Consider the following 70,304-nt stretch of genomic DNA (forward strand, 5'->3'; position numbering starts at 1 on the left):
CCCCTGTTTAAAAGTCTCTGATGGCTCCCTGTCCCACTTAAAATTCAGAAGGCTGGAGGGAGGGGGGAGTGGGGAGGGAGGGTTTAATGGGGACAGAGTTTCAATTTGGGAAGACGGATAAATCCTGGAGATGGATGGTTGACTGAACAACAATGTGAATGTGCTTAATGCCACTGAACAGAACACTTAAAAATGGTTCAAGTGGCAAATTTGATTGTATATGTTATTTACCACAGTTTAAAAAAATTTAGGGACTTCCTTGGTGGTTAAGACCCCTTCTTCCAATGCAGGTGCATGGATTCATCCCTGGTTAGGGAACTAAGATCCCACATGCTTCCTGTGCAGCCAAAAAATAATAATAATAATACATTTTTTAAAAGGGAGCTAACATTAAAAGTCCATGGGGTCTCGAGGAGTCAGACACGACTGAGCGACTTCACTTTTCACTTTCATGCATTAGAGAAGGAAATGGCAACCCACTCCAGTGTTCTTGCCTGGAGACTCCCAGGGACAGGGAAGCCTGGTGGGCTGCCGTCTATGGGGTCACACAGAGTCGGATACGACTGAAGTGACTTAGCAGCAGCAGCAACATTAAAAATTAATTGCACTCTTCACTAGCAAGGCCCTGCCTGCCTGAGGCCCTGTGCCTCACCCTTCTCACCTCCAGCTGCTCCCCTTTTATCCAGGCTGCTGCACCCACACGAATTGCCTCCACCCTCTTCCAAGCTTGTTCCTACCACAGGGCCTTTGCACTGGCTGTTCCCTCTGCAAGGAACACTCTCTCTGCACATGTTCTCATAGGTGCTCCTTCTAGCCCATCGCATCTCAGATCCTCCAGAAGCCCCGCCCCCCCAACACATTATCTGATTTTTCCTTTATTACCTGCAACTGTGGTCAGTGGCTCAGTCATATCTGACTCTTTGCGACCCCATGGACTGTCACCTGCCAGGCTCCTCTGTCCATGGGATTCTCCAGGCAAGAATATTAGAGTGGGTTGTCATGCCCTCCTCCAGGGGATCTTCCCCACCCAGGGACTGAACCCACGACTCTTGCATTATAGGTGGATTCTTTACCCGTTGAGCCACTTGGGAAGCCCCTTCCTTCATTACATCTATCACTAATTTAAATCAAGTCCTAATTCGTGTGTGTGTGTGTGTGTGTGTGTGTGTGTGTGTGGCCGGTCTCCCCCACTAGGTTGTGAACTCCACGAGGACAGGGGTCTTGGTTTCCACAGTGTCCAGCACACAGTAGGTGCATAGTAAATATTTGCTTTAGGACTAGTCAGAAACTGTAGCCTGTACAGATGGAGACGGGGACCCCCGCAAACTCTCTAGATTCCCATATCCACCTCCTCAGAATTCTGTCTGTGGCTGTGACCCAGCCATGAGTCTCAGGATGCTCCCATCTGGTCCCAGGCCCCGCCCCTGTCAAAGCCCCGCCCCCAGGAGACAGAGCAGACCCAGAGCCTTGGGGCCGGTGGTTGTAAACAGTTTTATTGATGGGGGGCAGGTGGGGGAGGCAAACTCCAGAGAGGGTCCAGGACTCAGCTGGCCACTCAGCTGGCATGCATGGTCAGCTGGAGGTCAAGGGGGAGGTCACAGAGGACGGGTGGCATGGGACCCTCTGACCACCCTGGGGCTGTATTTACAGGGGGGCCCCCCCGCCTTAGCCGTCCCCCAGACCGCCCGAGCCCTTAGACAGCTGCCAATGTGACATCTGGACAGGCCTCCCGAGCCCCCGCCTAAAACCCCTGCCGCACCTCCCCTCGAACTCCTAACCGGCACATCGGAGGCCCCCGGCCCTCTGGAAGCCCCGGCGTCGGCTCAGCCAACGCCCAGGCCGCTGGGACCTCCGCGCTCACACACAGACACGCACACTGCGCGTGGCCGTCGCCACACACACGCAGCAGCAGCCTGCAGGCACACACGCACGCCTCCCTCCCCTGCCTGGCCCCCTGCACACGGACACGGCATGCACACACACACACACACCCACACACGCCAGGGGCCGGGTGGAGGAGGGCGCCTTTGGGTGGCTGGGTTGCGGGGGGAGCTTGGGTCTGCAGGTGCGCTCCTCGCCCCATTCCCACCACCTCCAAGCGCCACCCCCCGCCCCTCGGCCGCCACCCCGAGAACGGAGTTGTGCAATTGGTTTAGAAAACTGCAAAAGAAACGCAAATTGGAAAACAAACCAAAATCCACTCGCAGAAGGTCAACCTCAAATCCATAGCACATTCCGCCCGCCCCGTCTGCCCGCCGCAGACCGCCTCAGTGTCCTGCGGCTCTGGGGGCGCGTCGGGGTGGGGGGGAGGCCGAGCTCCTTGTGCTTCCCTGCGGCGGAGGGGAGCCCCCCCCCCGCGCGGCCGGGCTGGGGGTCTGAGCACCCACTTGGGAGCTGGCCCCGGGCTCTCGCTCCTGGTTCCCGTGGCTGGCACCGCCGAGGCGCGGGGCCGCGGCCTAGGGCACGGGGGGCGCAGTCCTGTCGGGGCCTCCGTAGGAGAGCAGGTGGGCCAAGTCCGTGACCGGCCGGGCGTGGCGGCCGCGGGGCCGGGCCTCGCCGCTGTTGATCGTGTGCGTGCGGCGCAGCGCGGCGGCCGGTGGGGCGTGCGCGCCTGGTCTCCGGAGACTGCCTGTGGGCGGCGGGCTCCAGGGCCGCGGGAAGCCGTCGGTGGACGAGCTGGGGTCCGAGGGGCCCGTGGGCGCCGACACCACCCGCCGGCGGTCCGGGCTGGCGTGGGGGGTAAGCGGGAAGTCGCCGTGGGAGGCGCGGCCCGGGCGCGCGGTGAAGAGGCGGGCGTCGGGGGCCGCCGGCTCGCCCGGCGCGGGGGGCGGCTCAGGGGCGCGGCCGGGGGCCAGCAGCAGGAGCGAGGACGAGGCGGAGGCCGTGAGCAGCGCCGGGCCGTGTTCCCAGGCGCGGGGGCCCAGGGTGTGCGGGTGCGGGGTGGGCAAGCGCTTCTGGGGCAGCGGCGTCTGCTCGGGCGTGGGCAGCAGCCCAGAGTCCAGGTCGTGGGGTCCGCCCTGCAGCAGCGTAGCCTTGGTCCAGCCGTTCTGCATCAGGGGCGCCAGCAGAGCCTCCGGGGGACCCCCGGGCCCGCCGCCGCCGCCCCCGGCCCGGCCTCCGGGGCCGCCAGCCCGGCGCTCGCCCAGGCGGCTGACACTCAGCACGGCCTCGCCGCCCCCGTGTGCCAGGATGGCTTCCTTGTCCTTGCGGCGGGCCAGTTCGCGCCGCTCGCGGAGCCCCACGTACCAGCCCACGCTGAAGCCGGACACCACGGCGCCCACCACGAAGGCCGCCACCGACGACGTCACCAGCAGGTTCACCGACACCAGCCCAGCGCGCTCCTCGGAGAGGCTGGCGCGCAGGAGTCCTGGCAGGGAGGGCGGCGTGAGAAGGGCTGGCCGGGGACCGTCCCCTGCACACCACCTGCGACCTCCAGCCGGTCTGTCCACCTCTCTGCTCAGGGGCGTCTCTCTGACCCTTTCAAAGCCCATTTGCCCATCCGTCTGTCCCCTGGCATCTGTCTTCCTAAAATCTGTCTGTCCACCTGCCTTTCTCTTGGCCTCTCTCTGCCCTCCCTCCCGTCCCCGTCTGTCTGTCCTTTTCCCACTACCCTACCTGGAACTGGGGCCCCCTGTCCTTCCCAAGCCCTGAGGGACGTCAGTGTATCCCATCCATCCAGGTGTGAGAACCCTGGAGGACCAGGACTTAGAGTCCCCAGGCCTCCTCCCCTCTCCCCTCTTACCTGTGCAGTCCCCTAAGCCTGAAGTGCTGGTCCCAGACACATCCTGCTCAAAGGTGGCTCTGATGGGGGGAGGGAGCAGAGAGGCACCGTCAGCGGAAACCCCTGGCACAGAGCTGTGGTTGGTGGGGGTGGGGGACTCCCGATCATCAGGTGACTCAGTCACCCTCCCCACACCTCCCACTTCCCCAGTACCTGGTGCCAGGGCTCAGGAAGACACAGGAGCCATCCGGGGCCCACCCGCAGTAGGGGTCCTGACTACCAATGCAGTTCCTAGGGCAGACAAGGGACCCGGCAGGCAGATCAACCAGGGTTTCTGCAGAGGCACCTCTTACCGTCAGCTCTGGGAGTTCCCAAGACACATCTTAACAGTGGGGGCTATTCCTTCCCCATTTTACAGATGAGAGAACTGAGGCTCAGGAACGTTTACTTTTGTCCAAGGGACAGAGCCGGGTTTGGAGCCCAGATTTTGGATCTGTGCTATGGCATCACTGCTACCATGATGGCAGGCACGGGGCCAGGGTGCTGCATGCGGAGGGCTCACTCTGAGTCCAAGAGTGTGCCAGTATTTTGCAAACATCTGTTCCCTGGTCCCCAGCTTCTCCTTCTCTTAGAAATGTCTGTCAGATCCCATCCTACTCTGCCCACAGATCTCTGGGGCTCCCACCTCACTCTGGGGGTGGGGGAAAGAACCCAAGTCCTCCTGAGGCTCACAGACCCTGCCCAACCTTCCCTGTCTTCTCCCTTCCCATCACTCATTCTGCTCCAGCCATAGAGGGCTTCTCACTGTTCCACCAACACACCCAGCATTCCTGCCCCAGGACCTTTGCACATGCTATGCCCTCTGTCCATCATTCAGAGAGTCAGAATGCTGTTGGAGCCTGCACTTGAACTTGACTCTCCCCCTCTTTCCACGCTCACCTCCCTTCACTTCCCTTGCCCACACCTGGCCGGGGGCAGGGGGCACTCACTTCATGCATCCTGAGTATTGCTGGCAGCGCGCCACGGGCACTCGGACCACACAGCGGGGGAAGGCTGCCAGCAGGCCGCCTGAGGCCGCATCCAGCTCCAGGCTCAGCAGCCGCTGCCCTGTCTCGCCATCTCCAGACCGTCCACACCTGGGGATGAGCAGACTGGTAAGACTCAAGGGGAACGCCCTGTCTCCCTGCCCGCTGGCCCTGCCTCTTGGCCTCTGCCAGGCCTCACCTGTCAGGCCGGTAGGTCTCAAATTCCTCCAGGAAGACACTGGGTCCCGTGGTACCCGAGGCACTGGCGTTGGGCCAGACAAGGAACTTGAGGACCGTGCCTGCCTCAGACCCGAGGAAGATAACAGTCTGGTTGCCCCAGGGGCCGGCGCCCACGTCCACAGCCACTCGTGTCAGCTGGTGCCTTGGGGCCAGGGTGGAGCAGAAGTAAGGCTGCCGCCCAGCCCTGTGGTCCCCTGTGTGCACTCAGAGACACCACCCATGCTGGGCAAGGTGGGCATGGGCGTGGCTCCAAGGGTGCACATCACAGAGAGAAACAGACCCCCAAAGCCAGCTCCTCCCTGGGCTCTCCTGTCTTCATCTCCCCATCTGCCTCCATCTCTGTGTCTCCCTCCATCTCTGCCTTCCTCTCGTGTCATGTCGGAAGTTGCCCCTGTGCTCCCTTCTCACTCACCACCCTGGCCTGGGCTCTTGTCCCCACCCAGGCCTGGCCACCAGTACCCCAGCCAAGTGTAGGAACTGACCGCATCAGAGTCCGAACGATCCAGGGTGCGTGGCCCAGGGAGGGCACGGCCTCGTCCATCAGGGGGTGTGTCTTGACAAAGTTGAGGATCTCGTCTGGGAAGGCGCTCGAGGCATTGTACTGCATGCCAGGAGCTGCGCAGCACCCGGGCCTGGGTGAGGGCGAGGGGTTGGTCAGGGCAGACCTGGAGGCCCCCACTGAGGGGCTCTGATTCACTAGGGTGCCCCTGCTCCAAGGGCCTCAGTTTTCTCCACCTGCATAATGGCTACAGCTGACCTCTGTGCTGTGCTGTGCTTAGTTGCTCACTCTTGTCCACCTCTTTGTGACCCCACAGACTTCAGCCCACCAAGCTCCTCTGTCCATGGGGATTCTCCAGGAAGGAATACTGGAGTGGGTTGCCATGCCCTCCTCCAGGGGATCTTCCCAACCAGGGATCAAACCCAGGTCTCCTGCATTGCAGGTGGATTCTTTACCGTCTAAGCCACCAGGGAAGCCCAAGAATACTGGAGTGGGTAGCCTATCCTATCTCCAGGGGATCTCCTTGACCCACGAATTGAACCAGGGTCTCCTGTATTGCAGGCAGATTCTTTACCAGGTGAGCTACCAAGGAAGCCCACAGCTGACCTCGGCAACAGCTAAACAAGTGCCTGGGAGTCCCAGCCCTCAGTTCAGGGTCAGGATCCTACCCGGGTACCCACTGCAGGATGGAGGGGCCTCTCACCGGGGCCGCGGCACCTGATCCTCTGGCACGGGTGTCCAGATGGACTCAGGGGACTTCTGCTCACGGAAGCGGCCCTCAAACACGGCAGCCACCTGTGTCATGTCAAAGGCGCAGACAGCTGAGCCGGGGATGCTGTAGGTGGAGGCAGATGAAAGGAAGTGGTGAGCCTGGTGGGGTGGGGAACTGCCCTGGGCAAGTGTGTGGAGGAGTGTTTGTCCTCTGGAGCAGTCAGACCTTCACTTTCCCGGGCCAGAGTTGCTGCCCACCCATCCAATCCAGTCATTCCACCATCTGAGCAGCAGATTCTCAGACTGGATCACAGCTCAGTTTCTCCATGGCCACCCATGTCCAGGTGCCCCTTTCACTTGCCTGGATGTCCAGTTTCCCAGATGCCACTCTTGCTCCCTTTTAACCCATTCCCGAGAGAGTTTTCCAGAAATGCAAGTCTGACTTGTTCCTCTTCTGCTCCTTACCCTCCCATAGTCCCCTAGTACCCTCAGGATAAAATTCAGGCTCCTCCCCACAGCCTGCCACCTCCCTGCTTCATATCCCCCACTTTCCATCTCGCTCGATCACTCTAGCCATACAGGCCGCCTCCCTATGGTTTAAACATTTCAAGCTCATTGGAGCCTCAGGGCCTTTGCACGTGCTGTTCCTTTAACTTGGAATGCTCTTCCCTTTCTCTCCATCTCATACCCATTGATGCCTCTTCTAGGACACCCTCCCTGACCCTTCCTCCAAAGGCAGAAAATAAAGACATGCCTGCATCTGCCAAGTTTTGGCCAGAGGGCCTTGGAGGGTCAGTGTTTGGCTTGGTCCCCCCTGGCCTGGGACAGAGGCCTCCTGGGAGCCCTGTTTTACCCAGCACAGGACCCCTGGGAATATGTGGTGAGTGATCATGAGAACTCTCCACCTGCACCCACTGACCTGTTGCTGGGCGTGGAGAAAACAGCAAGGACCACAGGCCGGCCCCCCAGGCTGACCACGCCTGTGACAGCCTGCAGCACGTTGAAGTAGAAGTGAGAGTCCCCCGGCACAGAGCAGTTGAGCCTCGCCTTCAGGAATGATGTCCACTGCTTCTCCAGCACGCGAGGAGAGCCGCCCATGTCATTCTTGCAGACTCGGGCCACACGCGACACCACCACCTGGCACATCAGTGGGAAGACAGGGGCCTGAGCCCCATGTTCTGCCAGGCCCACCTGCAGGTTGCAATGCCCACCACCCAGGATGGGATGGAGGAGGCTAGTTCTGGCTGTCTGTGAGTTCCTGGCCAGTCACCCTAGCCCCCTGGGCACCAGATTCCCCGGCGGAAATGTGGGGATGGTGATGATCACAGCCACCAAGACAACTGTAATCATCAGTGCCTCCACTGATGGATCCCCCACTAGGTGCCAGGCACTTATCCTCATCGTGTCTCACGTTCATCCCAAAGCTCTATAGAGGAGGGTCTATGATCCCCGTGGTACAGAGGGGAAACTGAGGCACAGAGAAAGGGAAGTGACTGAAGCCCAAGGCCACACTAGTAGTAAGTGGCAGTCTGTGCACTTAACTGTCTGCATGGATTGAGAGATGGGATAGATGGATAGGTGGTGCAATGGAGGTGAATGGATGGATGGGTTAATGGATGGATAGAGGGGTGAATTTGAAGGGGACAGTGATGGACAATGAAGATAATGAAGAAGGAGATAATTGGTGGATGAAGGGGTGTGTGGATGGATGGATGGGTGTATGTAGATATGTATGTATAGATAAATGGATGGATGGATGGGTGGACAGATGAATGAGTATGTGGATGGATGGATAGGCAGATGAAGGAGATATGATAGATCATTATCATGGTATATCCATGGGTGGATAGAAGGTTGAATGGAATGGATGAGCAGGTTATGAGGAGAAGTTGGAGGCTAGATAACTGGATATATAGAGGGGTGGGCAGGTAAATGGAGAGATGGATGGTAATGGATGAGTTGATCAGTAGGAGGCCAGATCAACGGATGGTTGGTATATGAATGAATGGACAGGTAGATGGATGGATGGATGAAGAAGCCAATGAATGGGAGGTGGATGGATGGATTTACAGGTACACAGAAGGTAGATGAGTGGATGGATGGATGGTGGAGAATGGTTGAGGCAGGGGTGGGTGGATGGATAGATGGATAAATGGTTTGATGGACGTGTGGGTGGGCTGAAGATGGGTAAATGAGAGGGTGGCTGAGTGGCCAGATATATGGGCTGTGGTTGAAGAGTGGATAAATGGTTGGTATATGGGTGGATGGACAGACAAACAATAACAGGACTGGGACTGGAACCACGGGTGTATCAGACTTCAGACCTGGGACCCTCACCAGGGCTACTCCAGAAATGTCTTCAAGTCTCAGGGGCCTGGTCCTGGCTAGTGTGGAGGGCCCTGAGGGCCGGAGGGCCCCTCTCACCCTGGGTGGAGTTCCATGGACCCACCTCTGCTCTCCACTTCCGATGACTGGAGCCTCTCGACTACATGCCCCACTGCATGGGCCTCTCTAGGAGGGGAAATAGGACCTTACCTTCTCCAGGTAGTTAAACTCCATTGCGATCTCCCGGAAGAAGAAATAGATGTGGCTGCCCCACTCCACCGCGTGGACAAAGTATGGCTCTGTAGGAGAGAGAGGTCAAAACCCAGTTCGTGATGGGAGAAAGAGAGTTTCTGGAGCTGGGAACACAGTAGCCTGGGTGGCTGCTTTTACAGTGAAGTGGGGGGGAGAACATCAGCTGATTACCCAGGCAAAATAAAAGAAAACTCAAAGTTTGGGATTTTTTTTGTGTGGGGGGGGGAGAGTGGGTGTCAAAATCCTAAAATCATTGTGTCTACTTTCCACAAACAGCAACGTCTACTATTTTGTCATCCTCCTGTGTTGAGCTGAGCTCCTGCTGAACCCCTCGTACTGTTCCATTTCAGGTTGCTAAGCCACTCATTTCCAGCAAGTTCTACTTTATACCAAAGTTAAACCTCTCCTCTAACTAGATCGTCAAAGAGGCCAGTAGGTTCCAAAGAGGAGATGGGAGTTCCCTGCCTATCTCCTCTGGGACTTTATTTTGGTGGGGGAATTTGTGAGCTCTGCCAGGTCTGTCCCTGTCGCCCCACCTTTGAACCACTTGGAGTCGTGTTTCACCGTGCGCAGAGTGGGCCGGTCCCCGAGACTGCGGTAGATGACGGCATCGATGGCGAGGAAGTCGGTAACGGTGGCTGTGAAGAGCATCCCTTCTGGGTGGGTGTGAATCGGGGGGACAGGTAAGAGATTAGATTGTAGACTTCAGAGGTTGGGGGGTGTCAAAACCTGATCTTCAAGACTGAGCCCTGGGACTTCCCTGCTGGTCCAGTGGCTAAGACTCCATGCTCTCAAAGCAGGGGGCCCAGGTTCAATCCTTGTTCAGGGAACTAGATCCCACACACAACAACTAAGAGTTCGCAGGCCACAACTAAGACCAGTGCAGCCAAATAAATAAATAAAATATCTAAGAAAAAAACAGACTGAGCCCTGAGCTTAAGTGAGGCCTAAGTCCCAGGCTGAGCCCCAACTGTGCTGGGACCCAGACTTCAGCTGATCCTCAACTCCCCAGCTGATCCCCAACCTCAGCTGAGTTCTTCCTGCCTTGAGAGTCTGTCTGTTTCATAGCTGGAGAGATGGTCTCCCTGCTGTTGCTGCTGCTAAGTCGCTTCAGTCGTGTCCGACTCTGTGCGACCCCGTAGGCGGCAGCCCACCAGGCTCCCCTGTCCCTGGGATTCTCTAGGCAAGAACACTGGAGTGGGTTGCCATTTCCTTCTCCAATGCATGAAAGTGAAAAGTGAAAGTGAAGTCACTCAGTCGTGTCTGACTCTTAGCGACCCCATGGACTGCAGCCTACTGGGCTCTTCCATCCATGGGATTTTCCCAGCCACCTTCTAAATGACCAAACTCCAAGAATGGAAAATTCCACGCCTTGCTCAGGGCTGAGGCCCCTTCAAATGGTCAGGGTTAGGGGCACTCACCAGAGAAGAGGGCAACGTTGGCGTGTTTGGGGTCATATGGGCAGCGGGCCATGCCGCTGATGTTGTCCCGGAGGGGCTGCAGTGTGTCCATCTGCGGGGGTGGGGGGGAATAGGGTCTGAGTGACAGCTCCTGGCTGTACCTAGCAGCCCCTGGCTCCCCCAGCAACCCCCTCCGAGGGGAATCCTGATGCCACCTTGGATGCTGTGTGACTTTGTCAGTCACTTAACCTCTCTGGGGCTGAGTTTTGTTGTTGTTTAGTGGCTTAGTCGTGTCCGACTCTTTTGTGACCTCACCAAGCTCCTGTGTCCATGGGATTTCCCAGGCAAGAATACTGGAGTGGGTTGCCATTTCCTTCTCCAGGGGATCTTCCAGGGATGGAACCTGCGCCTCCTGCATTAGCAAGTGGATTTTTAACCGCTGAGCCACCAGGGAAATCCAGGGCTCAATTTACTGATCAGAAATTGGGTCTAGGAGTCGATCCTAGTCAATCCGATAACTGGCCTGTAGCCTAAGTAGCCTCAGCCTGTAGAGGCCGCCTTTGGAAGCCTCTTATGGAATTCCGGGTGATGGAGGGGAGGACAGTTCATCCAGTAAGGCTTCCTGTAGGAGGTGATGTGGCCTGGGGAAACGGCACGACCAGCAGAGGGCCCATGACCAAAGGGGCGCCGATGTTAAACCTGGGCGGGCAGGGCTTCGAAGGGCGGTGACTCACGCTGTAGTTGGCACACACGGGGTTGAAGGCATTGGAACCACACACGAAGAGAGTGGATTCGTCCCGAAGTAGAAGCACCTTTACAAAATTTCGACACTCGCCCTGGAATGGGGTGGGAAGAGAAAAGCCGGGGTGGGCGTGATCACGGGTGTGGGCGGGGCCACGACTGTAGGACGCGATGGGGCGTGGTGAAGGGCGGGGCCAGGGTAGAGGCGGGGCCCGATAGGGAGGGGTCAGGTTGTGGGCATGACCAAAGCAGGGGGCTGAACTAGGAGAAGACTGGGGGCGTGGCCATGGCTAAGGGGCACAGACAAGAAAACAGGGCACTTGAAGGCGTGAGCTATGGCAAGGCCACTAGGGGAGTGGCCACTACTGAGGACCACCTTGAGGGCATGGCTAGGCTCTGGGAGTACCCATGGCAACAGGGGCCTGGCTTGGAATGAAAGCAGAGAAGGATTTGCCCTGTGAGATGGCCAGGACGGATTGGGGCGTTACCAGGGCTGATGCGGGCATGGCCAGGGCTCACTTACCTCCTGCTTGCCCTTCATCCGACACACGTTGATGTCGCTGGGGTTGGAGCGCCAGGTCAGCTTCTGAGAACACAGGGGGCTGGTGAGGGGAGCGGGGTCCCTGACGGACCCAGGAACCCTGCTAGGCAGACCTGAATCCACTGTGCTCCCCAGCGCAGTGTCCGGGCTCCCTAGTGGTAGCGCCAACAGCTGCCCCCTCCCCTCTCGCCTGCGCCCCTTCCTCACCCGCTGGTACCGCATTTCCGTTGATGTGGGGGGCTCCAGCTCCACCCGGTACAGGTTGTCCCTAGAGAAGGGGTGTAGTTAGTGAGATCGGGGGCCTCCCCCTACACATTCTATCCTCCCGGCAGCAGACGTGGTGTCCAACACATACCACACAGGGGCGTGCCAACACCTCTGCCACGCGCAGCTCCAACACTGAGCGTGCCTTCAGGCGCCTGAGCATGCCCTTACACGCCTCGTTGTGCCCTAAAATGAACGACGGGTTCTAGCACAGCCCACATGCCTTACTATGCCACCTCACACAACCCATAGCCTAGGGACCTACAGTTAACACGATGCACTGTCCAATGACTTTACATCCGATGTCCCCCCCACCCATCACCCCTCAGTCTCCCCAGGCTCTCACTTCTCCTCCACATGCAGCAGGGACTGCCCTGATCAAGGTCACTGGCCATTGTTAAGTCCAGCGGTCACTTCCCTGCTCTCTTCTCCCTTTCCACAGTGTCTCTCCCCACCAGTCCACTCTCCTTCTGAGAACACCACCCTCATTGGGTGCCTGGACCTGGCACCCACCTGCCTTCCCACCTCTCTGGGCCCTCCTCTTCCCCTGGTGGGCCCACGCCTGGGTCCTCTGGCCTCTTCCTTCCCCTAGCCATACTCCTCTGGGCAGCCTTGTCCACGCTCAGGGCGGAACTGTGTCTCTGTGCAGATGACACACACAGTCCTGTCTCCAGCCAGGGCCTCCCCTGAGTTCCAGATTTAGGGCCCGGCTAACCCTCAAGGTCTCCACAAGGGAGGGCTCACAGGTTTCTCACACTCGACACGTCCTCGCTGAGCCCGACCATCCCCCAAACCTGTTCCCCCCCCCTCCACCCCGACCACCCTCTCGGGTCAGGTGTTGTCTCGGCTGAGACAACAGTGTGGGAGGGACTCATCCCCGCTTCGCCTTCCCTCCCCATACCTTCACCTCTGCCTTCAATACGTATGGAGCGTTCATCCACTTCTCACACCCTCTACGGCCACCACTCTCGTTCAGCCCCCGTTACTGGACTGCCCAGGTGTAGGGGCTCCCGCCCTCACCGACACAGCCTGTCTTCCCCGCAGCAGCCACCGGAGAGCGGGTGTGAGCACCCGAGGGTCCACATTCTCCCCCACAGTCGGCTCTTCTCACAGCAGCCACTAGAGGGCACCTGTGAGCACCTGGGTCAGGCCCCGCCCCTCCTCTGCACAGCCCTCTTGGGTCCCATCTCCCTTGGGGTAAAAGCCTGAGTCCTCCCTGCAGCCCACAAGGCCCTGAACGACCTGCCCTGTCCTCTCCCTGCCCTCCCCTCCTCTCTCTCTCCCCCTGCTCCAGACATTTGCGCCTCTTCACTGTCCCTTCACCATACGAGACACAGTCCTGCCCCAGGACCTTTGCATAGGCTACATTCTCTGCTCTGACGTCTCTCTCCCTCAGATTTCCTCACAGCTGGCTCCTCATCCTTCAGGTCTCAACTCAAATGTCATCTTCTCAAAGAAGCCCTTGATGCCACTTCAGCACCCTCTCTAGCACCCAGTGAATTCTAACCAGACAGCTGTGCCCACTTGGTAACACACTATAAGCGGGCTCTGGGCTTCAACCATACCCAGAGTTCAGCACTTGAAATTCCCACCCCAGGGGCACATATTCACATTCCAGTCGAACTACAGGCCCTATACCACAAACCTCCCTAAAATGCTACCACCTGCTCCCCACACCTCACCCACCGCATACTCTGCCCGGCAGTTTCTCCTACCTGCCCCCGATGAACAGCGTTCTATTGACCCGTAGAACTCGCTGGATGTTGAGGTCATCAGCGTCTTCTGAGGGGGTCAGGCGTCCTGGCCCACTGCCCACGAACACGGGATAGTGATTCAGGTCTGGAGGAGGGCAGAGGAAGGGTGTGATCCAGGGCCAGGGTGAGTCTGGCCTGGTGAGACCCCGGGGGAGGGGGACTCCCTCCCCCATCTCAAGACTCCCCACTCACAGTCCCTCGGGGCCACGCTGAGCGGCGGCGGCTCCTCGGGGAAGAGGCCGTGGGCGCCTCCCAGGAGCAGCAGCAGGAGCAGTAGGGCCGGACGGGAAGGGGGCCCTCGCGGGGTCCGCATGGCGAGGTCAGGGCGACAGGAGGTAACACCTGCGAGCGAGGGGCGGGGCGGTGAGCCGTGTGGCCTGCAGTCCCGATTGCTGCCAGCAGAGGGAGCGCGAGTGTCACGGCGTCCGGAACCTTCAAGTCCCGGAAAACTTTCCCATTGGGGTAATAATTTAAAAATAACAATCATGGCATTAGCAATAATAATATCAGCACTTACTAATTACCAGAACAACTTTCTGACTACATTTTAAAGCGAAAGTTCAGGAAACGGTTCCTAACAAAAAATTAATCATGAGACTAATTTAAAAATTAAATGATTTTAAGTTAAAAATGAATAATAACACATTTCAAAACATATATGTATTTAAAAATTCAATCTCAAAACATACGTTTAAAGTATTCTTAAAACACAAAAATCTTAAAACGCTCAGAAAAAGAAAAAGAAATTCAAAGGCCCTAGGAATTTTATAAACCACAATCTGGGAACTGCAGAACTTTGGAATTGCAGAATATTCCAGCTGGCTGGGGACCTCAGAGGCCGTGGTGAGCCCAACTTCCTTCCGAGTCCAGCCTTTCGGTCCTCTGCTGACATACTTCTGTGACAGGAGCCTCACCACCTTTATGAGGGGTTGTGGGAGAGGCTGCTTCCTGCTCTAGGTGTGTGGAGACCCCTCCCCTACCCGAGTGATGCTCTGGTTGATGGTGTAAACAGAACTCACCCTCTGGAACCCAGCCCTCCAGGCCCCTTTCAGAAGAGGCGCCGTCCGGAGGCCCCAGGAAAACATCCGAAGCCTCGTCCTCCTGTGAAGTCCCGGGCTAGCTCTGAGCCTCAGTTTCCCTGCCTGAGCAGCAGATACATCTCCCAGCCCTGCCCAGGCCCTGGGGGCATGGGGATTCCGAATCCGTGGAGGTGGACATGAGCCGGGAACTTTGGCCCTGGAGCGTCTGCCTCCGAGGATTCAGGGCCAAAAAACAGGAAGGCCTTGCGTGGGGCGGCAGTGTTTCCTCTCCGACCCTGAGCTTCCAGGATTTGTGACTCAGCCGACTCCAGGATCCCATGTGCGTGTGGACCTGGCTCTGCTTCCTTCAGTTTCCTGCCCGGGCTCCTCCCCTGCTCCACAACTGCCCGAGTCTCCCAGTGACCCCAGAGTCAGGCCACCAGTACTGCCGTTCAAGGCCCCCAACTCCACAGCCAGACCGCAACTCTCCACCCCACCCCGAAAATCTCCTCCCCACACCTGTGAGGACACCTCACCTCAGCCTCTGCGGTGTTCTGTCTGCTGTGCCTTCTTTTTTTAAACATTTTAATAGTGTGGTCCAATGTACAGAGGGGCTTCCCTAGTGGCTCAGTGGTAAAGAACCTGCCTGCCAATGCAGGAGAGGAACAGTTCGATCCCAGGGTCGGGAAGATCCCCTGGAGAAGGAGATGGCAACCCACTCCAGTATTCTTGCCTAGGAAAGTCCATGGACAGAGGAGCCTGGCGGGCTATAGTCCGTGGGTTCACAAAGAGTCAAATACCAACAAAACATATATAACATAAAATTTGCCATCTTAACCATAAGTGGCATTAAATACATTCACGTTGTCGTGCAACCATCCTACGACCCACCTCCAGAATTTTCTCATCTTCCCAAACTGAAACTTTGTCCCCATGACACAGGCTCACCACCCCCTCCCCTACCCCCTGGCCCCACCATCTACTTCCTGTCTCTGTGGATCTGACTCTAGGGACCTCCTGTGAGTGGAACCAGACAGTATTTGTCCTTCTGTGTCTGGCTTCCCTCATTGAGCATCATATCCTCAGGGGGCATCCTCGTTGTATCAAGCGTCAGACTGTCCTTCCTTTTTAAGGCTGAGTGAAATTCCATGGTGTGGATGGACCACATTTTACTTACGCATTTACTGTCGATGGACAATGGGGCTGCTTCCACCTTTGGGCTGTTGTGAACATCTATGAACATGGCTGTGCAAACATTTCTTTGAAACCCTGCTTTCATTTCTTTTGGGTGTCTATGTAGGAGTGGAATTGCTGGATCGAATGGTGACTCTACGTTTAACTTCTGGAGGAATCGCCAAGTTCTTCTCCACCGTGTCTGCACCATATTATATTCCCACCAGCATCACCCATGTGTTCCAATTTCTCTTGCCAACACTACTTTCTGCTTTTTGATAGTAGCCATCGCAAGAGGTGTAAGGCAGTGCTCTGGGCCTCTTATCCATGTTTTATTGGAATTGTATTTAACTTCAGAAACTTTAAGACAACAGCTTCCACTCACAGGCCATGCAGCACTGTGATGAGTGGCGAAGCTCCAAGGTCATAAGGGTTCAAATCCCAGCTCTGCTCTGTACATGCTGTGTGACTTGGACACAGCACTCCACCTCTCCCGGCCTGCTTCCTCATCTGTGAAATGGGCATGGTAACAGCACTGACCTCACAGGCCTGTGGTGGGTGACAGCACAGAGCCGAGAAATGCTGCAGGTGCTCAGAAAATGCTAATTCTTATTATGCTTGTTGTTGCCATTGGTATATTAAAAGCATCAGAGGCCAAGCTGAGTGGTTTCCAGGAATTGCTTCATGGTAACCCCAAGGGCTCTGGCAGGGTTGGTATAACATTCAACCCATTTTTGCAGATGGTGGAACTGAGGGGCTGATTTGCTGGCCATGACCCACCAGTGAGGACTGATCACAGGGCTCTCTCTGGCTCCAGGATTTTGCTCCTAGGAGCTGAGCGTTTGAACAGTCATGACAAGATTAATAACCACCCATTCCCTCACCCTTCAACCAGGTAAAGCCGGCAGTTACTTTTTTTCTTTTTTTAATTTTTTTTGGTTGCATTGCTTAGCATGTGGGATCTTAGTTCCCTGACCAGGGATCAAACCCTTGTCCCCTGCATTGGAAGTGCAGAGTCTTAACTGCTGGATATCTGGGGGAGTCCCAGAGGCCAGCAGTTATTTAACACCCAGTTCACAGACAGGCAGGCTGAGGTCAGGATGGGACCTCACGCCTCATTTTTTCTCCTGGTTTTTGTCATGCAGCCACTTGGGGCTAGAAGGATGTTCCTGTCATCCCTCTGTCCACAGCTGCCCCAGCCACTCAGAACCAACCTGGGACCCCTGAAACCCAAACTAGGCTTTTCTTGCCTCAAACCTGCTTCTCTTACCAGATACCTGACTTAAGAATGGCTCCATTGTCCTTGAGCCAAAGACCAGGATGTTGGCCTCCCAGTCCCTTCCTCCACCCTGAACGCCCCAAGGCCCAGGTCCCACCCCCTACCTGGCTTCCAGTCCCAACCCTTCAGTATCTTCCTTAAGGTAGCAAAGGAATCTTTCTAGAACCCAAATCTCATTTGTTTCTCTCCTGCTCTAAACCAGGGTCTCTCCCCTTCAGCACCGCTGACATTTGGGACCAGATCATTCTCTGGTGGGGGCTGTCCTGGGCACTGTGCCAGAAGCATCCCTGGCCCTAACTCACTCAATGCCAGGAGCATCCCTCAATGGTGACAACCAAAAACATCCCCAGACATCATCCAGTCTCCCCTGGGGGGGAAACCCACCCCTAGCTGAGAACTTCTGCTCTAAAGCTTTCTATGGCTCCCCAGTGCCCTTGAAATGACATCTCCTCCCTTCCCTCTCCACCTCTGGGCATCTGCATGTGCTGTTCTCTCTGCCTGGAACACCTGCCTCCTGCTCCTAGTAACCTGATGAACAGGTTCATCACCTTAACACCTCCTCCAGGAAGACTTCCCAGATCAGCCCGATTGACTTCCTCCAGCCTCCTGCCTGCCTGTGCATCCCCTGTGAGTGCCCTGCTCACCCCATCTTCTAAATGCCTGGCTAACTGTTCACCTTTCCCACTGGACTCTGAGCCCCACATGGATGGTGGGGCTGAGTCTGTCTTGGCCACCACTGTGTCCCCACCACCCAGCACAAGACCTGGCAATACAAGCTCAATAAACAGTAAAAATAGCAAACACCAAGCACTTTCTATGGGCCAGGAACTGTTCTAAGGGCTTCAATGAACTCATTTGATCCACACAACACATCCCATAGGTGGGTGCTGTTAATATGCCCCTTACACAGACGGGGAAACTGAGGCACAGAGAGGCGAAGTCACGACCAAATGGAAGTGGTGGAGCCAAGATCCAAATCCACTCAGTTTTCTTTTTCTTTTTTTGGCTGCACAGTGTGTGGGATCTTACCTCCCTGATTAGAGATTGAACCAGTGTCTCCTGCATTGGAAAGTGGATTCTTAACCATGGGGCCACCAGCGAAGTCCCTGAAACCCACTTAAATGACGCATTAGTTTGATGATGGTGCAGAACTGAACCCCACATGCTGTTTTGCAGGAGTCGGGGTCACTTCAGGGTCAACCCACTGCACCTGGCCTCAGTTTACCCACCTGACCTGGGGTTATCGGAGGCCTCAGCATCTCCCTCACCACCCCCAAGACCATCTGCTTCTCTCCATGAAACTTGAGGCATCTCTGCCAGCAGCCACTCGGCGCCTGTCTGCCCGGAAGCGGCCCCACCACCTGCCCCGGCACCTGGCCACCAGGAGCAGGACCTCCCCCAGGACCAGGCAGGAGGAGTCACATGGCTGGCATGTGCAACCCATGGTGTGCAGGCTACCTATGCACCTACGTGTCTGCCTGCCTGCAGCCCTTAGAATGTGCATTTATGCCTGTGGGGATGGGAGGGACGGTTAAAGAGACAGAGATCCCCCCAGGAGGGCTTGCGGGTACTATGACACCACCTCTCTGCCCAACCTCCATCACTCCAAGTCTTGACACAGTCCCATTGTACAGATGAAGAAACTGAGGCAGGTATGGAAATCCCCTCCAGGCTACCTGCTTCACCCTCCACCTTTTCAGGTACCATATGGCCTTAGCTTGTATACCTTCATCATAGATTTGAATTTCCTTCTGAAACATTTTTCCCACCTGGCCAGGGTGTCTGGGCTACTCTCTCCCTGCCCCACCCCCAGCAGTTCAGCATAAATTTCAGGATCAGCTGGCAAGTTCCAAAACAAACAACATAAAACCTGTTAGGATTTTCACTGGAACATAGAACTAACTGATTTATTGACTGACAGTTCCCTGTCTTCACTAATGGCTCAGGTCACACCTGGGAGTCACTCCCAACTCCCTCCAACATCACCCCCCACCCCATTCTTTCACGCTCACATCCAATGCCAGCTGTACTGTGGGGTCTGCCAAATTCATCCTGAATTTTCACCCCTCGCTAGTCTGTTCTCTGGTCAGCTCCCAACATCTCCTGCCTGGACCCCAGTTTCCTCCAGCTGGACCCCAACTCCCACACTTAATCCCTACAGTCTGTCCTCCACCGATCAGATCAGATCAGATCAGATCAGTTAGTCAGTCATGTCCAACTCTTTGCGACCCCATGAATCGAAGCACGCCAGGCCTCCCTGTCCATCACCAACTCCCGGAGTTCACTCAGACTCACGTCCATCGAGTCAGTGATGCCATCCAGCCATCTCATCCTCTGTCGTCCCCTTCTCCTCCTGCCCCCAATCCCTCCCAGCATCAGAGTCTTTTCCAATGAGTCAACTCTTCACATGAGGTGGCCAAAGTACTTGAGTTTCAGCTTTAGCATCATTCCTTCCAAAGAAATCCCAGGGCTGATCTCCTTCAGAATGGACTGGTTGGATCTCCTTGCAGTCCAAGGGACTCTTAAGAGTCTTCTTCAACACCACAGTTCAAAAGCATCAATTCTTCGGCGCTCAGCCTTCTTCACAGTCCAACTCTGACATCCATACATGACCACTGGAAAAACTATAGCCTTGACTAGATGGACCTTTGTTGGCAAAGTAATGTCTCTGCTTTTGAATATGCTATCTAGGTTGGTCATAACTTTCCTTCCAAGGAGTAAGCGTCTTTTAATTTCATGGCTGCAGTCACCATCTGCAGTGATTTTGGAGCCCAGAAAAAGAAAGTCTGACACTGTTTCCACTGTTTCCCCATCTATTTGCCATGAAGTGATGGGACTGGATGCCATGATCTTCGTTTTCTGTATGTTGAGCCTTAAGCCAACTTTTTCACTCTCCACTTTCACTTTCATCAAGAGGCTTTTTAGTTCCTCTTCACTTTCTGCCATAAGGGTGGTGTCATCTGCATATCTGAGGTTATTGATATTTCTCCCAGCAATCTTGATTCCAGCTTGTGTTTCTTCCAGTCCAGCGTTTCTCATGAGGTACTCTGCATAGAAGTTTAATAAACAGGGTGACAATATACAGCCTTGACGTACTCCTTTTCCTATTTGGAACCAGTCTGTTGTTCCATGTCCAGTTCTAACTGTTGCTTCCTGACCTGCATACAGATTTCTCAAGAGGCAGATCAGGTGGTCTGGTATTCCCATCTCTTTCAGAATTTTCCACAGTTGATTGTGATCCACACAGTCAAAGGCTTTGGCATAGTCAATAAAGCAGAAATAGATGTTTTTCTGGAACGCTCTTGCTTTTTCCATGATCCAGAGGATGTTGGCAATTTGATCTCTGGTTCCTCTGCCTTTTCTAAAAGGAGCTTGAACATCAGGAAGTTCACGGTTCACATATTGCTGAAGCCTGACTTGGAGAATTTTGAGCATTACTTTACTAGCGTGTGAGATGAGTGCAATTGTGCGGTAGTTTGAGCATTCTTTGGCATTGCCTTTCTTTGGGATTGGAATGAAAACTGACCTCTTCCAGTCCTGTGGCCACTGCTGAGTTTTCCAAATTTGCCGGCATATTGAGTGCAGCACTTTCACAGCATCATCTTTCAGGATACCGAAGCAACCCCTAAAGGGCACCCATTAGCACTTGAATCAGGCTCCGCCCCTCCTCTGTCTACACCCCTCGGGGCCTCCCACATCCCTCCCAGTAAAAATCCAAGCTTTTCTTGGTGGCCCATAAGACTTCACATGACCTCCCTCATCTTCTCCCTGTTCTTCCCTCTTCCTTTTTTCTACCCTCCCCGCTGTGCTACGACCACATAGGCCTCCTCCCTATTCCTGCAACACACCTGGTCTGGCCCTGCCCCAGGGCCTTTGTACTGGCTGTTCCTCACTTGAGAAAGCCTCTTCTCTCAGATACACACATCAGTTCAGTTTAGTTCAGTCACTCAGTCATGTCCGACTCTTTGCGACCCCATGGACTGCAGCATGCCAGGCTACCCTGTTCATCACCAACTCCCGGAGCTTGCTCAAACGCATGTCCATCGAGTCAGTGACGCCATCCGACCATCTCATTCTCCGTTGTCCCCTTCTCCTCCTACCCTCAATCTTTCCCAGCATCAGGGTCTTTTCGAATAAGTCAGTTCTTTATATCAAGTGGCCAAAGTATTGGAGTTTCAGCTTCAGCATCAGTCCTTCCAATGACTATTCAGGATTGATCTCCTTTAGGAATGGCTCCCTCCTCATCTCATGTCTCCACCCTCACCTGCTGGACTCCAGCAGCCTCTCCCCTCCCCCCGCACCTGCCCTCACAGTATCAGACTCTCAAAGGCTCCTTTAGACACTCCGTTACTCCAGATATGGTCCTTGCACCAGCAGAGGCAGCAGCCTCACTTGGGGTGGTTAGAAATGCTGAGTTTTGTGCCTGTCCTAGACCCGCCCAAGGAGAGCCTGCATTTTAGATCCTTTTTCTATATTATTAATTAGTTGCAGCATGTGGGATCTTTAGTTACGGCATGAGGACTCTTAGTTGTAACATGTGGGATGTAGTTCCCTGACCAGGGATAGAACCCAGGCCTCCTGCATTGGGAGTGCAGTATTAGCCACTGGACCACCAGGGAAGTCCCAGAGGGTGCACGTTTGGGCAGAAGAATCCTGAGCATCTGAGCTTATGCATGGATCACACCAACTGAAATAATCACCTACGGAACAGCCTGTTTAGAGCCCAACTGTTTTCCTGGACTAGGAGCCCCATGAGGGCAGGCCCGGATGCATCTTGGCCAATGACAAGTACCCACAGTGTCTGGTACACAGCTGGTGCTCAATAATGGCTTGCTATAAGGAATGAACTAAGTGTCAGCATTCAAAGTTGAACCCAGATCTGAACCCCTCCCTGGCTCCCCTTTGCCCATCACCCCCACACCACACATGTGTCCACAGGTGAGTGGATCCCCCCTACGAATATCCACGGTCCCAATGTCTGCGTGTTCACACATATCCACAGATGCAACCACCGCACATGTGTGTGCCCCAGCGGGGGCGGACTGTCTGCCCACATGTACACATGTCTATAAGCGTGTCAGAGTCTGTAAACTGGGCACCCCTTCATGAACCTGCTGCCTGCACCCTGCTATTGCTGGCTTTCTGGCTATGAAATGTTTCCAAGGACCCCAATTAACTGTGGATAGCAGGCTGGCCAAGCCTGTGTCTACCCACCCTCCCCACCTGCTCTGTCCAATCCTGCTGGAGGGTTGGGGAAACTGAGGCTGGGGATGAGAAAGGATGGACAGACAACGCTGCCAGACAAAGAGCCCCGGGGTGGCCGCTTAGTCTCTAGAATCTTGTGGCCCAGACTCAAATTTGCTCTCTGCCTCTTACCAGCCTCCAGACCTCCAGGGGTCACTCCCCCTGTCTCAGCCTTGGTGTCCCCATCTATAAACCACCAGGGGTTATAAATCTGACCCTAAAACACTGCTACAAGGATGCAGAGAATTCTAGAACAGACCGTCCTACAGAAAACCACGTGCACGTACATGCGGCTTTGAATCTCCTGGTGGCCACATTCAGAGGGTGCAATTCATTTTAATAATATGTTTCATTTAACCCAATAGATCCCAAGTCTTGTTATTTCCACCTGTAATCGACATGCGGATGATGAATGAGACATTCTAAATTCTGCTTCTGGTACTTAATCTTTGGAACCCAGGGTGTGTTGTATATTTATGGCACACCTGGGCTGGGACTGGCCACACGTGGCTCCGAGTCATATGTGGCCAGTAGCCGTTTTGACAGCCCAGCTGGAGATAAAGGGCTGAGCTAGGGACTGGCACTTAGTAAGCTCAGAGTGGGCATCAGTTATTATTATCATCGTGTTATAGCTATTATGCAAAAATATCCAGGGAATTCCCCGGCGGACCAGTGGTTAAGACTCAGAGATACCACGGCAGGGGGCATAGGTTCGATCCCTGGTCGGAAAATAAGATCTTGCAAGCCACGTAGCATGGCCAAAAATAAAATAAAGCTTCTAAGAAATTTTTTAAAAATATCCAATTACATTCTGTGTTCCAATTCCATGCTGGAGCATCTAGCCACAAGGTCCACTGGAATAAGCCAGCGCATAGGGAGGAGCACCCTAAGCTCTCTCTGCCTGAGCAAGGAAGTTCTACTTTCAACCTTACCCTTGTCTTCACCCAACCCCACCAACTTGGGAGCGTCTGTGGCCAGCTCTGGCTTTCTGCACCCAAACTGCAAGGTATTCATTCACTCATTGGATGAGCAATTATTGAGTGCCACTTGTGTGCCAGACGCAGAGAATGATAGGAGAGTCTTGGCAAAGGGGCTGCTTAGCCTGTGGTCAGGGGAAACCAAAAAGACAAAAACCTGGAGGCTGGAACCCTTAAAGGCACGGCAAGAAGATGCTGGCAGGTGGAGAGGCGACCATATCTTAAGAGAGGACCCCTGGACGAGACCTGGAGCCTGAATTTTCCCGTCTGTAAAATAGGGCACTTGGCACTCATGTTTGCTCTCTGTGAAATGACCTTGCTGGGTGACCTTGAGCCAGCAACTCACCCTCTCTGGGCCTCTCTATACCACAGCAGGTAACTCAGTGACCCCCAGGCCAGGCTCAGAGCCCCTGTTTCTCCATCTGCTGCGGCAAGGATGGGGGCAGGATGGTCGTCTCCAGTTCCATAGAAGGAGCTCCTGTCAGCCCGGCAGCCCCAGGATTCCAGCTCCGGGGCCCAGCGTCCCCGGGGGGATCGAGTAACCCGGCCAGGCAGCCGGGCCCCTGCGCCATCCAGGTCTAGTTACCGGCTCCACTTACAGCTGCCTCCTCCAGCTGCCTCTGTCGCCCCCCCAGCGCAGTCCAGCCGGGCTCTGGGGCTGTCTAGGAACTTGGCAAAGCGGCCAGAGGGAGTCCCCTGGGGCCTGGGCCACGGGGGCGTTGAGGAGAGAGGACCCCCCACCCCCAGTGCTCACTCCACACCCGTTAACTCACCTCTCCCCAGCCCAGAAGGTGGCAGTGCAGCCCCTTCGTCCTCAGCCCTCCTCCCTGTGTTCTGGGTTCCCGGAGTCTCAGTTTCTCCATCAGAGAACAGAGCGTGATAACCAGCCCCAACAGGTTATCGTGATGGGTGAATAAGCCACATGTAATAGGTGCTCTGGACTGCTGTGCAGCTGAGGGTTACATCTTCCCCTCTCTGGCTTTGCTTCTGCCTCTGTAAATCAGGGATGAGAACATAAGACTCCCCGAGGACAGGGGGGTCTAGCGCACAGTAGGTGCTCAGCAAACACTGGCTGAATGAATGTCCCACAGACAGGCCCTATTTATGAAAGAGCTACACAGATCTGTTGATTCCAGACTTCCTGAGCACTTACTGTGTGCCAGCATAGCCGGGGATTCAACCCTGACCAGGACCATGCACAGAATCAGGCATGCAGTGGGTGCCCAATTAATGCTGAGCATCTCCTTAAAGAAGATGTGTTTAGAGTACCTGAGCTATCTCCCTGCTGCACAATTCAGCAGCCCAGCAGAGCAGGGATTTAAGCTAAGATTTTAAGTTAAAAATTTTTTTAATTAAAAAATTATTATTATATCTTTTGGCCATGCCTTGTGGCAGGGAGCATCTTAGTTTCCTGACCAGGGGTCGAACCCGAGGTCCCTGCATTGGCAGTTCTGAGCCTTCACCAATGGGCTGCCAGGGAAGTCTCTTAAAGTAAGATTTGATGAAGCCCCTACTGTGTGCCAGCTGCTGGGCCAGGCTCTTTGAAGGTCTGAACACAATTCCTACCCAAGCCAACTCTATGAAGCAGCATCATTATACCATTTTACAGGGGAAAAAAACAAAGCTCAGAGAGGTTAAGACACTTGGCCAAGGTCACACAGCACAGAAGGATAGAGTTGGGATTTGAACCCAGGCCACGCGGCTCTACCGCCTCTTACTGACATTTCCTGAGCGCCCACAATGTACCATCTGTCAACAAGGCTGCACAGTCTAACTGCACATTTTGCAGATAAGTGAGCAGAGACCCAGAGAGAGGCTGCCCTTGTCCCAGGCCACTCAGGGAGCCGGGGGCAGGGGAGACCGGGTGGCAGAGGCAGGACCTCACGAGGGGGACACAGATAGGTCCTCAGGGCTCCAGGCCCAGACAGAAAAGGGGGGACTCCTGGGTAATTAATTTTAATCACTGTTTGGAAATTGGGCCGCCAGGAGGCAAATCGGAAGCAGCAACTTGTAATTAGGAATGGGGAAGGGGAGGGCTGCTTTCTCGGGGAGGTGGCGACCATTCTGAGGAGATTAAAATGTCATTTATACCCAGCGGGTAATTAGGGGGCCTGGGAGGGGGCCACTCGAGGAGGCGGGAGTTCCTAGGGAATTCAAGATGGGCTGTGGATTTGGGATCAGGAACCCACAGATGCAGGCTCAGAGCCAGCCTGGGGGCAAACAGACCCTGGTGTCAATCCCAGTTCGGATGAAACAGAAAAGTCAGGTCCTGCTCTTGGGGTCCAATTTTAGGGGAGAGAGGGGAGTAAGAGTCGCTCTAAGGGGCTCCACTGTAGGGAGAACAGATCTGGTCACTGCCCTTGAGGCCCTCAATCTGGAAGAGAAGATAGTGAGCCTGGCCCCCCTCACTTGGGGTTCTGGGAGCCCTCTTCTCCCCCAGGCTGATCCTCCCTACCCCGAAGTCCTCCAGTCACTGCCCTTCCCTAGAGGCCCTGTCTGGGAGGCCCTAGGGATCCCCTATTGAGATGGGACAGGAAGGGCAGGTCTGGAGTGGGGACACTGCTGAGTGATGGTGGGCAAGAGACAGGTGGGACCGTGCCAAGTGCTGCTGGGAATGGAAGACCTGGCGAATGAACCTGAAGAAGACAAAGGCGGGAAACAGGTCCTGGGGGGAAGACCTGGGGGTCACAGTGGACCACAAGTCCTGGTGAGTCAGGGCTCAGGAATGGTGGAGATGCTGGCAGAGTGACGTGGGTTCTGGGGAGGTGGGGTTTGAGAACTGTGCATCAATAGAGCAAGACAGCGAGGGGCAGGGGCCCCCGTTTTGCTAGGTGGCCTCAGGGAATTTGCCAGCCTAATCTGAGCCTCATTTCTTCCACACCCTGGGGCTTAGACATTCGAAGGGGAGCAATAGCAAACATTTTTGGAGCACCTATTGTGTCCCAAGCTCTGTGCAACGGGCTTTGCAGAAAGTACTGATGGGGTAGGTAGGAGGGGTTTCCTCACCATTTTATAGGTGAGGACATTTAGGTGGCCCAGAGCAGGCAGGTAATATGCCCAAGGTTGCACAGCTACGAAATGGCCTGAGTGGGTTTTGAACCTAGCCCATATGGTCCCAATATCACACTCTTAACCACAGCACTACGTGCTGTGCTGAATTTAAGCTCAGTCGTGTCCAACTTGTTGCGACCCCATGGACTGCAGTCCTCCAGGATCCTTTGTCCATGGGGATTCTCCAGGCAAAAATACTGGAGTGGGTTGCCATGCCCTCCTCCAAGGGATCTTCCCAATCCAGGGATCGAACTCAGGTCTCCCGTATTGCAGGCAGATTCTTTACCACAGGAGCTACCAGGGAAGCCCACAGTGCTACATGCCCCTAGAGAAAGAGGCTCTCAGCCCCTCTGCACATCTAGAAAGTCCACCATCTACTCTGACCCACCTACTTTTCCTCTCTACTGCCTCACCCTGGCTGTTCCCCATCCTTGCTCCCCTGGACCAGCGGAGTCCCTTTCACCTGGTCCCCCAGCTTTGGCTGCCCACAGTCTGCACTCTCTGCAGTGACCAAACAGCATCCGTGAGCACCGAGGCAGGTCCTGCCCCCTCCTCTGCCCACAGCCCTTGGGGCGCACACCTCCAAAAGTTGAAGTACTCCCTACAGCCCACGAGGCCCTGCACAATGTGCAGGGGGATCTTGTCCCCTCCCTGCCCTTCCCTCCTCCCTCTCTCCCCCTTGCTCACTCTGCTCCAGCCGCACAGGCCTTCTTGCTGTTCCTCCAACAAGACCAGGCACAGTCCTGCCCCAGGGCCTTTGCACGGGGTGTGCCCTCTTCCTGGAATACTCTTCCTCCAGTTCTCTGCAGACTGGCTCCTTTTCATTTTCCAGGTCTCAGCTCAAACGTCACCTCCTCAGAGACACTCTCCCTGACACCATCAGCTGAAACAGCCCCTCCCCTCTCAGCGACACCATCCAGTGTCACTGTCCCCAGGGCACTTGTTATATTTGATTTACTTTCTTTCCCAAGGTAGTAGCCATGTTCCCACTGGGTATGAGCTCAGCAGGGCAGGGCCTGCTTGGCCTTGCTCATTGCTGGGTACCCAGCACCTGGCACATAGTAGGCACACATAGTAGGAGCTCATCTGTCAGCTCGTGGAATGAAAGCCAAGACCCCACACCTCCAATGAGATCAGGACCAGAGGCCACAAGTTCCTGCTTTTCAAAGTAATTTCTTTTTCTAGAGTAAGAAAAGAACAGGACCAGGCCTGGCATTGTCTGCATCCTCTTGTTTAAATGCTCAACCTTCAGGGAGAGAGAATAGCATCTGTGTCTCACAGATGGGGAAACCGAGGCTCTGAGAAGGGGCATGAGTGAGTGAGTGAAGAGATGGATATTGTGGCAATCTTCAAGGGCAAAAACTCAGACAGGCTATCTCAGCTGCCCCAGGGGACACTGACTCGGCCTTCAGGAAAGGGAGAAGGTTCTGAAACTATCAGAAGACATGTGGCCTGGTGAACTCCTACATATCCATCATAGTCCTAGCTGCAATGTCCCTCCTCAGTACATCTTCTCTGACCCCCACTAGGCAGAGACAATTTTCCCTAGCCCCATTTTGCCCCAACTCTGATCCCACGTAGCAAAGAGGGCCAGTGTCTGCCTATTTCCCCTCCTTGAGCCTGGACGACCCTTGAGGGCCAATCAGACACTAGAGTTAAACTTTTTCCTCTGAGATCTCAGCATCACCTGCCCAGGGCATGGCACAAGGAGCCTCTGGGAGCATCTGTTTAGTCACTTGTCTCCCCAACTGCTTTAGACCAGGTCTCTCCCAGGGCCCTCCTGAGAACCCACGAACCCACAATCCCCCCTGGGATCCTGCAGTTGGGAAGTTCTCTCCTAGGTCTGCCCTTGGAAGGCAGGCTCAGCCTGGGACAGGATGCATCCTGGGAAATGTAGTCCTCACTAGACTGGGCTTCCCTCCCAGCAGGCCCTGGGGCTACCACCTTTGGACCCTGGGGCCAGTGAAGGAGCTTCAAGGGTGGCTGAGTGGGGGCGGGTGCCCTGTATCACTGCCTAAAGAGATGGAAGAGGCGTCTTCAGCCTCCCAAGTCACCTCCTCAGCACATTCTAATGACTGCCACTTCGTTTGGACATCCCTCAAGGGCAGGTGATGAATGACTGTGATAATAAGAGAGAATTATGTGGCTCAGGCCCAGACCTCTCAGGCCACACGTCAAACCCTGGCTGTGGAAGCCAAACCTACACCGATCACAATGGCGGGGGTGTCTAGCGCGGGGATCTGAAGCTGACACCTAGATATTAATAATTTGACCACAGGATGTGGGGCAGGTGGCAAGGCTGTCTTGAGCCTCAATGTCCCTGCTTCTGCTAAATGAGGTCCCACCCACAGTCAATCCCAATCACCACTGGGTCTTGGATGAATCAGTCTGAGAATCTGCAGTCCCTGAAATGGCTTAGAATTTTGGAATCACTATATCCTAAACATTTCCCCAGCATTCTGGAAAAATGGCTGCCTAACCCTACTTGCTTGCCTCCCTGGACGGGTGACTCTGCACCCCTCTGAGAAGCCCACTGGGTTTGCAGGAAACTGTCTCCTGGTAGCTACCCTTCCTCATATCTGCTCAGGGTCTGAAACTCTGCCCATTCCTCCCTCTGCTCTACAACCTTCCATGGCTCCCTACTGCCCTTAGGATAAAGCCTGCTCCTCGACTTGGCATCCACGGCCCTGCCACCTCTCAGGACTCATTGCTCATTGTAGCCCACCCTTTAAATAGTGCAGCCATTCAAGGGTCCCCCAACACATCCCTCTGTGACTTTCCCTGCCGCTCTCTCCACCTGGAATCAGTGTCCCCCTCTCCTTCTGGCAACATCATTCAAGCCCAGTGCCAGTATCCCCTCCTCCAGGCAGCCTCCCCTGCTTCCACCTGTCCTGATCCTGGCTGAGTCCTCTCTGGGTCCCCATCATCACCTGGCAAAGGGCCAGGCACACAGGACAGGGCCAGCCACACCCCGGGGTCAGCTAGGGACACTCTCCTTCCCAGGAGATGGGCAGCGACCGGCACGTCCTTCAGCCCCCGGGGACCCAGCTTACCTGTCCTGCCAGCTGACGTCAGGGTCACCTTTGCAAGGACAGTTTGATTTCTATCTTCTTGGTCCAGCCCCAGCTCACCCCAGCAACTCCCCGCTCAAGCCCTGGGCAGCCAGTGCAGATGCCAAAGCCTCCTACAGCCCAAGTATCCAGCACCTTCTTTCCCCAATGGACAGAGGTGAATAGTCCCTCCCTGGTGACTCAATACCTCCGCTGGGAAACACCTTCTCACCTCCAAGTAGAGAAGGTGATAGGAACATGAGGCCCGTGGGTACTTAGCCCTCGCAGAAGGCAGGTGGGGACCAGAGGGAGAGGTTACATACCCAGGGTATTCCGTGGTACATCTCTCTGCCTCATCTCCTTCCACTCAGGTCCTAGAACCAAGAGGACTTTCTGGGGCGACTGCAGCCCAGAGAGGGCTAGTGACCTGTCTGAGGCCACACAGCAGTACCCCTCTTCTCACGCCCTGGTCTTCTCTATGATGCCTTTTTTTTTTTTTTTTGAGAGGGGTGGGGCGTTGGATCCTCCAGGTCTAACGTCTGCCCTGCACAGGTCAGTGGGGTGGGGGTGGGGGAGGGGTTTCCAAGGAAACCTTTGGGCTGGTATTTTGGGCTTCAGCTGATATGGGGGTTCCTCTCCCCCTTGACCCCACCTAGCAGCCCCAGCAGCGGAGGGGACTGGCTTCCGTCTTCACCCATCCTGCCACCTCCCTGGGCCTCAGTTTCCCTGTCTGTTCGGGGAAACAGGTCAGCTCAGCAAGTACGTGCTACAGATTAATGAGCCTCCTGCCAGGCTGCCACCTGTGGGATATCCAAGGGGGTCTCCTCTGAGCCACAGGAATCCACAGTTACCTTCCCAAAGAGCTCAGGACCTCCTCCCAGGAGAATCCTGACCCCACCCAAGGCCCCCAGCTGCTTTCCCATACCCCATACTCTGTCTATACAGAGTTTCAGCCACCCCTCAATTACATCCCAAAATTTCATCCTGAAAGACACCATATCTACAGGGATGTGGAAAAGGGGCTAGCCAGCGTCTGTAGGGAAGGGGACGCTGCAGGGGTACTGAACTTTGACTTTGAAGAGAACACTGTACCCCTTGAGAAACTGAATGAGCCCAGAAACATATAAAGCATTGCAATTTTGCAAACTGGGGGCCCTTCTGAAACCCCAGCCATTAGTCCCCTCTTCCTCCTTAAATCCCAAAAGAGACCCCCAAAACTTGAGGGCCCAATCCCCTAACCTCCAGCCCCAGTTCCCCTCCAGTCCCAGAGTCAAAGATAACAGCCTCAGGGGGAGGATGTCAAAGACCTCAGCCAGGGGCTGAGGGTCTGGGAGTCACCCCCAACCCCAGGACTCTTGCAAATACTCCTAGCTTCAGCGTCTACACGACAGGGCAGGGGCAGAGCACCGGGGGTGCCTATGGCAGCGCCCCACCTAGGAGGTGCCCCAAACCCAGAGGGCAACCTGAGGCGGGACAGGGGTTGCGAGACCTCCCTGGAGCCCAATCAGCGCCCACAGGAGGGGGCCACATTCGGCGCCCCCACCCCTCCCAGCGCACTGCGAGAGAAAGACGCTTTCTTTGTCCCTTTGTCAGCTCTTGGGGGGGCCCCGAAACATGGGCCCCCACTGCAGCGGCGGGGTGGGGATGATCGGACCCGTTTACTCTCTCCCCCCCTCACCACGGCCCCTCCCCCGCGGCCCCAGCCCTGGGCTGCTTCTGGGCCGGGCGTGAGGCTGGAGAGGGCTCAGGGGCGCCGAAGGTGCCACGGATGGACCGTGGAGTGGGGCGGAGGGGCCTCGCTTCGCCAGGACCACCGCACCGGCCCCTCGACTTAACGCTCAGGGCTCCGCCCCCCAACGCATCCCCCATCCCCGGCCAGCAGGCCCCCTGCCTGCCCTGAACACCCCCACCTGGGCCCCAATCCAGCTCTCCAGCGGCGCAGCCGCGAGCCCCCGTTATTGTGCTTTCTACGGCGCCCCCCATGGACAAAACCTCCACCCTCTGTGGTACCGACAGAACCCCCATTATAGCTCCACATACAGGCCCCCCGTCAACAATCCAGCCCCCCCCAGCTGCGGTGCAATTAGACACCCCCATTACGGAGTCTCATTCAGAGACCCAGGCCCAAATCCAGACCCTTCAAAGCGTTCAGACTGGTCCCCCATTCTATTGCTCCATACTGCGACCCCCCGAAAATCCAGCCCCCTCCCCAGTTGCGTTGCCGACAGAACCTCCCGTTATAGCGCTCCACAGACCCCCCCTCCCCGGCCCAATCCATCCCCCTCCCAGTGGCCGGGTCCTCAGGCCCCCCCATCATAACGCCTGACCCGGCCACCTCAGCCAACAATTAAGGCCCCCAGCTGCGTGCCGACAGACACCCCCAGGATAGCGCCTCCCCAGCCCCCCTTCTTGCAGACGCCCCGGGGCGCTTACCTCGGAGCCGCGGCCGCCGCGAGTGCGCGGGAGGGAGCGCGAGGGCGGGAGGGCGCGGGTGGTGGGGGGGTCGGTGCGCGCACCTGTCCCGGCCCGGCCGGCTCAGCCAGGCATCCCGGGGTGGGGAGGGGGGCTGGGGGCGCGCGCTCTCCCCGCCCCCGGGCCCGCTGCGCTGCGCTGGGGGAGGGGGCTCAGCCCCGGCCCCCGGCGCGCTGGCGTCGGCTCCGGGGGGGGCGCTGCGCGGCGGCCGGACCGGGGGCGCGCCGCGGCCGCATCTCCTCTGCCCGCCGCGGCCGCCGCTGCGACTCGCGACTCGGCCACCTCCGCCCCCCCCTCGGCAACCCCCCCTTACCGAGCCGGGCCGGAGCCGCGCAAAACCTGGCCAGGAGCTTGCGCGGCGCGGAACGGAGGGCGGAGCCGGGTGGGCGGCCGAAGGCGCTGGGGGCAGGGCCGGGGGTGCGGGTGGAGGAGCGACCCAACAGAAATCACTCTGCTTTGGTCCCGGTGGAAGGTCTAATTGCCGGTCCCCTCCCCAATTTACTGCCCGGGTCCACTCTGGCCGACCTGCATCCTCAGGATCCACCCTCTGTGAGATGCCGGAGATGACCGGGAGACTGCGGTGTCGGGAACCCAGAGGGGCTACGTGGCCCTCTTCATTTATGAGGTCATTTATTCAGTCCACAAATTATATTTAACAACCCTCAATAGGCACGTAAGGAAACTGAGGCATGGGAGGCGTCTTGTCCAAGGTCATCCAGTTAGAAAGTGGCTGAACTGGGGTTGAACAGAGCAAGCTGGCTGCAGAGACCATGGTACACAGCCCTGGAGGCTGTCTTCCATCCCAGCGCCCAAAGAAACCTGACCAAGAAAGAGATTGGGGGTGGGGGGGGGCTGCAGCGTCCCCATAGCGGGTGGAGAGCACTCCTGTTCCCTGCCTTTGGGACTCCAAGACAAACTGGTCTTTCTGTTTCAGAGACTGCCCGGGGACCTCTGTGCCTCCCTGTGACCTCAGAACAGCAGGAGCCTTTGAGCACCTCAGTGTCCCTCTCTGTCCAAGAGGTGCTCAATGAAAGTTTGACCACTCTGCGTGGTTCAGATGGTAAAGAATTCACTTGCAATGAAGGAGACCAGGGTTCAATCCTTGGGATGGGAAGATCCCCTGGAGAAAGGAATCGCTACCCACTCCAGTATTCTTGCCTGGAGAATCCCATGGACAGAGGAGCTTGGCGGGCTACACAGTCTGTTGTGTATTTATCTAGTGACATCTCTTGCACACCTGCTGAGTGCTTATGGTAGATGCATAAATGGCATTGTTCAGTCTTCAAGGCAATCACACGAGGCTCCCATAGACTGGGCACAGAGAGATCCACCAGCTGGCACAGGTCTGCTTGCCTCTGGTTCAGACACCTTCGGTATGTGTGTCTTACCCAGGGCATCCAGAAGTCCGGGGGCTCAGGCAAGCTGTGTGGCTTCCAAGTGGTGCACACACTGGGACACTAGATCCTGGGCCATCTGCAGCCTCCCTGACATCCATGGAGACAACCCCATCCTTCCAGGCCCCAGGCATCTGCCCAGGGGCCGTCCTGGCGACCACAAACCTCCGCCAGCAGCCAGGCCTTCCTGCCAGTGGTTTTACTCTGACCAGCTTTCCGGCTGAGCCAGAGTCCCAGGCAAATCAGCCTGCACCTGCAGCCATTCAGACTTGATCCCCTTGCATGCTGGGGATACTGAGGCCTGCCTTGCAAAGGGGATGGGGGACAGGCACCCCAGCTTGGCTTCCAGGCTCTGCATTTTCCTCCCACCTCTGAACCATTCTTGGCCCAACTGGGATCCTCTACAAAACCGTTCCTTCAACGAACATTTATTATCTACTGTGTGCCAAGAGGAAAAGGGGATACAGAGGATGAGATGGCTGTATGGCATCACCCACTCGATGGACATGAGTTTGAGCAAGCTCTGGGAGTTGGTGAAGGACAGGGAAGCCTGGTGTGCTGCATTCCATGGAGCCGCAAACAGTCAAGTACAACTGAGTGACTGAACAACAATTTTGTGCCAAGTACTGAGCTGAGCAGTCAGCAAGGCAAACTGGCTCATGCCTACTGTCTAGGAGGGGAGACAAAAGAATCTGCTGGAGAGTTCAAGGTATAGATAGATGAGGGCGTTGAGCGGCCCAGGAGGACTAGGAGGTGACCTAGGGGCCATAGAAGGACCCTGGACAGATTTGACAGAGCACACGAGGTGCAGGGGGTGGTGGGAAGTCAGCGCGCAGCGCGTACTACGCAGAGGGACCAGCCAGGACAAAAGGCCCTGAGGGAGGCCCCACCCCCGCGGCCCGGCTCAGCTGCCACCCAGGCTTCAGCACTCATGAATGAGTCTTTCATGCCCTGGACGGGGGCAAGGTCAGACTTGGCTGCTCCCTCCCCCGCCCTGGGCTCCTGACTGTCTGAGCCTTGACCTGGAAGAGGGTGGCAGGAAGTTCACAGCTTGCCCTCCGGGTGAGCCAAGGAGGCCCAGGGAGGGGGCAGAACCAGCAGCGTCCTCACAATTGTGTGACACTGAGCAAAGCCCCGCCCCTCCGGGCCTCAGTTTCTCAGGCCAGGTGGGTCAGCGCGGCGCTCCAGTCCAGCTCCGACCCAGGAGAAATCCAGCGCGGGTTTTGCGGGTGCCCGGCGGCCACCAACACCTTCCTCCCTGGGCGTCCCGGCCGCGGCCCCGGGTCCGAGGGGTCCCGGGGAGACCTGTAGTGGGTCAAGCGGCCTTTGGGTTCCCCGGGATGGGCTGAGGCTTATCCCGGCCTTAGTGCCTAGCGCCTGGGGGTGCTGGGAAACCCCGCCCTGCTGCGTGCGCACCCCCAATCAGCGCTCCCCATCTAGCCGCCCAGCTGTGTGACTCCGGCTGTCCCTGCCCCTCTCTGGGCCTCGCTGGAGCCTAGCGGCTGGACTGAGGCTCTCAGGGGGGTCAACTGGGTCCAGCCCCCTTCCTGGAGCGTCCCAGCCTTGGTTTCCCCTACTCAGGTCTGGACCCTCTTTTAAGCCCAGGTTGGGGGTCGTAGGTGCTGGGTCGCGGCCCCAGCCCCGGCTAGGGCCTGGGAATCCCCCGGGGGCTCGGAAAGGGCAGCTCCGATTGGCTGAGGCTGCCTGTGACGTCAGGGCCTCCTCGACGCCCCCTCCCCTCAAGGCACGTGGGGGTGGCCGCCGCAGGGGAGGGGCTCGGGGTCCGGGCGGATTCGGGGTGTCCCCCTAGTCTGAGCCGGCAGCTGGGCAGCGCAGACGCGATTCTCCTCGGACAGATTTTTCACTCGTCCCAAATCCCCCTCCAGCCCCCCCCAGAACGGCAGCTGTTCCGGCGGCAGATGCGCTGGCTAAATCCGCCCAGCTGGTCCTTCCGCAGACCTAACCAACCTAGAGCCCGTGAGGGGGTAGGGGTGTGCGTGTGCGTGTGCGTGTGCGTGTGTGTGTGTGTGTGGCATGGCCTTGACCTATCCCTGCCCCTTGCCCTTTGACCCCTGCCCGCTGCAGGCATTTTGGGGGACTCCTGTCCTCAGATTCAAAAGCACTCCTGGGGCCCTGGGGCACCTGGTGCCCAGAGTGTGGCTCTTTCCCGAAATGACATAGCCACCCCTAGGCCTGCTGCCTGAAAATGACCCATATGATGCATATAGTAATTATTATAATGAAGAGTTAAGTGCTTACTGAGCACTTACTATAAGTAGCCCCCTGATTCTAGAGCCTGACTACGTTTTTTTATCCCATTTTCAGGTGTGGAAACTGAGACCCAGAGAGAAACGACTTGGCCACTCACATAGCCGGGAAATAAAGCTGGAATTTGAACCCCAAGCTTTAAAAAATTTTTTAATTAAATTAATTTCTTTCTTTATGGCCATGCTGGGTTTTTCTTAGAGCACAGGAGCTTTTCTCTAGTTGCCGCCAGTGGGGGCTACTCTCTCATTGAGGTGCTCATGCTTCCCATTGCCTTGGCTTCTCTTGTGGAGCACAGGCTCTAGGGCACGTGGGCTTCAGTAGTTATGGCTCACAGGCTTAGCTGCCCTGTGGCATGTGGAATCTTTGTTCTGGATCAGGGATCGAACCCGTGTCCCTTGCATTGGCAGGCGGATTCTTAACCACTGGGCCACCAGGAAGGTCCTGAACCTCATGCTTTTAATCATTTACAAGGACTCAGGGACCTCCTAGCTTGGAAGTTTCTTAAGGCAAGTGACTTAGGGTCCCTCATTTGAGGTGATCCCAAAGAGGGTCTTGATGACTTCCTCCTCACCCTCTGCCTGCGCACTGCTGAGCCTGACTTTGTTGCACCATGCAGCATGTGGGATCTTAGTTCCCCAACCAGGGATTGAACCAGTGCCTCCTGCACTGGGAGCATTGGGAACATGAAGTTCTAACCACTGGACTGCCCAGGAACTCCCATGGGTGCCTCCGTCATCTGGAAACACTGAGGATCCTGAGGGGCCACCTGGAAGAGGAAACTCCACTCTGAAATGCTGGGGCATAACTGTTAAGGGCTTGATGGTGTCTCTGAATGGGTTTCCCTGGTGGCTCAGGTGGTAAAGAATCTGCCTGCAATGCGGGAGACGTCGGTTTGATCCCTGGGTTGGGAAGATCCCCTGGAGAAGAGAATAGAAATGCACTCCAGTGTCCTTGCTGGGAAATCCCACAGACAGAGGAGCTGAGTCGGGCACGACTGAGGGACTAACACTTTGACTGAAAGTAATTTTTGTTCTGAGCTTGACCTGCCCCAGGGCCTTTGCACTTTCTCTTCTTCACCTGGAGTGGTTTCCCCTCTCCCACAGATATCCATGTGGCCTCTCTGCTCTTCCAAGTCTCAGATCTCAAATGTTACCTCCAAAGCAAGGCCACCCTGACCTTGCACCTCCTGCAACACATTGTCCCTTTCTATCTTCTTACCCTGCTCTGGTTTTCTTCATCCTATTTTTCACAACCAAACATTGTTTATCATCTCCCCCACAGCATTGTTTTATGCCCCGATGAATCCCCATTGACTAGAACAACACCTAGCACTCAGTTGTTGTTCGGCCCCTAAGTGGTGTCCCAACTCTTTGCGACCCCACAGACTGCAGCACGCCAGGCTTCCCCATCCTTCACTATCTCCCAGAGTTTGCTCAAACCCATGTCCATTGAGCCGATGATGCCATCCAACCATCTCAGCCTCTGTTGTCGCCTTCTGCTCCTGCCTTCAATCTTTCCCAGCATCAGGTTCTTTTCCACTGAGTTGGCTCTTCACATCAGGCGGCCAAAGTATTGGAGCTTCAGCTTCAGCATCAGTCCTTCCAATGAATATTCAGGGTTGATTTCCTTTAGGATTGACTAGTTTGATCTCCCCGCAGTCCAAGGGACTCTCAAGAGTCTTCTCCAGCACCAGAGTTCAAAGGCATCAATTATTCAGTGCTTAGCCTTCTTTATGGTCCCACTCTCAGGGTACTTAACAATTGCTTGTTATACAGAAATCTTAGGGATGTAGATGTGAATGGGGGCTGGAGGGCAGAAGGCAGCCCTCAGGAAGGCCCATACAGTAGTTCTTTCTTTTTTTCTTTTTTAGTATTTATTTATTTATTTGTGGCACACAGGATCTTTTAGTTGTGGTGTGTAAACTCTTAGTCGTGGCCTGTGGGATCTAGTTCCCTGACCAAGGATTGAACCCAGGCCCCCTCCACTGAGAGCACGGAGTCTTAGCCACTGGACCACCAGGGAAGTCCCTGGTAGTTCTGGCTTGCTGTGTGCCTAGGAGCCTCAATCATGACCCTGTCTTGTGCCCCTTTCATCCAATTCTCGCCAGGACCCCCTCCATCACTCTGCTTTCAGCCACACTGAATTCCTTATTCCTCAGGGCCTTTGCACTGGCTGTCCCTGCCCCCAGTAGAGTCATTTTTTCCTCAGATATCTAAACGGCTCCCAGTCTCAGCTCAATGTTCCCCTAATATACCCCCTGTCTAAACAATCACTCCCTTTTCTCTGTTTGGATTCCTTTGCTGTACAATTTTTTAAATTTAATCTTTGATTATTTTTTTTCAGCCACATGGTGTAGCACATGACATTCGTTCCCCAACCAGGGATTGAACCCATGCTCCCTACAGTGGGAGCACAGAGTCTTAACCCCTGGACCGCCAGGGAAGTCCCTGCTCTGCTGTACTTTTTTACCAAGAGTATTTCTTTTATCTATTACTTGTTTCTCTTCCCATTTCCCCCTCCCCACACCCCTGCCCCCAGTCAGCTCTACCAGGTCAGGGCCAGAGTTTCCCTTGGTCATGGCTGTGTCCCTGGGGTCTAGGGTCTGGCACACAGTAAGCATTCAACAAATGTGTTGAACAAATGAGTGAATGAATGAATGGGAGCCTGAAAGCTCTACCTTCATTGTTCAGATGGGGAAAGTGAGCCCATCTGGGCAAGAGCTCTGGGTCCCTCAGTTCCCTAGGCAGCAAAATGGGGCAATGAGGCCAACTCTTCAGGCTTGGGGAGGGGCATCCAGTGAACCAATAACTTCAGGAGCACTTATTAAGTGTGTGCACTGCACAGCTCCAGGTACAATACACATTTTGAGCCAGAGCAAGGATTTCAACCCAGCATGCCTGGCCCCAGAGTTTGCCCAAGTCCCCCTCCGGTGTAAGGGAGAGGGTATGTGGTAGTCAGGCCAGCCTGTATGCATAGCAGGCCTTCAGCCAGGCAGCCAGCCGGGATGGCTGGGGGTTGCCCAGCCTGAGACCCTCTCTCCAGCCCCTTGGACTCAAGGCTGTGGCCTGAACTGACTGTGTGTCTGGCTGGAGCTCCAAGTGCCACACGTACGTCCCAGGAAACAGTAGAGAGAGAAGTGGCAGAAGCCACCGCCTGATTTGTGAGTAAAACTTCAAGCAATTACAGTGCTTTCTTCCTGTCAGAATCAGCAAGCAACATCCCCAGAAAGGCCTGAGTGTGTCCAGGGTCCTCTCAGAAGCCCGTGCTCCAAGGCCTTATCTGCATATGCAAATGAGGCAAGGGGTATCCTGGTCTTCAGAGGAGGAAGTGACACGGGCCTAGGGACCATTGAGTTTCCTGGGGTCTGTCCTGGGGGTGGGTAGGAAACTGAGACACAGAGCGGGCAGTGTCACTTGGGGGAGGGGGAAAAGGCGTCACATTCTCCCTGTTCAAAATCCACCCTCTACTGGGCTTCCCTTTCCAGCCGAGATGACACATGGAGATCCGCCTCATACCAGGGCCTTTGCACTTGCTGTTTCCGCTTCTTGGGAAATCCTCATGTGTTTGGTCAATGTCCTCCTCTCTGAGAGGCCTTTTGTTAATTCATTTTTTTAATCCACAATGGAGTGGTGAGCTGCCCTTCATCAGGAGCAAGCAAACTGGAGGTAGAATGAGCGTGGACTCTGCAGGATATCTGACAACTCCTGCAACATGGATGAACCTTGAGGAGTGATGCTCAGTGAGAGAAGGCAGACACAGAAGGACACACATTGTCTGATTCCACTCACAGGAGGTCCCTAGAGGAGTCAGATCCACAGAGATGGTGGGGCCAGGGGGTGGGGGACGGGATGGGGAGTCAGTGTTTCACGGGGACAGAGTTTCCATTTGGGAAGATGGAAAAGTTCTGGGCCGAGGTAGTGGTGATGGCTGAACAACAGTGAGGAGGTATTTCATGTAACTGAATTGAACTCTTACAAATGGTTAAAATAATGTATTTTTAGGTATATTATCCCACAATTAAAAAAAAAAACGAAAATCAGAACTGTTATGGAGGGAAAAAAAAAACAGCCAGCGACAGTAAGGGTGTGTGTGAATGACCTCAGCTGGTAGCGGCTTCGTCATTGCCACCAAGGCTCTCGACTCAAGTGATGCTGATGTCAGTGTGGAGGTGCAATTTGTGGGCTCTGAGCTCACCCTCCACACCCAGGCTCCTTCGGCCCCACCTGGCACGAGCTCAGCTCCAGCTACAAACCCTCCAATGCCTTCAGGAGGCAAAGCCGAGTCCTGAGGTCTTGACCCTCGTTGGTCTATTTATTCAGCTGACTTTATTGAGCACCTACTGTGTGCCAGGTTCTGCTGGGTGGTGCTGGCGACACAGTGGTGACCAAGACAGAGCCAGGTCCTGTCCTGGCCTGCTCACAGCTCAGGGCAGGAGTAGATAGACTTATTTAACAAGTATTGATTATCTGTTGGATGCCCGGCTAGTTCTGGTCACTGGGGACCCAGCAGCGAACAGAAGAGACAGAAGTCTCTGGCCGTGTGGAGCTGACATCCCAATGGGATTGACAAACAAGAAGCAACATAAATGAGTGAGATCTATTCTGGGCTGGAGGGTAAGGTGAAAAAACTGAGCAAGGAAAGAAGATGAGGGGACTTCCCTGGTGGTCCAGTGGCTATGACTCCAGCTTCCAGTGCAGGGGTGTGGGTTCAATCCCTAATCAGGGAACCAAGGTCCCACATGCTGGGGTATGTGGCAAAACAAGCTTTTTTAAATTAAAAAAAGAAGAAGATAGGGGGCATGCCTAAAGTGGGGGAGATATTTAGCAGGTGGTAGGCAGTGAAGGCCTCATGGAGGAGATGACATCTGAACAGAGACCTGAAGGAGATAATGGAGAAAATCATGGAGGTATGTGGGGGAAGTCAGCTTTGGATCTAGGGAACAGCCAGTGCAAAGGCCCTGGGGCAGGACCATTCTTGATCTGTTAGGGGAGGCCTCTGTGGCAGGAGCACCCTGATCCAGGAGGAGAGAGGGAGGAGGTGAAGGTGAGAAAGTGACAAGATGCTGGGGGCAGACCATGCAGGGTCTTATGGGCCGTGGAGACCACTTTGGAATTTATCTGGCTTCTCAACTGCCCCCAGCTTTCATAGACAAGGCACTTGGTCTTGGCCCCAACACTGCCCAGCACAGGCCTGGAACACAGTAGACACTCAGTAAAAACAATGAAGTATTGGCTAAGGTCCAAGTGAGCGTCAAGGAAGTTTCCTGGCCCCCAGGGTCCCATGGAGGGATGGGCCAGTCCTCATCCAAGACCTGCTCTGGAATAGCCAGTGAGGCCAGTGGTTCCCCTTGTCCTGCCTCAGTTTCCCCTTCCAGAAGATTCCAGTGCATGATGATCAGAGTGAAGGCGGGAGGTAACTCTACTGATCCAAATGTGTAGTGGGGATCCGGTATGTCCCCAGCATGCCCTGCGGTGGCAGGGGGCCCCTACCCAACCCTCCAACCTCATCCCTCCCAGTCTCCCTCTCTTTCTGTCTCCTCTCCTCTCTGTGTTTCTCCATCTTCCCACCCTCTTCATCTCCCCATCTTGCTCTTTTACTGTCTTGGTCTCAGTTTTCCCCCGGGTCTCCAGATTTATATTCTTCACCCCCATTCCTGCCCTTTTCCTACCTGCCCCCCTACCCCCAAAGATCCCCAAGGGACGGGGGCTGAGACAGCTACCCACCCTCAGCTTCTGGGTCCCTTAGGCCCATAGGGAATTTGTGTGGGGCGGGGAAGGAGAAGGAGAAATAAATACTCATGTTATTTACATAAATCTGCATCAATTAGCATATCGATTACAAGCAGTTTGTAAGGGAAACAGTGACTTTAATAGCAAATAAAGCAGACAGCTTGCCCAAGGGAATGACTTGTCACAGATCAGATCAGATCAGATCAGTCGCTCTGTCATGTCCGACTCTTTGCGACCCCATGAATCGCAGCATGCCAGGCTTCCCTGTCCATCACCAACTCCCGGAGTTCACTCAGACTCATGTCCATCGAGTCAGTGATGCCATCCAGCCATCTCATCCTCTGTCGTCCCCTTCTCCTCCTGCCCCCAATCCCTCCCAGCATCAGTCTTTTCCAATGAGTCAAGTCTTCACATGAGGTGGCCAAAGTACTGAAGTTTCAGCTTTAGCATCATTCCGTCCAAAGAAATCCCAGGGCTGATCTCCTTCAGAATGGACTGGTTGGATCTCCTTGCAGTCCAAGGGACTCTCAAGAGTCTTCTCCAATACCACAGTTCAAAAGCATCAATTCTTTGGTGCTCAGCCTTCTTCACAGTCCAACTCTCACATCCATACATGACCACTGGAAAAACCATAGCCTTGACTAGACAAAACTTTGTTGGCAAAGTAATGTCTCTGCTTTTGAATATGCTATCTAGGTTGGTCATAACTTTCCTTCCAAGGAGTAAGCGTCTTTTAATTTCATGGCTGCAGTCACCATCTGCAGTGATTTTGGAGCCCAGAAAAAGAAAGTCTGACACTGTTTCCACTGTTTCCCCATCTATTTGCCATGAAGTGATGGGACTGGATGCCATGATCTTCGTTTTCTGAATGTTGAGCTTTAAGCCAATTTTTCACTCTCCATTTTCACCTTCATCAAGAGGCTTTTTAGTTCCTCTTGACTTTCTGCCATAAGGGTGGTGTCATCTGCATATCTGAGGTTATTGATATTTCTCCCGGCAATCTTGATTCCAGCTTGTGTTTCTTCCACAAGCCCACCTATTGTACAGACAGGGGAAGCCCACGGAGATGAGGTCTCTGGCAGGATCTCTGTCCTCTTGGGATACCCATGGACAGACCACAAAGAAACAAGTGAATGATTAAAAAATAATTTCAGATCATTATGAAGCCCAGGAAGAAATGAAGGTGAAGAGCAGCAGCTGACTGGAGGCATCAGGGAGGGCTTCTATGAGGAAGTGACTTTTGAGCTGAAACCTGAAGAACTAGGAGCCAGTCTGAGGAAAAAGAAATAGGGGAAGGGTGGAGAGAACAACATGTGCAAAGACCCTGGGACAGGATCATGTTGGAGGAAAAGTGAATAGGTCCCTGTGGCTGGAGCAGAGTGAGGGAGGGGGGAAGAGGGAGGAGGGGGAGCAGTGGGTGTTGGGGACATGGGGAAAAGTTTGGATTTTATTTCAAGGGCACTAGGAAGCCATAGGAGAGTTTATAGTGAGCGACTGAGATGATCTGATTTGACTTTTTAAAAGGTCCCTCTAGTTTGACTTTTTAAAAGCCAGCCTGGCAGAGAACGATGTACCCAGGACACGAATGGGCCCCAGGGGAGGAGGGACTAGTCTAGGGGAGCAACATGGTCTAGGGGAGCAACATGGGGACCTAGACCAGGGTAGGGAGTGAGGAGGTAAAGAGAAATAGGCAGGTTTGAGAGGCATTTTAGATGTAAAGTCACAGGACTTAGGGAACCAGGAAGTGGGAATAATCCAGGAAGACTCTGAATTCCTTTCTGTGTAACCTCCTCCTCTGTCTCACTCTTCTCTTCCCATCTCTCCCATCTTCCATGGGGTTCAGCTTATGCCACCTCCTCCAGGAAGCCCTCCCGACTGCCTTGGCCAAGTCGAAACTATGTACCAGAAGTTGGTCCTGCCAGCTTTCCAGCACCCAACACAGCACAGAAACCCTACATGTTCCCTGAGAAAGAGAGAAGATTCTAGGGTCCTGGAATTTGAAGATTTCTACAAACCACTAACATTCGTCTCTGGGTTTAGCATCTCATGTGGCCCTCCCAGGGGCAGGCTCAGTGATGTCCTTTTTTTCTTAGTCCCCTGGCAGGGGAAGGGGAGAGCAGAAGAGGTTTGATTTCACTGGGGGAAACTGAAGCATTGCCAGCTTCTTCTCTCACTGTTTTCCTGTAGTGGTCCCTGTGGCTGGGGGCTTCAGCCCTGCTACTGCAATATGAATGAGCCTAGCTGGGAAGGAGCTGGAGTGGGAGAGAGGAAAGGCCGGGAGGGGCTAGAAAAATGTCTATTTTTCCTCCTGCAGCTGTATTTATAGATTCCCTTTGATGTCCCAGCGGTTCGTTGACCTGGTTCTCTGCCACTGCGGGAAGACAGGTTCTCGGAGCTGCTTCTGGGAGCTGTGCGGGGGGTGCCTGAATGTGGAGAGCCAGGTGTATAATGACTGGGCCCCTGGGCTCGGGATGGGGGAGGCAGGGAGCTGGCCTCAGTTTCCCTCTTTGCAAAATAGGGCTGTCACGGTACTGTTCTCAGAAAGTTGAAAATGTAACTCATTTCAATGTAAATTCTGGTCAATGATTAATTGACTCATTATTCAGGGAACCAATTAAATGGTCAAGTTGGTTCTGAGAGCATTTAAGGGACTGGATATTTGTCAGGATCTTCCTTCCTTCCTTCCTTTTTTCTTTTTTTGATGCAGCATACAGGATCTTAGTTCCCTGACCAAGGCTTGAACTGGTGCCTCTTGCACTGGAAGCACGGAGTCTTAACCACTGGACCACCAGGGCAGTCCCCAGGATATTTCTTTCTTAAGAAAGTTAGAATAAGATTAGGCTGGATACAAACTAGTGAATGGCCTACATGCAACAAAACCATAATTGGAGGTTTCTTTTTCCTACCAGCCAGAAATCTACAAGTTAACTGTAACTTACCAGGGACTGGGCTCCTAACAGACAACAGAGAGCAAAGTCAAATAGAAGCATTTGCTCATAGAGCAATGCTCATCAATAGAACTTTCTATGATGATGTGTGTTCAAAGTTATACAGCTCTGTGGGTTTGGGCAAATTGTTTATTGTCTCTGGGCCTCAGTTTCTACATCTGTAAAAAGGGACTTGTGTTAGTGGTCCCATGACCTCATTTGGTTTTGGGGAGAATTAAATGAGCTAATCCATATAAAGCAGGCACCCAGGCACCCAGTGAGCACGCAATATGTGCTATTGTATTGTTGCTCAGTTGCTAAGTCATGTCCAGCTCTTTGCGATGACCCCATGGATTACAACACGCCAGGCTTTCCTGTCCTTCACCATCTCCCGGAGTTTGCTCAAATTCATGTCCGTTGAGTTGGTGATGCCATCCAACCATCTCGTCCTCTGTCACTCACTTCTCCTCCTGCCCTCAATCTCTCCCAGCATCAGTCTTTTTCAGTGAGTCAGCTCTTCATATCAGGTGCCCAAAGAACTGGAACTTCAGCTTCAGCATCAGTCCTTCCAATGAATATTTAGGGTTGATTTCCTTTAGGACTGACTGATTTGATTTCCTTGCTGTTCAAGTGACTCTCAAGAGTCTTCTCCAGCACCAGTGTTATTGTACTGGGTTAGCCGAAAAGTTCTCTCTGGTTTTTCTTTAAGATTGTGCAGAAAAACCCAACCAAACTTTTGGCCAACCCAACAGTGATTACTCATTGGATCATTTCACCCTGTGAGTCATATAACCTTACTCTGTGCCTCAGTTTTCAATCTTTAAAAGGGGGTCAACAATACTTGGGAACTCAGAATCCTGCTAGAAGGCAGAGTTCATTCACAGAAAGGCTCTAAACATGGCCTCAGGCACATCATATGCACTGAAGATGTGTCAGCTCTTATTATTATTGGTGGTGGCAGTAACCAGAGAGGTTGACTGACATTCCCAAAGCCACACAGCTGAGCAACGCCAGAGCTAGGAGTTGAAGTGGGGTCTTTCTAGCTAAGGTTGGGAGCGCTGCCAGAGCTTTCTACGGAGTCAAGAGGGATGATGTTGGGCCTCTGAAGACCCGGCGCCCAGGCTCCAGGGTTAAGCCCCCATGGCAGCTGAACTTCCGTGCATCTACCCCTCTGAAATCCCTGGGAAGCAAGGCATCAGGTGTTCCGGAACAGGCGCCTGCTCTTGACAGGCGGGCGCACACATGGAGAGACAGCTGGTGGAGGACGGGTGGGCCTGGGGGAGGGGCCCAGCGGACAGGGGCACCTTGGCCAGACAAAGAGGTCACAAACTGCCCCAACCCACCCATCCCCAGGCAGGGGCCGTGAAGCCTTCTCTTTCGTGACAACCCTCTAGAACTGCAGTTCCTTCATCAACATTTGGCAAATATTTATGGAGCATCTCTTGTGTATCGGGTGCCCAGCTGAGCCCTTCCGTTGAGCGCTGGTAACAATGAGAAAGAAATAGTCACTTGTCCAGGTCACACAGCAAATAAACAGCAAAGCTGGGACTGAAAGCCAGGGGCTCTTGCTCCCGCCTCAGGGCCTTTGCACTTGTGGTTCTCTGCTAGGTACACCCTCTCTTGGGCCCTAATATCTTTAGCCTTCAGTTTAGATGACACCTCCTGTGGGAAGCCTTCCCTCTGGGACCCATCACCTCCCTGACCCCTATTGCCCCCCCATCACAGCCCTCTAACCTCCAACACCCCACTATCTTCCCCACTGGTCAATGAGCTATATCCCCAACCCCCAGCACAGGTTTGCAGGCGGTAGGTGCTCATTCAATGTTTGTTGAAGAATATGAATGAAAAGATTAATGAAGTTAGGATTTCTACCCATCACCCATTTCAGAAATTGGCTCCTGGGTCTGGGAAGCAAGGGAGAGGTCTAAGGCAGGGACTTGAAGGGGGTGTGCCTGCATGAAGTTCTTTCTGGTCGTTTCTGATAGGGAGCCTAGCCCCGGACTGGGTGTTGGAGGTAGGAGATAATCGGGCACGAGGAGCTATCGGGGAGGGCAGAACCCCAAAAGCTCCGGCTGTTCTAGTCACAGAATATGAGGGTGATACTGCAGATGAGGAGGAGCCAGGGTAGCCCCTGCCAGCCAAGGAGTCAAGTTTCTACCTGGAACAGCCGGAAGGGGCTGTCTCAGGACACCTCTCCCCACTAGGAGCTGAAAGGTGGCAGGGGGTGCTTAGAAAGGGGGAGCTGAGAGAGGAGGGGCTGAGACAGAAGAGGAGACTCAGCGAGGGGAGGGGGCTAAAGATGAGGAGAGGGCGACGGAAGGGGAGGGGCTGAGAGAGTGCAGTGGGCTCAGACCCGGAGGCGGCTCGGCGAGGGGGCGGAGCTCGGCGAGGGGCGGTGCTTATATAGGTTATGGACACGCCCAGTTCTGCCCACCCCTGGGCCCCCAGGACGCCAGGGTCCGGAAAGTAGCACGTCACCGGGTTTCGCATCCTCCCAGAAGCTTGGCCGCGTCCCCAAGCTCAGGGTCGCCCGCCATCCCGCACCCTACGTCCCACTTCTCGGGTCCTTCAGGTCCCCTCCCCCTAGTCAGCTGTGACCGTATTTATAGCGGTGCGGGGCCCCGATGCCGCTTCACTTCCGAAAGGGATTGTGCCCCTTCGTCCTGCCTTCAGAACCCCCGACACCTGTTCCCCGCACGAGCCCAGTGGCTGGGGGGAGTAGGCGGCCCCTCCTCCCGGAGCCACCGTTGGGGAGGGGGCTAAGCTCCCCGGCCTCCGCGAGCTCCCTCCTGGTTGGGTGCGCCTCACTCCCCGCCACCCGCCCCGAGCTCCCACTCCTCCGGGAGCCTCTGTCTGATCGCAGGACCCCCCTCCCTGCACACCGACCCCGAGCCGCTCGGTTCCCAGGCCCCCCGAGGCCCCAGCCCCGCCTGTCTCCCCTCCTCCCCTCGGCCTGCCTATTGTTCTGGATCCGGGGTCCTGGGGCCTGGGCGGGCAGGGTTCTGCGTGCCGGGGGCGAGGGCCAGCCGACAGCCCACCCGTCTCTGGGCAACGCTGAGAAACCTGGAGAGACGCTGGCCCCGCGCCGGACACAGAGGCGGCGCTGTCCCTGCGAGGGGCCGGAGGGCACTTAAGTGACCGCCAGGGAAGGGGATCTCAGGCCGGGGGGTGGGGATTGGGAGCGGAGGGCGGGGGAGGGTGGCAGATTTAACTGTCCCAGGTTGGAGAGAGGTTGACTGACGGGGGCCATGGGAAAATTTTTCCCAGCCTCCGTCCCTATTGTGTCCTCAACTCACCCAAATCAGACCCTCCTGTTTGGCCAGACCCCACAAGGGGCTCTTTACAAGCCTGCTGGCACGTGGTCCTCATAACCTGGGTTCTGCAATGAACCCCACCTAAAGGATGCTGAAATAGTGCCCGGGAGAACCTTTGGTGACTGGAGTGGTTAAGAGACCAGGTTCTGGGTACCCGACTTGGGACTGGAGCCCCAGTCATGCTGTCTCCTTCCTAGCACAGCCCAGCAGCCCGTCTGAGCCTCAGTTTCCTCATCTGCACCACTAGTGGATAATAGAACCCACCTGGTGGATGGTTCTGTGGATCCCACTGTCCCTGCATGGGAAATAAGATATTTAGCACAGGCAGGCCTCTCAACTCAAAGAGTGCCTACATGCCAAGTCACTCAGTCGTGTCTGACTCTTTGTGACCCCATGAACTGTAGCCCACCAGACCCCTCTGTTCATGGGGATTCTCTAGGCAAGAATACTGGAGTGGGTTGCTACACTGTCCTCCAGGAAATCTTTCCCACCCAGGAATTGAACCCCTGTCTCTTATGTCTCCTGCATTGGCAGGCGGGTTTTCTTTTTTTCACCACTAGTGCCACCTGGGAAGCCCCAACTCAGAGAGAGAAGGGTTCAAACTCAGGTTGCCACGTACTAGCTGTGTGACTAGCCCGGCGACGGCGTCTCTCTTTGCCTCCGTTTCCCCAGTTGCTCTTAAAATTGAAGCAGTTATGATACAAACTCACTAGTATGGAATACACCTTTCGTAAGTGTTAGCTGGCTCTCCAATTTTCCCTCTTATCCTGTGTTCTTCATGAGAGAGGCTGGGTGTGCCTGTGTTTGTGTGTGAGGGGTGGAGGGGGGGAGGGTGTGGTCATATGCCCAGGGCTTCCCAGGCCCCAGACTTGGAGTCAGGGGTTGAGGTAGGTGAGTCTGAGACTGGGCCTGCTGCCTGGCAAGTGGTCCCCTATCCCAGAACCCTCCAGGGCAGCCTCCCCCCGCCAGCAATCTTCTTATGGGGCAGCTGCTGTTTCCTCCTGCCAGGCAGTCACCAGGGTGGGTGCCCCTGGCCAGGGGCATCTTTTCGAGAATGCAGATTCCTGGTGTGGGGGCCCTTAGTGGGGAGGAGATCCTGAAGGGGATGGGAGGAAGATGAGTGTAGACAGCGGACTCTCAGAAACCGGGTGGTCAATGGAGAGGAATGTGGGATCAAGAAAAGGGTTTTAGGACTTCCCTGGAAGTCCAGTGGCTAAGACACCATGTTCCCAGTGGAAGGGGTTCGACCCCTGGTTGGAATGAGATCCCACATGCTGCAACTAAGAGGTCTCATGTCACAATGAAGATGCAACTAAGACCCGGCACAGCCAGATAAATAAACAAATATTAAAAAAAGAAGAAGAAAGGGTTTTAGGGACTTCCCTGGCAGTCCAGGGGTTAGTACTCTGTACCTCCACAGCAAGGGGGTATAGGATTGATCCCTGGTCAGGGAATGAAGATCCTGCAAGCAAGGTGCAAGCAATAAAAAAAATTTTAAGTGATGGAAAACAAAAGTGGGTAAAAAAAGAGAAGCTTTTATAAAGTGCCTTGAAGGAATTCCCTGGTTGAGAGGTTAGGACTCTGCACTTTCCCTGCCAAGGGTGCAGGTTCGATCCCTGGTGTGGCCGAAAAAAAAAGTGCCCCAAACCGTGTAAACGCTCACAAAAGGGATGCTGCTAAATATACTTTTATTAGATAATAATTAAAATCATTATCCGAATGACAGTGATTACCAGTTCCCGAGGCTCTGAGCTCCAAAGTCTGTCATCCCCTTCAGCTCACAAAGGAGGGGCTAGAAGCTACAGCAGGCGGCCAGAGGCCTGCAGCCCAAGGTTAGGCCCCAGGTTGTCCATGTGGCGGCATCGATTTCTATTTTCATGTATTGATTTGAAAGCCCAGGAGGCTGCAGATTCCTGTCTCTTGGGCTGGGAGTGGTAATGAGGCCTCTCCAGGGAGGATGAAAAGCTAGGAACAGGTTCTAGAAGCGTGGTGGTGGTGGCTGAGGAGGGGACTGCCCAGATCAAAGCTGGGAGGTGGGAGGGACGCCCCCAGCTTGAACTCCCCCAGCTGCCAGTTTGCAAGTTCTCAGGAGCGGGGCTGAGCCCCAGGGCCAGTGTGCATTCATAGAGCACCCACTGTGTGCTGGGCTCTGGGAACTCAGAGGCAGCTATGACAGATATTAATGAAAGAAGCTCCCTAGTCAAACGCAGCCGTAGCTAGGCGAGTTTCAAGGAGTCAGGGGAGAGAGGGACTCCAAAGGCTACCTGAGGAAGTGACACTTGAGCTGAGGACAGAAGAATGAGGACCTGGAGGGGTGCCTGGAAGTGGGACAACAGGGCAAAGGCCCTGGGGCCATGTGAAGTGTTGACTGTTTCAGAAACTGCATGGCCCCAAATTAAACCCGTTTTTCTTCTGTCTCTGAGCCTCATTTATTCCCTTTGTGAAATGGAAATAGTCACAGAAACTCAGAGAGTGTCTCTCCAGGTGTGTGTGTGTGTGTGTGTCCACCTGTGTCCTCCCAGCACACTCCAACAATTACTCTCTTATTAGACTCACTCTCCCCCTCCCCAGATTCCATGCTCCCCAGGACAGTGTGTGTGCATGTCAGGTCCAACTCTGTGTGACCCCATGGACTGTAGCCTGCCAGATTCCTCTGTCCATGGATTTCGTGGGCAAAAATACTGGAGTGGGTTGCCATTTCGTACTTCAAGGGATCTTCCCAACCCTGTGATTGAGCCTGCATTTCTTGTATCTCCTACACTGGCAGGCAGATTTTTTTTTTTTTTTTTACCACTGGCATCACCTGGGAAGGAACTTATGTGAATCTTGTTCACCGCTGTAATTGCTAGGCCTGGCATGCATTAAGTGCTCCATCAATACCTGTCAAATGCATACATAATAAGCCCTATAGAACCACGTCCTGGGTTAAGCATTTTCTAACTATTAACCTATTTATTTCTCCCCGAAGCCCCATGAATGTGTGTGTGTCGGGGTTGGGGGGGGAGGGGGACCCCATGAATGTGTGTGTGTCGGGGGTGGGGGGAGGGGGACCACTGTAAACCCATTTTACAGGTGGAAAGGCTGAGTCACAGACAGGTTATGCTCCCACATGTCTCACCACCATGTCACACCACCTCTCGGTCTGGATCTGTGGGTTGTGGGTTTGCGCATGTTTGCATGTCTCTGTACATCTAGGTGTGTTCTCAGTGTTACCAAGTATCTGAAGAGCAAACTTACCAAGGGCTTGCACAAGCTGTGAGGGCACCCTGAGCCTGAGGACAGTGGGTGCCACAGGGTCGGAGGCCAGTGAGGGAGGCGGGTGGGCAGCCTCCAGTGAGACCGAAGGTCCAGCCTTCAGGCCTTGTTTCCCATCCTGGAGCTGGGCTCCTTCCCACCTGCCGTGGTCTGGCCCTGGCCCAACTGCCGACCTCGGGAACTTGAGTCCCCCCAGGGATGCAGGCAGTCAATTAGAACTGGCAGCGCCTGCCTAAGTAAAAGGCCTGCTTTAATGAGGAGGCCGGGAGGGGTGCTTGGAGCGGCAGGCACCAGGCTCAGCCAGGCCTGGCCAGGAATATGGGGTCCTGCAGCCACCAGTGCCCACCCGCCTGCCAAATCTGTGGGTCCCTGTGTATGCTAGTATTACATTTATCCTCACCAGGCTGGAGCTATTTACAGACCTGAGTGGAGCAGCCTCCAACTCATGCAGGCTACACATTTATTGGGTGTCGACTGTGTGCTAAGTCCTATGCTAGATGTGAGGATACAGCAGGGACAAGAGACACTTCCTAATGATCTAGTGGGAGTGACAGACATCACTAGGTAACCCACAGAGTGGTAAGAGCTATGATTATGATACAGGTGGCATTGGGGACTAAAGGAAGCATCAAGGTGGGCTTCCTGGAGGAGGTGATCCATAAACTGTAATCTGAGGCATAAACAGAAGCAAGTTCCAAAGGAAGGCAGGGAAGAGGAATACCATGGCATGGTTAGGAATAATCTCCATGTGTCCTGGGAGATTAAAGCTACATAACCAGTTGTGTTAGGCAAAATAATGCTCCCCAAAGAAGGCTGAGCACCGAAGAATGGATGCTTTCAAATTGTGGGGCTGGAGAAGACTCTTGAGAATCCCTTGGACAGCAGGGAGATCAAACCAGTCAATCCTAAAGGAAATCAACCCTGAATATTCATTGGAAGGACTGATGCTGAAGCTGAAGCTCCAATACTTCGGCCACCTGGTGCGAAGAACTGACTCATTGGAGAAGACTATGAAGATGGAAAGATTGAGGGCAGGAAAAGAAGGGGGTGGCAGAGGATGATATGCTTGGATAGCATCACTGACTCAATGGACATGAATCTTAGCAAACTCCAGGAGATAGTGAAGGACAGGGAAGCCTGGCATGGTGTAGTCCATGGGGTCACCGAGTCGGACACGACTTAATGACTGAAGAACAACAAAGATGTCCTCATCTGAATCCCTGGAATCTGTGAATATTAAACCTGGAATGGCAAAGGGGAATTAAAGTTGCAAATGGAATTAAAGTTGCTAAATCAGTTGACAGTTAAATTAAAGAGATTATCTTGGATTATCCCAGTGAGCCCGGTGTAATAGCTATGACGAACATAGACAGCACATTAAAAACCAGAGACATCACTTTGCTGACAAAGGTCTGTCTAGGCAAAGCTATGATTTTTCCAGTAGTCATGTACAGATGTGAGAACTGGACCGTTAAAGAAAGTTGAGTGCCAAAGAATTGATGCTGTTGAACTATGGTATTGGAGAAGACTCTCGACAGTCCCTCGAGCTGCATGAAGATCAAATCAGTCAATCCTAAAGGAAATCAACCCTGAATATTAATTGGAAGGACTGATGCTGAAGTTGAAGCTCCAATACTTTAGCCACCTAATGCAAAGAGCTGATTGATTGGAAAATATCCTCATGCTGGGACAGATTGGAGGGAAAAGGAGAAGGGGGTGGCAGAGGATGAGATGATTAGAAAGTGTCGCGGACTTGATGGACATGAGTTTGAGCAAACTCCAAAAGATAGTAAAAGATAGGGGAGCCTGGCATACTGCAATCCATGGGTGGCAAAGAGTTCCACACAACTTAGCAACGTACAACAACAACCAGTGTAACCACAGGGACCCTTATCAGAGGGATGTAATGGGAGGAAGACTGCACTAGCTGTGAAGATGAAGGAAGGACTCCCCTCCCTTGCCCCTCCCCCCTAACTGTTACTTGAGCCGAGGAATGCAGAAGGCCTCAAGAAGTTGAAAAAGGCTAGGAAACAATTCTCCCCGGAACTGCCCTGCCCACACCAGGATTTTAGCTCCAGAAGTTTAAAAATAATAAATTCAGGCTGTTTCAAGCCAGTACTTTTGAGGCAGCCTTGGTATTCTTTGGCTGATAGCCACATCACCCCGGTCTCTGCCTCCATCATTTTTCATGACTCTCTTCCCTGTGTGTCCAGATCAGCCTCTCCTTTCTCATAAACACACTGATCAGTGAATTTATGTGCTTAGTTGCTCAGTCATGTCTGACTCTTTTCAGCCTCATGGACTGTAGCCCGCCAGCCAGGCTCTTCTGTCCCTGGGGATTCTCCAGGCAAGAATACTGGAGTGGATTGCCACGCCCTCCTCTAGGGGATCTTCCCAATCCAGGGATCAAACCCAGGTCTGCTGCATCACTGCTGCTGCTGCTGCTGCTAAGTCGCTTCAGTCGTGTCTGACTCTGTGCGACCCCATAAGCGGCAGCCCATCAGGGTCCCCCATCCCTGGGATTCTCCAGGCAAGAACACTGGAGTGGGTTGCCATTTCCTTCTCCAATGCATGAAAGTGAAAAGTGAAAATGAAGTCGCTCAGTCGTGTCCGACTCTTAGCGACCCCATGAACTGCAGCCCACCAGGCTCCCTTGTCCATAGCATTTGCCAGGCAAGAGTACTGGAGTGGGGAGCCATTGCCTTCTCCCTCCTGCATCGCAGGCAGATTCTTTACCGTCTGAGCCACCAGGGACGCACAGTGGATTTAGGCCCCACCCTAAGTCTGGATCAGAGAAGGCAATGGGACCCCATTCTAGTACTCTTGCCTGGGAAATCCCATGGACGGAGGAGCCTGGAAGGCTGCAGTCCAAGGGGTCGCTAAGAGTCGGACACGACTGAGCGACTTCACTTTCACTTTTCACTTTCATGCGTTGGAGAAGGAAATGGCAACCCACTCCAGTGTTCTTGCCTGGAGAATCCCAGGGATGGGGGAGCCTGGTGGGCTGCCGTCTCTGGGGTTGCACAGAGTCGGACACGACTGAAGCGACTTAGCAGCAACAGCAGCAGCTAAGTCTGGATGATTCCATCTCAAGATCCTTAATTACATCTGCAAGGACCCCAGTGGCAAATAAAATCCCATTCTGAGGTTCCAAGCAGTCTTGAATTTGTCCAGGAGCAGTGGGAGTGGCAGGGCAGACAGGCACTATTCAATCAGTACCGTGTGTGTGTGTGTGTGTGTGTGTGTGTGTGTTTAAACAACATCAAAAATATGTATTTATTTGGCTGTTGTTGGGTCTTAGCTGCAGCAGGCAGATTCTCTGTTGCTCCACGCGGGATTTTTGGGCGTGGCACAGGCAGTGTACAGCTGTCGCAGGATCAGTGGCTCTGGCACATGGGAATCTTTGTTCTCTGACTAGGGATTGAACCTGCACCCCTGAACTGCAAGGTGGATTCTTAAGTACTGGACCACCAGGGAAGTCCCTACAATGTGTGCCTGATTTTGGTTTCTCTGCTTTAACTCCTGGAGGGCAAGAATTCAGCCCATCTTGGAGAGGACACTGAGGCCTGAAGATGGGGGGGAGTTGTTGAGGGGTACAGATTCATTTGGGCTTCCCTGTTAGCTCAGTTGGTAAAGAATCACCACCCGTGCAGAGGTGAGCCTGGTTTATTATTCTGGGGGCTCTTTAGGGAGTTCATATTTCCCTAGTAAATTCTTTTCTATTCTTTAATTTTTAAGCTTATCTGCATCATTCTTTTTTTTAATATAAAAACATTTTATGATGGGAAATTTTAAACATATAAAAGTAGAGATTAATGCAATGAAGCCTATGTAAGCATTGTCAATGTCAAAACTTATCAATTCATCACTGATCTTGTTTCATCTTCATTAGTATTATTTTGAAGACAATTCTGGAATCATATAATGTAGACATACACAGATCAGTTTGTATCTTTAAAAGATAAGGATTCATGGTTAAAATATTAATATTTCCATAATATCGTCCAGCAATCCATCAGCCTTTAAACTTCCAGTTGCATAAAGTCATAATTTTTTTTTTAGCCATGCTGTGTGGCATGTGGGATCTTAGTTCCCCAACCAGGGATCAAATGCTCGCCCCCTGCACTGGAAACGCTGAGTCTTAACCAGTAGACCACAAAGGAAGTCTAAAAAAAGTTAAAAAAAACAATTCCTACACTTTGAAGTGGATCCAGACAAGATCCACACACATAATTGTTTGATTTCTCTTTATGTTTCTTTATGTCTTTTTTTCCTTGCAATTTATTTGCTGATGATCAGCATTCTGTTTTAGGTGTGTGTCCTCAAAAGAACACAGTGATGGATTTTGTTTCTTTGTTGCTGTTTTTATGTGTCTAATTTGAGAGTCTATGTCTTTCGAGTAGTGAGTTTAATCCATTTATATTTGTTGAGTTTAATCCACTTATATTTGTTGAATTTACAGATGTATTTGGATATATTTCCATCGCTTTCTATTATAGTGTTTTATGGTCAACACCATTTTTTCCCATTACTTCCTTTTTACCTTCTCTTCAACCTCCTGCTGAACTTGTGGGATTTTCTCTATTTCCTTTTATTATTCTCTCTAGTGGCTTGAAAATCATTCACTCTATTTCTGTCCTCTAAGTAGTCATTCTTATCATACTTAAAAAAAAATCAGGCATACTTAGCTTACCACAGCAGAAAGTCAATCAGTGTCTCTTTGTCTCTCTCAATAAGACAAGATCTTAGGATTCATGAACACTACAGCCTCCCCTACCCACCACCCGACACACACCCACACACACACACGCTCTGAATGTCACTCCTGCTGGTATTTGAGTCCTGCCTTGGCACATCCAAGGATGGAAGTGAGCTGGGAGATGCCCATGTGGGTTGTCAGTGTCTGCAGCCGTGGTTGAAGAGGTGCAGATGGATTCCAGAGGCCCTAACTTTCTGTGTGACACGTCCTATTTTGGGCCTTAATTTCCCCATCTGTAGGAAAGTGTTGAGTCCCTCCTATGCTAACATCTGAAGATTCTACCCTCACCTCCACATCTTTATTCCCACCACTCAAAAGACCATGCAGAAAATGAATACAAGACTGAAGTGGGGGACGGGGGCTCCAGGAACTCGCAGGAGATGCTAATGTCATTATTTACTTCACTGAGCTAAATAATCTCGGGAATTGCTCATCAGGGCCTGATAACTCGATTGGATTTACGCACAATTAGGCCTTCAGAGCTGAGGAATTCGTCATCAAGTTCGGGGAAGAAGCTAGGCTCCCTGCCAGAAAGACTAAGGTGCGTGGGCAGTGACACGGGTGCCCAGCCCCAGGAAATGGCCAACTGTGCCAGAGGGAGGCCTTGGATGTCCCGGTTAGTGGCTCCAGCTGGGGCTGGAGGTGAAGGCCCACCAATCAAATTCAACTTGTCGTTGTTCATGTATTATTAATAGTTGGTTTATATTTGGGGACTTTTTTTTTCTCTCTTTTTAAACATAAAGTCCAGAGAATACTATTGCATAAGAACCGACCTCAATTAAGGATCGCAGTTACTGTTTCGTCACTTTTCTTTTTCACCTATTATTTTGCTTTTGTTGTGTTCAGTCACTAATCCATGTCTAACTCTTTGCAACCCTGTGGACTGTAGCACGCCAGGCTCCTCCGTCCTCCGCTATCTCCTAGAGTTTGATCAAATTCTATGTTCACTGAGTCAGTATTTTTTTATTGGAGTATAACTGTTTTACAATGTTGTGTTAGGCTCTGTTGTGGATCATGGTGAATCAGCTATTATGTATGTACACATAGATCCTCTTCCTCTTGAATCTCCCTTCCCCACCCTATTCTTCCCCTCTAGGTCGTCACAGAGCCCTGAGCTGAGCTTCCTGAGCTATGCAGCAGGTCTCCACTATTTCACACGTAGTAGAGTACATATGAACCCACTCCAGTGTTCTTTCCTGGAGAATCCCAGGGATGGGGGAGCCTGGTGGGCTGCTGTCTATGGGGTCGCACAGAGTCGGACATGACTGAAACAATTTAGCAGCAGCAGCAGCAGAGTACATATGTCAATATTACTCTCCCAGTTTGTTACTTTTGCCTGAGATTTTTGTTTTTCTTCTGTGAAATAATTCAGAATGATCAATTTAAAATCTAAGTCAGATCCATCCTTCTTCTGCCCACAGCCCTTCAGGGCTCCCACCTCCCTTGAGATAAAAAACCCAAGTCTTCTCCATGGCCCACAGGGCCCTGGGTGACCTGTCCCATCCCCTCCCTCCCCTCTTCCCTCTCTCCTTTCTCTCACTTTGCTCCAGCCACACAGGTCTCCTCCCTGTTCCTCCAACACACCAGGCAGGGTCCGGCCCCAGGGCCTTTGCACCTGCTGTGCTGTCTGCTAGGATGCCTGTCCCCCAAAATCTTTTCTTCCTAGTGATTGGTCACCAATTTATCTTTTAGTGCCCCTGTTCCAGGTCCCCTTTGGTGCAGCCTTAATTTTCCCACCTAAACCAGAGCCTCCTCTCTCCTCACTGCCTGGCTAGGAGTCGGGGTGGGGGACAAGAAAGGGAAAGAGACCTCCCCAAGGTCACACAGTACCTCGCCTGGGACCCCCTGAAGCCTCAGATGTGAGTCCCACTGGTTCTTGCTTGCTGTGCCCCCTCTTTGACAGTTCAGCTCTCTCATCTGTATGGGGGAAGATGAGGGTGATGATTAAGATCAGTGGGTGATGATTAAGCAAATCTGCGCAGAGAAAGCGCCTAGAACACATGAAAGATGGAGTCAGAGGGATCACTATAGACTTGGATGATCCTGGGAAAGTGGAGAGAGATGAGGAAGGGCTGGTTTGCATTGGGACCCTCATTCAGAAGCCGATTTGATTCAGAAAGGGTGGCCAGGGGTCTAGGGGCTAGTGGGGAGGAGGTGGGCTGGTGGGACAAGCTAGTCTGTTCTATTCCAAGAAAAGAATGTGGATTAAGGGGCTGGGGGTGGGGAAGTCAAGAGCATTGGGTTGCCTAGCAACAAAGATGAAGCTGACAGACAGGATCAAGACCACTGATGTCCCAGAGTCTGAGGCTGGGGGTGGAGGTGGCATATAAGAAAAGAGTTGACATTCAGGATTTTCATCAGGGAGAAGACATTAAGCAAAGAATCTGTGGGGAGGGGGCATGTTTGTCTAAATTCATTTGTTCAGTCCATTTTTATTGAGCACCTACTGTGTGCCCAGGTGATGGGAATTCAGCAGTGACAGAACAGACAGAAGTCCCCGCTTCTGTGCAGCTGATATTCCAGTGGGAAGTGGAGAACTAACAAGATAAATATGTAAAGTCAAATGGTGAGCTGAGCTGTGGACTGAACAAATTAGGGGGGATAGGGGATGGAACGGTGCTATTTTAACAGAGGGTGATCAGGGAGGGCCTCTCCAAGTTTGAGCACAGATCTGAAAGAGATAAAGGAGGGAGCCATACAAAGATATGAAGGAGAGGGCATTCCAGGGAGAGGGCATAGCACTTGCAAAGGCCCTGAGGCAGGACCATTACTAGATTATGAGGGATAGTAACAGGGTAATAGTAACAGGGTAATATTCCTTTTTCCTTCTTTTTTACAGATTTCTCACCTCCCTTCTCTTCTCTCTAGTTTTATTTATTTATTTTCGGTTGTGCCGGGTCTTCACTGCTGCACACAGGCTTTCTCTAGTCGCTGACAGCGAGGGCTGCTTTTCATTGTGGGGCACAGGCTTCTCACTGCAGTGGTTTCTCTTGTTGCAGAGCATGGAATCTAGGTGCATAGGCTCCAGTAGTTACGGCACCTGGGCTTAGCTGCCTGGCAGCATGTGGGATCTTCCTGGACCAGGGATCGAACCTGTGTCCCCTGAATTGGCAGGCAGATTCTTATCCATTGTACCACTAGGAAAGTCCAACAGAATAACATTCTAACTCAAAACTCCCCTATCACTTTTAACAGCTGTGTAGGGTTCCACAGCATGAGCCTGAAGTGATACCCTTAATGAAGCCCCAGTTCTAGAATGGCCCTCCAAGGATCCCCACCTCCTCCTGTATCACACTTTGTTCAATTCCCTCCAACTGGGTGTTAACGGGGTCTCTGACACTTCTTTTTTTATAATTAATTAATTAGGCTGTGCTGGGTCTTAATTGTAGCACGCAGGATCTTTTTTGGCTGCATGCAAACTCTTAGTTGTAGCACGCGGGATCTAGTTCCCTGATCAGGGATCAAACCTGGGTCCCCTGCATTGGGAGAGTGGGAGTCTTAGCCACTGGACCACCAAAGAAGTCCCTCAGACTCACTTCTAAACAACAGAGTATAGCAAAATATGATGGGATGGTACTTCTGAAGTCCATTAAATTACATGAGATTGTAACTTCAGCTTTGTTATTTCTTTCTGTCTCCCCACAAGCCTGCCCCGATGGAGAAGGCCACCTGGCAGGACTCCGAGCGCCACTAACAGCTTGCAGCCAGTCTGTAGGGCTGAGCCTGCCCCAGTTGTGCTGCGGATGAGATGGGGTCCTCAGGTGTCTCCTTGAATGAAGTCTCACCAGACCCTGAAGAAAGGCATCTGGCTAAGCCGAGCTGGGTTCCTGACCCACAGAAACGATGGGCAGTGACGTGCGTTGCTTACAGTCTTTACATTTGGGGTCATTTCTTGGTCGCCAGCGTGTGTGGTTTCTTTAGGCTGGAAGGCGGTTTTCCCAACCGGGGCAGGAACACAGCGCGGGGCAAGGAGAGAGTCTGTGTCTTGCTGGCAGGGCAGTGGGGACCCATGGGCGTTTGGGGGCAGCGTGGGATGGGACGGAGCTGGATTTTAACTTGGCCATTCTCATTACTCGTTATGTCTGTGCAGGGACAGAGCTGTCGGGGGGCAGCACTGGAGAAAGTGGGGAACCCAGGATGGGACCCCAGAAGCCTTCTGTCCCAGCAGGCCATATCGTGTAGCTGCTCTGGGAGTTTTACCTCTTCCTCATCCTCCACCCCACCCCACCCCCATCTCTCCCTGCTCCACTCCCTCTGCTGCTGCCCATGACGGAAAATGGAATTATATTTTTGTAACTCCTTGTTTTTCCCCTGAACTGCGTTCCATGTGCACTGGGCTAAATTTAAAATCAGATGGATATAGGGTGATCGTGTTCACGCTTGCTCTCCTTTGGGGGAAAAAAAATAAGCGCTTCTATTCAGGTGCTGTTTCTCTCAAGGCTGTGGGGAAGTGGGAGGGGGCATTTTTGCTGTGGTGGGCTGAATTGCCACCCCTAGAGACCCCCAGAACAGCCCTGCTCACCCTGTGCTGCAAACCACCTGTTTATATGTTTGTTGCTCCCGCAGGGCCTCCACCCTTTCTGTTCCCTCTGCCTGGCACACATTTCCCACACACCTCCAGGGCCAGCTCCCCCTTCAGGTCTCAGCTCAAGAGTCACCTCCTCCGAGAAGCTCTTCCTGACCAGCTGGCTCAAAAGGCTGCTTGGCTGCTTCCTATCGCATCATCTTCTTGCATTTTCTTTATTTCTTTTGTCAAACAATTTAACAAGAACAATTTATTATTTAAAATGTTATCAACAGACACCGAAGAAGATATAATTAATTTCATTATTATCTGCATTTTCTTTACAGCACTTGTTATCACCTGGGATTCTCTTAGGCTGATGATGGCCTCTCCCAAGTCCAAATGACAGGCTGGCAGAGGCCTATCCATCCCCCTCAGCTTCTCTATGACTCTCAGCAAACAGGTGTTAAGTGGCTACTGCACTAGACTGTGTATTCAATGGTTCCTGACAATGTGCGCATGCTAGAATCACCTGGGACATATTAAACCCTGCCACTGTCCTCCACCCTGTCCCTGTTTGCCCTCAGGTTCTGAGTTAATTGGTCTGAAGTGGGGGCTGCATACATGACCCAAAGGTGCCACCAGGGTGTAGAATGAGAGGTTCTAGGTTTCCTCATTTCCCCAAAAGACCGAGCTCACCGCTGCCTTCAGGTCTTCACCAGCTTCAGCTGCTGCCTCTGCCTGGAACTTCCTCCCCTCCCATTTAAGTCCTCCACCACTAACTTTTTCTCTTCCTTATAATCATTTATTTCTCATTTTGAGAAAAGTGCAAAGATGAACATAGCAAACACCTGTGTGTCTCCCAGCCAGGGCTGACAATGAATGGTTAACCTTTGTCATATCTGCTTCAGGTCGTTTTTCATTTTTTAAGAAACAAACAAAATGTGGGAGTGCTTATATCTGTATGTTCTCTCAAGCACATTTATATCCAGGAACAGTGAATAGGATTATTTTGTGCATTAAAAAATGCAGGGAATTCCCTGGTGGTCCAGTGGTTAGGGCTCTGCGTTTTCACTGCCAAGGGCCTGGGTTCAGTCTTTGGCTGAAACTAAGATCCCACAAATTGTGCAGTGCTGCAGAAAAAAAAAAAAAGACATTAATGTACTCATGGCATATATAATTGTGCAACTTATTATTATGATTTTACTAACATTGTATTTTTGACTGCCTGGGTTCGAATTCAAGCTCTGCCATGTAAGAATCTGTGACTTTGGGAAAGTTCCTTAACCTCTCTGTGTCTCAGTTTCCTCACCATCTATTGCAGAATAACGAAATATTCTGAAACATAACAGTTTAAAACAATGAACACTTATTATTGTCTCATTTCTAAGGGTCAGAAATCTGAAAGTGGTATAGCCAGATGGTTCTGGGTTGGGGTCCCTCATGAGGTTGCAGTCAAGACACTGATTGGGGCTGGATCATCTGAAGGCTCAACTGGGGCTGAAGGAGCCACTTTCAAGGCAGTCCATGCACCCCGCTGCTGGCAGGAGGCCTCAGTTCCTCTCCCTTGCTATAGTGCTGCTTGAGCATCCTCACAGTATGGTGGCTGGCTCCTCACTCCCTGCCCCCATCAACTGAGTGATCCAAGAAAGACACCAAGAAGGAAGCCAGAGAGCCTTTTACATCCTAGTCACTCCTGCCTTATTTTATGCGTGAAAAACCAGTTGCTGAGTCCACTCACCCTCAGAAAGAGGAGAACTGGACTCCACCTGTTGAATAAACTGTCAAAGAATTCAGGGACTTCTTTTAAAATTGCCACATTTGGGAAAATACAGATACTGATACTCTCTCCTTTTCAGCGGGTACTCTTTAGTAGTCATTTTAGGATTGCTTTCTAAGAGTTGCTGTGTGTTATTACACATAGAGTGCTTAGCACAGTACCTGGTACATAGTAGGTGCTCAATAAATGTTAGAAATCATTATTTTTTAAAAATTCTTTTTGGAGAAGGCAATGGCAAGCCACTCCAGTACTCTTGCCTGGAAAATCCCATGGATGGAGGAGCCTGGTAGGCTGCAGTCCATGGGGTCGCTATGAGTGGGACGCGGCTGAGCGACTTCACTTTCACTTTTCACTTTCATGCAATGGAGAAGGAAATGGCAACCCACTCCAGTGTTCTTGCCTGGAGAATCCCAGGGATGGGGGAGCCTGGTGGGCTGCCGTCTATGGGGTTGCACAGAGTCGGACACGACTGATTCGACTTAGCAGCAGCAGCAGCAGCAGCCGCAGCAGGAGTATTTATACCAGAGAAATCTGCAATTGCTAAAAGGCAGGATTACTTCCAAAGAGCTGCTTTCCCGGAATATTACTGTGTATTTTGAACCTCCCTCTCTACTGTTTGACTTAAAGTTTGAGAAGAGGAATTGACTTCTGTATTCAACACTCAAAAGACCAAATACTGAGATCTTTTTATCTAATAAATATCAAATGAAACACTAAAAAAAAAAAATTCTTTTTATTTATTTAATGAATTTATTTGGCTATGCCAGGTCTTTGCTGTGCCATATGGGCTCTTAGTTTCCTGACCAGGGATTGAACCCAGGCCCCCTGCACTGGAAGCATGGAGTCTTAGCCATTGGACCACCAGGGAAGTCCCTAGAAATCATTATTGTATGGATTTAATTATGTCCTTTTTGACTCTTCTACACTATTGCATTGTTAGAATATGCCCTTATTTACACTATGGATTTTTTTAGGTCAATTCCTGCTTTTCTGTTGTTGTTGTTTTAATTATATGAAGTTCCTTTATTGTTATTATTATTAAACCTTTTATTTTTCTATTGGAGTATAGCTGATTAATGGAGAAGGAAATGGCAACCCACTCCAGTATTCTTGCCTGGAGAATCCCATGGACAGAGGAGCCTGGTGGGCTACAGTCCACAGAGTTGCAGAGAGTCAGTCACAACTGAAATGACTTAGCACACACACATCTCTTTATGTATTAGGCAAAGTGTTTCCCTGAGGACTATGATTAAATATGGAATCAGTGGGTCATGGGGTGGATGCACTCGGCAACATCAACTCTCCTCCATCATTTCCCAAATCCACAGTTCTCTAGAGTTAATGCCTCTGGGCCTTTGCACATGTGTTGACTGCCCAGATATCTACACAGCTTCCTCCTCACTTCCTTTAGGTCTCTGCTCAAATGTCATCTCCTCAGAGAAGCCTTCCATAATCACCCTGTCCCTCCAGCAATCGGCTTCATATTTGATGAAAGAATTTGCCATTGTATTATGCGTTTTATTGAACTGTTGATTATACGTCTTCCCCACTGAAAGGTCAGCCCTTTGAGGGCAGGGATTTATCTGTTTCCTCCACTGCTGCAGCCCCAGCATCCAGAACAACGCCTGGGAGTAAACACTGGCTGAGTGGACACCAGATCTGGGTGGCGCTCTCCCCGGTCCTGACTCCTCTTATCTTTCCACTGGGATCCATCCTGAGCTCCCCTGAGCTGAAATTAAGGATTTTACTCCTTCTGGAGGCTCTAGGAAAGAACCCACTTTCTGGCTCTCCCAACTTCTAGAGACTGCCTGCATTCCTTGGCCCATGGCCTCTTTCTCCATCTTCAAAGCCAGCCAAGACTGATCACGTCTCTCTCAAACTATTGCTCTCTTTCTCACTTTGCCTTTGTTGCTTTGTTATCACATCTCGTTCTGAGACTCTGGCATTTCTGCCTCTCTCCTGGGGTGACACTGAGCTCACCCAGGTAATCCTGGATCACCTCCCCATCTCAAGATTCTTAACTTAATTGCATCTGCAAAAAGTCACTTTTGCCACATAAGTTGATATATGCAGAGGCTGTGGGGATTAAGATGGGGACCTCTTTTTTTGAGGGGGAGTTATTATCCTGCCAACCACAAAGAGATGCAGATGTGGATACATTCATTACTTCCGCCAACATTATTGAGCACCTACTGTATGCCAAGCTGTCTTAGGTACTGAAGACAGCAGGCAACAAGGCAGACAACCATTCTGGCCTTCATGAAACGTAAGCTCACTGAGAGAGACAGAAAACACAGTCAAGGAAGCAGACAGAATATCTGATGTTTGCTACCAGGATGAGTCTGCCAGAGGGAGTGATATCTTTGCACCTGACCCTAGAATGGGGAGTCAGTGTTGCCCAGAGCTGCATGCCCCTTGTTCGAGAACAACATGACTTCAGAGGGTGCTCAGCAGAAATAACCTCAAACTCCAGCTGCAAAGAGACTCTTCTTAAACGTCATTTCCATCTTCCCCAAGTCTTAGTTGGGTCCTGGGGGAGGGGGTGTCTGTTACACATTTTCTACCTGCTAATCCCGTCACAGGATCAGTGCTCCTGCAGGCATCAGTAACCAATGAGATTCAGATTAAATTGGATTTTCAGTTACCTTCTAGATATGATGAGAAATGCTGATCTTTCTTTTATGTTTGTGATTAAGAGAAAAGGACTTTGAAAAACTCATACAGGGAATTTCTTGGCAGTCCCATGGTTAAAACTTTGCCTTTCAATGCAGGCAGTGCTGGTTCGATCCTTGGTCAGGGAGCTAAGATCCCACATGCCTCCTAGCCAAAAACCCAAAACATAAAATAGAAGTAATACTGTAACAAATTCAACAAACACATTTTAAAAAAAAGAAACCTTAAAAAAATCCATACAGGTATTGATGTTTCGATGTGAGCAGGTGTAAAGGAAAATCTTAATCAAACACTTATGGGTGTAGGGAAAATTGAATATGTAAGGAGTCATTGGCATAGGTTTGCGAAATGTTACCTGTCCATAGCTGCACTCAATATGCCAGCAAATTTGGAAAACTCAGCAGTGGCCACAGGACTGGAAGAGGTCAGTTTTCATTCCAATCCCAAAGAAAGGCAATGCCAAAGAATGCTCAAACTACCGCACAATTGCACTCATCTCACACGCTAGTAAAGTAATGCTCAAAATTCTCCAAGCCAGGCTTCAGCAATACGTGAACCATGAACTTCCAGATGTTCAAGCTGGTTTTAGAAAAGGCAGAGGAACCAGAGATCAAATTGCCAACATCCGCTGGATCATGGAAAAAGCAAGAGAGTTCCAGAAAAACATCTATTTCTGCTTTAGTGACTATGCCAAAGCCTTTGACTGTGTGGATCACAATCAACTGTGGAAAATTCTGAAAGAGATGGGAATACTAGACCACCTGACCTGCCTCTTGAGAAATCTGTATGCAGGTCAGGAAGCAACAGTTAGAACTGGACGTGGAACAACAGACTGGTTCCAAATAGGAAAAGGAGTACGTCAAGGCTGTATATTGTCACCCTGCTTATTTAACTTGTATGCAGAGTACATCATGAGAAACGCTGGGCTGGAAGAAGCACAAGCTGGAATCAAGATTGCCGGGAGAAATATCAATAACCTCAGCTATGCAGATGACACCACCCTTATGGCAGAAAGTGAAAAGGAACTCAAAAGCCTCCTGGTGACAGTGAAAGAGGAGAGTGAAAAAGTTGGCTTAAAGCTCAACATTCAGAAAACGAAGATCATGGCATCCGGTCCCATCACTTCATGGCAAATAGATGGGGAAACAGTGGAAACAGTGTCAGACTTTCTTTTTCTGGGCTCCAAAATCACTGCAGATGGTGACTGCAGCCATGAAATTAAAAGACGCTTACTCCTTGGAAGGAAAGTTATGACCAACCTAGATAGCATATTCAAAAGCAGAGACATTACTTTGCCAACAAAGTTTTGTCTAGTCAAGGCTATGGTTTTTCCTGTGGTCATGTATGGATGTGAGAGTTGGACTGTGAAGAAGGCTGAGCGCCAAAGAATTGATGCTTTTGAACTGTGGTGTTGGAGAAGACTCTTAAGAGTCCCTTGGACTGCAAGGAGATCCAACCAGTCCATTCTGAAGGAGATCAGCCCTGGGATTTCTTTGGACGGAATGATGCTAAAGCTGAAACTCCAGTACTTTGGCCACCTCATGTGAAGAGTTGACTCATTGGAAAAGACTCTGATGCTGGGAGGGATTGGGGGCAGGAGGAGAAGGGGACGACAGAGGATGAGATGGCTGGATGGCATCACTGACTCGATGGACGTGAGTCTGAGTGAACTCCGGGAGTTGGTGATGGACAGGGAGGCCTGGCGTGCTTCGATTCATGGGGTTGCAAAGAGTCGGACACTACTGAGCGACTGATCTGATCTGATTTGATAGTAGGGGTTCCCTGATAGCTCAGACAGTAAAGAGTCTGCCTGCAGTGCTGGAGACCCAGGTTGATCCCTGGCTCGGGAAGATGCCCTGGAGAAGGAAATGGCAACCCACTCCAGTATTCTTGCCTGGAAAATCCTATGGATGGAGGAAACTGACAGGCTACTTTCCATGGGGTCGCAAAGAGTTGGACACGACTGAGCGACTTCACTTTGCTTTAACCCTATCACAGATCCAATACTTTGGCCACTGGAAAAGACCCTGATGGTGGGAAAGACTGAAAGTAGGAAGAGAAGGGGATGACAGAGGGTGAGATGGTTGGATGACATCACTGACTCAATGGACATGAGTTTGAGCAAACTCCAGGAGATGGTGAAGGACAGGGAAGCCTGGTGTGCTGCAGTCTATGAGATAGCAATGAGTTGGACACAGCTGAGCGACTGAACAACAACCTGTCCATTTTACAGGTTGAAAAAGAGAGTCCTCAGAAAGAGGAAGGACTTCCTATGATCACAACCCACTGGTGGGCTGAAGGTCTTTTCTCCAGGAGGGGAGGGGTGAAGGAGCAGAAAGCTTGGGCTTTGATCTCTGGGAGGTGGAAGACCTGGAGGGCTGTGGGCAGAGGAGGGGCGCGGCCTCACTCAAGTGCTCATGGGCGCCCTCTAGCAGGCGCGGGGAAAATGCATTGAAAAGGGAGCGCAACGGCCGAGGGGAGACCAGTCCCAGCTTTGTCTCTCATTTGCTCTGTATCCCCAGGCGAGTGAAATCCCTCTCTGGGCTCAGTTTTTATCTGCTAACGATGGACCATAACAACTCCTCCTTCCTGGGGCTGCGGCAGGGACTCAGATAACGCGCAGAAGGTGCCTGTTGCCCCAGATTCTGGCTGGGTGTGCTGCCGCTGAGTTATTTTAGGGTGTCAAGGTTAGGCTCACACACCCTCCCGAAGGTGGGAGGATGAGGTCAGCGGCACCCCCAGCTCAGGCCCCGATGAAGTCACCAAGAGAGACGGGTGGGTGTAAGGACAGCGGCGGAAATAGATTCCCCACCTGCGCCCTGTGTCTGCTGGAGAGGTGAGGATGAGCAAACCAAGGGGAACATCACACTCCACAGGCTGTGAGATGCAACCCTCAGCACACTTCGCTGCCCAGGAGACCCCTCCTGCAGGAAGCCTTCCCAGTTGTCCTGACTCTCAGGGGTCTTGCAGGGAGCTGTTAGGGGGAGGATCTTAGAGAAACAGTAGGGACCCAGAGGCTGGTCAGATGGGGGAAAGGATAGTCAGAGGACCACGAGAAGTGTCCAGAATGTGCGGGAAAGCAGGATCGGAAGTTAGGTTTGAATTAGAATCCTAGTTCAGACTCATTCGCTTTGAAACTCTAGACCAGTCCTTTCTGGACTCTTGCTTTCTCAGCCACAAAGTGGAGAGAAAAGTCTCCTCAAGGAGCTTAACAAATATTTAGTGAGTGCCTACTGTGTACTAAGCCCTGTTTGGGGCACCAGGAACACAGCAGTGAACAAGATAGACCCAGCTCTGCCTTCCCAGGGCTCTCAGGCTGGCAGAGACAGACATGTCACTGGGCTGCTAAGATACATGGGGACTATGGTTGTGGTGGGGGGCACCTAGGGTTCTGTGAAGCCCAGAGGAGGACCAGATTCAGCTTGGGAGGGAGATCAGGGGGGAAAGCTCCTTCTGAGACAACCTCTGGGGAGTGAACAGATCTCCAGGCCAAGGGGTGCAGAAGAGGGTATCTGGCAGCAGGCTCAGCATGGGCAAAGGCCTGGAGAAGAGAGAGAAGTTCTGCATGATGTGGTGATGTGAACGCACCTGGAAGAGAAGTGGATGAAGTTGTGCCTGGTCACGGACAGATTATATATATATATATATATTTGGACTGTACTGGGTCTTCATTGGGGCACATCCCATGGCATGTGGGATCTTAGTTCCTTAGACCAGGAATCAAACCCACATCCTCTGGCTTGGAAGGTGGATTCTTGACCTCTGGATCACCAGGGAAGTCCTCACAGGGCAGATTAAACACGAAGATCATCCTCAAGTCCCCAGCTCACAGCAGCAGCCCTGGTTTCTAGGCTGTGAGCTTTCCAAGGGCAGGGACTGTCCCCAGCTCTGTCCCCAGAGACTATTTCCAGCCAATACCAGGCCTAGCACACTAAGTGCTCATTGTACAGATGACAAAATTGAGGCTCAGAGAGTACAAATGATTTGTCTGGAGTCATACAGCAAGTAGCTGGCAGAGCAGGGATTTGAACCCATCTAATGACGGTTTCCCCTCAGCTGCCCCTAAGCGTGGCCCAGAGGAGCTACCCCTCACCCAAGGTCAGGGGCGGCGGCTGAGAGGAGCTACCCCACGTCCAAGGAGGGGTGGCTGCACGGGTGCAGGAGGGCCGAGAGGAGCTACTCCACTTTCAAGGTCAGGAGGGGCGGCAGTGAGGAGATACCCCTCGTCCAAGGTAAGAGAAACCCAAGTAAGACGGTAGGTGTTGCGAGAGGCATCAGAGGGCAGACACACAAACCATAATCACAGAAAACTAGTCAATCTAATCACACGGACCACAGCCTTGTCTAACTCAATGAAACTAAGCCATGCCCTGTGGGGCCACCCAAGATGGGCGGGTCATGGTGGAGAGGTCTGACAGAATGTGGTCCACTGGAGAAGGGAATGGCAAACCACTTCAGTATTCTTGCCTTGAGAACCCCATGAACAGTATGAAAAGGCAAAATGATAGGATACTGAAAGAGAAACTCCCCAGGTCGGTAGGTGCCCAATATGCTACTGGAGATCAGTGGAGAAATCTCCAAAAAGAATGAAGGGATGGAGCCAAAACAAAAACAATACCCAGTTGTGGATGTGACTGGTGATAGAAGCAAGGTCCAATGCTGTAAAGAGCAATATTGCATAGGAACCTGGAATGTTAGGTCCATGAATCAAGGCAAATTGGAAGTGGAGATGGCAAGAGTGAACATCAACATTCTAGGAATCAGCGAACTGAAATGGACTGGAATGGGTGAATTTAACTCAGATGACCCTTATATCTACTATTGTGGGCAGGAATCCCTTAGAAGAAATGGAGTAGCCATCATGGTCAACAAAAGAGTCCGAAATGCAGTACTTGGATGCAATCTCAAAAATGACAGAATGATCTCTGTTCGTTTCCAAGGCAAACCATTCAATATCACAGTAATCCAAGTCTATGCCCTAACTGGTAATGCTGAAGAAGCTGAAGTTGAATGGTTCTATGAAGACCTCCAAGACCTTTTAGAACTACACCCCAAAAAGATGACCTTTTCATTATAGGGGACTGGAATGCAAAAGTAGGAAGTCAAGAAACACCTGGGGTAATAGGCAAATTTGGCCTTGGAATACGGAATGAAGCAGGGCAAAGGCTAATAGAGTTTTGCCAAGAGAACGCACTGGTCATAGCAAACACCCTCTTCCAACAACACAAGAGAAGACTCTACACATGGACATCACCAGATGGTCCACACTGAAATTAGATTGATTATATTCTTTGCAGCCAAAGATGGAGAAGCTCCATACAGTCAGCAAAAACAATACTGGGAGCTGACTGTGGCTCAGATCATGAACTCCTTATTGCCAAAATCAGACTTAAATTGAAGAAAATAGGGAAAACCACTAGACCATTCAGGTATGACCTAAATCAAATTCCTTATGATTATACAGTGGAAGTGAGAAATAGATTTAAGGGACTAGATCTGTTAGAGTGCCTGATGAATTATGGACGGAGGTTTGTGACATTGTACAGGAGACAGGTATCAAGACCATCCCCATGGAAAAGAAATGCAAAAAAGCAAAATGGCTGTCTGGGGAGGCCTTACAAATAGCTGTGAAAAGAAGAGAAGCAAAAAGCAAAGGAGAAAAGGAAAGATATAAGCATCTGAATGCAGAATTCCAAAGAATAGCAAGGAGAGATAAGAAAGCTTTCTCAGCGATCAATGCAAAGAAATAGAGGAAAACAGAATGGGAAAGACTAGAGATCTCTTCAAGAAAATTAGAGACACCAAGGGAACATTTCATGCAAAGATGGGCTCGATAAAGGACAGAAATGGTATGGACCTAACAGAAGCAGAAAATATTAAGAAGAGGTGGCAAGAATACACAGAACTGTACAAAAAAGATCTTCATGACCAAGATAACCTCGATGGTGTGATCACTCACCTAG

At 52.7% G+C, this 70,304-nt stretch overlaps 1 protein-coding gene and 1 long non-coding RNA gene across 4 annotated transcripts; one reads left to right on the plus strand and one right to left on the minus strand.

Moving 5' to 3' along the window:
- Nucleotides 1-1,472: 1,472 nt before the first annotated feature.
- On the minus strand, nucleotides 1,473-31,848 carry SEMA6B (semaphorin 6B). Of its 3 annotated transcripts, none has more exons than XM_027547316.1 (17): nucleotides 31,700-31,848; nucleotides 13,666-13,815; nucleotides 13,435-13,558; nucleotides 11,663-11,723; nucleotides 11,438-11,500; nucleotides 10,908-11,009; nucleotides 10,195-10,285; nucleotides 9,310-9,429; nucleotides 8,732-8,820; nucleotides 7,116-7,333; nucleotides 6,189-6,320; nucleotides 5,469-5,618; nucleotides 4,946-5,128; nucleotides 4,711-4,857; nucleotides 3,935-4,012; nucleotides 3,743-3,801; nucleotides 1,473-3,367 (listed from the first exon to the last, which is right to left on the minus strand). In XM_027547316.1, exons 2-17 carry the CDS (start codon nucleotides 13,784-13,786, stop codon nucleotides 2,457-2,459), a joined length of 2,649 nt encoding a protein of 882 aa, XP_027403117.1. In that variant the 5' UTR covers nucleotides 13,787-13,815; nucleotides 31,700-31,848; the 3' UTR covers nucleotides 1,473-2,456. The 3 variants fall into 3 exon arrangements, with proteins under 3 accessions (XP_027403117.1, XP_027403115.1, XP_027403118.1); XM_027547314.1 differs by lacking the exon at nucleotides 31,700-31,848 and adding an exon at nucleotides 14,493-14,911; XM_027547317.1 differs by lacking the exons at nucleotides 13,435-13,558; nucleotides 13,666-13,815; nucleotides 31,700-31,848 and adding an exon at nucleotides 11,811-11,922.
- A 2,521-nt stretch (nucleotides 31,849-34,369) lies between these two features.
- Nucleotides 34,370-35,579, plus strand: LOC113896630. Its single transcript, XR_003512064.1, has 2 exons — nucleotides 34,370-34,713; nucleotides 35,458-35,579. It is a non-coding gene; the product is annotated as an uncharacterized LOC113896630 (long non-coding RNA).
- Nucleotides 35,580-70,304: the final 34,725 nt, after the last annotated feature.

The sequence above is a fragment of the Bos indicus x Bos taurus genome, chromosome 7 (genome assembly GCF_003369695.1).
Source record: "Bos indicus x Bos taurus breed Angus x Brahman F1 hybrid chromosome 7, Bos_hybrid_MaternalHap_v2.0, whole genome shotgun sequence".
In the NCBI taxonomy this organism is placed as follows: domain Eukaryota; kingdom Metazoa; phylum Chordata; class Mammalia; order Artiodactyla; family Bovidae; genus Bos; species Bos indicus x Bos taurus.

Coding starts and splice junctions, on each gene's coding strand:
- SEMA6B (XM_027547316.1), bottom strand. CDS start 13,786: ATGCGGACCCCGCGAGGGCCCCCTTCCCGTCCGGCCCTACTGCTCCTG. Junction 11,501..11,662: donor CGGAAATGCGGTACCAGCGG/GTGAGGAAGGGG, acceptor CTGTGTTCTCAG/AAGCTGACCTGGCGCTCCAA. Junction 3,368..3,742: donor AGGCTTAGGGGACTGCACAG/GTAAGAGGGGAG, acceptor CCTCCCTGCCAG/GACTCCTGCGCGCCAGCCTC.